The sequence below is a fragment of the Rhinichthys klamathensis genome, unplaced genomic scaffold (assembly GCF_029890125.1).
Source record: "Rhinichthys klamathensis goyatoka isolate OS25496 unplaced genomic scaffold, OSU_Roscu_1.1 h1tg000325l_1, whole genome shotgun sequence".
Taxonomy (NCBI): Eukaryota; Metazoa; Chordata; class Actinopteri; order Cypriniformes; family Leuciscidae; genus Rhinichthys; species Rhinichthys klamathensis.
Window position 1 is genome coordinate 1,429,733 of NW_026606840.1, and position 60,948 is coordinate 1,490,680.

Consider the following 60,948-nt stretch of genomic DNA (forward strand, 5'->3'; position numbering starts at 1 on the left):
TATTACACCAATCTTAGCCTCACCTCACTGGCTGCCGGTTCGTTTTAGAATTGATTTTAAAATCCTCTTATTTGTTTATAAGAGCTTGAACAACCTGGCTCCCCCTATCTCTCTGAGCATTGAGTGCAACACAATCCTTCCAGAGGCCTTAGATCAGGGACACAGCGACTTCTATCTATTTCACGGTTCAGACTAAAACAAAGATGTCATCGTGCCTTTGCGATTGCGGGTCCATTCAGGTTAGATCTGCACCTTCGTTACAAATTTTCAAGTCACTTACTTTTATTCACTTAAGCAGAAATTTGTGTCATGTATTTTTAGGATTGTTGTCTTTTTTTTCTTCTCTCTTCTCTGTGTGTTTGTTTTATGATGCTTTGTAAAGCACATTGGTTAGCCGCGGCTGTATAAATGGTGCTATATAAATAAACTTTTCAAAAGGTCAAACTGCGTTTTAAGCAGAAAAGAATCTGAACAAACAAAACTGATTTGATCATTTCTGGTGAACATTTTTATGTTGTTTTACATTTTCTGTGCTGTATATATTTAAACTGACTTGCATTTCAGCACACACAGTTGTCTAAATTTCAGGGCTCCATTTCAAGAGTCAGATAAACACACACACACACACACACTTGAAAGCCAATGTCATACAGCATAGAAATCGTTCCATCAGTACTGTAGTTTGTCCATATGCCACCATTTTCTTATTGTAAATCTTAACTAAATAAGATGCATTTATGTATTCAATATTGTCCATTCTTTCCTCTATGAACCTAATTCAAAATGATGGGAAGCAGACAGATGTCTCACACAGGATATCATCAATTTAGCTCATAATTTGCACACTAGTTGATCTGGAAGCAAAGACTACCTTAATCCACCAATATGATGAAATCAAAGTGCAACAGGATGGACAGGAGTCTCAAATGAAGCACTTGCTTTCAGTGCTTTGAATTTTAATATGCACATGATCAGCAGGAGCGCACGGGGTAGAATAAAATCATTTTCATCCTACCCAAAAGGTTCACTAGATGGAGCAAAGACACCTCTTAAAAAGCACCGTTGCCTCTTTCGGTGGATTAACACCAACAGCGAATGGTTTGCTTTCAAGGTATCTTTCAGTGTGCTGTGATTTTGAAATGTTTATTCTTCAGCATGTTGTCTTCTGTATCTTGTGAAAGTTCAAAGACACACGGGGGTAGAAATACACATGTCCTCAAATGCTCAATAGACCTTTTTTGAAGGGATTTTTTGATGTTCAAAAAGGCATATCACTTGGATTGGGAAAACTGTCAAAAAAAAAAACAGGGGGTAACACCATTTCAAAATGAACGTTGGCTCCTAGAGACACTTTCAGAGAAATAACCAGACGGAAATAATTAAAAATTTGTGCAGGCCTTTTGATTGATGTTGACTTTTTGACATTTGTTTGTCCCTCATCTTGCAAATTTTGATAAGTAAAAATGCATATATTAATCATATAAAAATATTTTTAAGTATTATGAAGGGACACAATTTCTGCTCTGTGCAATTAGATGAGCATACAAGACCAGCTCTTCTTTGTAATGTCCTGCCAGCTCATCATAACTCATATCTGATGTGTCGCCGATTGGCTCAAACATCAAACATACTAATAGATTATCAAGAGTGACTACACTTACTTCTGTGATTTGTTTTATATAGGTTTTCTTTTGACTTTGAGCGTTCACATTTAGATTCTTATATAAAATGGATGGCCCATCTGGTCAAGCTTGCAGAACTTAAATATACCTGTCAAGTGATTGAAAGTTTGTTCATTGTCTGCTGCTGAAAAAGTACAATTCTCAAAGGCTTTAATTAAAGTGTATGGCAGTGTGAAACTGTGTGTGTGTGTGTGTGCGCGCGCTCAAAACGACTGCAGCGAATCAAGGGTCTTGCTCGGGGAGCCCGTGCATGACTTTCATCATGTCTACTCATAGTGCTATTGATGATGGAGGAGACAGTGAGTGAGTGAGAGAGAGAGAGAGAGAGAGAGAGAGAGAGAGAGAGAGAGAGAGAGAGAGAGAGAGAGAGAGAGAGAGAGAGAGAGAGAGAGAGAGAGAGAGAGAGAGAGAGAGAGACAGAGATGTCATTTACTATTGTTGATTTTATAACACAGACATAAATTATTGAAAAAAAAATAAAAAATAACGATTTGACCATAGACTGTTGCCCAAGTAACTGTATTATTATTGTTCTAAAAATATTTTAACTAGTAGATATGCTTTTATAATGTCTTTTTATATTTCTCCAATTTTATATACATTTCATATTTTTAACACCAATATATAAAACTCCTAACTTACCTTAAAATACCTTAATCATTACTATATTAATATATTTTATTATAAAAATGTAATTGACATTAATAATATTTTGCAATAATGTTTTGTTACCTTCAGCATGATTATGCGTGCATCATTTATGCTGGTGCATGAGGAATTTTATAGCAAACATGCCTCTTGCAAACAACTAAAACATAACTTAAATGTACTTTTTCAGTTAGAATTTTCTGAAATGCCTTTAAAGGAGGCAACTCTGACACCAAGTGGTAAAGATGTCAAACTGCATTTATGTTTGAGAGACACTGCATTATTTTCTTATGTTTTTCCATGTTCTGTTGCAGCTGTTGGTAACATAGCACTTTTTAAACTAATAATTAATAGACAGGGGAAAAAAATATTATTTTTTTCATGCAATATAATTTGAGATTTTAGACTGTTATATATTATAAATTGGAAGAAGGCTCCTCAAATATGTTTTTTTTTTTGTAAACTACGCAGATGAAAGTATGCAGGGCTCGAAACATCCAGGCAAACCGCCAAATACAAAGACAGACTTGAACTCTTCCATAAAGGTTAAGATGTTCACATGCTTTTCTGTTTTTGTAATTTAGTTTGATTTCAGGAAAATGGAAATGTAAGGTTATCGTGCCCTTTTCCAAAACTTCTTCATTCTTTACATAATACATTAAGAATTTTGTACACAATATATTTTTATATAATGCATTAATAATACACATAAATTGCCACCAGCCGGTTGTATGTACGTGATCCTATTGTGAAAATGTTTTACTTTTTTTTACTTTAGATTAAATATTTGATGCAAAAATTGTTTTAATGGTAAACTATTTCATTTTATATAATGTGTAGGTAAGTGCCACTTTTAAACTGATTCACTGACTGCATTTAAATTGAAATATATGATCAATAAGTTATAGGACAACAAAATAAGTTAAGCAATTAAGATTTAACTATTTTTTTAAGTCAGTTTAATGTAATTTAATTTAATTAAGTTGAAATGACTTAAACTTTAAATAGCAGTGCACAAAGTGTCTGCTTGGTCTATATGAAATTCAGCGTGATATGCAATGTGTGTTTTTCATAAACATCCATATATCCACATATTTATTGTTAATAACTAAAGATTTAAAATGTTTATTTTTTAATAGAAGAAAATAGAAAAAAACCCTGATTTGAATGCGCACTTTATTGACAGTGCATCAGTGCCAGTTACACAATGATTCATTTCATTCTCAAGCTCTATAAAGAGCTTTGCCAGAGAACGTAAGCAGTAAAGTTTTACATAGTGTATCTTTCAGAGCCACTATACACTCCAATAAATAGATCTCAGCTTCTTAATGCCAACTGTTATGTTCAATTAGAACCTTCATGTCAACCACTTAAAACCATGAGAGATTTTACAGCGCTAATGCAATTTTGAAGTCATCAATAATGGATAGCATGGCAGATAATATAAAACACCTTTTCTTTAAGCTCCATTTGAACATGCTGGATTCTTTAGAAAGAAATAACGCACATTATATTATCGGCGGAATACAACTTTGCTCTTCCATTGAAACCGACAACATGAGCCGCTTATTTGAGTGAATTGATATTCAGGTGGGACTCAGTCTCGGACACTCTTGAATGAGCAGCGAGAGTAGTATTTGTAAACAAGGCTCGTTGGACATTTATGGTAATGTTAGTAGAGATTTTGTGGCATAATACGTGATTGCTTTGGGCCCGACTAGCCCTTTGAGACTGCATTTGTAATGACAGACAGTACTTGAAAAATCTAAACATTAACAATATTAACATATCATCCAAAATGTATTAGTAGAATAAGTCTGCCACACAAACGGGGTCACGTGTGAATGTTTCATCAAGAGGAGCAAATTAAGTAGCAATTACAGACATGCTAGTGATTAGTTTACATGTATGTCTTGTATAAACATTGTTATTATTATTTCAATGTCTTTAAAACTCTTCCAGTCACTGTGAATAATTCAGCCACATTTCATTAGACTGGATAAGTGATTATAAATCAGATTAATCAAACTGATTTCAGTCGAGAGCAACAATGAACCGTTTTATATGAAATTTGTGTTTTGAAAGAATATATCTCAGCTACACTGCTATCTTGATTATTTATTCTAAAGTCTCTTAGCTCACCAAGGCTTACTTTGTTTGATCAAATATAAACAGTATTATTGTGAAATATTATGACAATTTAAAATTGAATATATTTTAAATGCAATTTAAAATGTAATTTGTTCCCCGTGATGGCAAAGCTGAATTTTCAGCATCATTGCTCCAGTCTTCAGGAATCATTATGATGTGCTGATTTGCTGCTTAAGAAACATTTATTATAATTATCAATGTTGAAACACACTCATCTTGATATTGAAAATAGTTATTTTTAACTATATTTTGTATCTTAATTTTAAATCTTATATATATATATATATATATATAGCCTAATAAATCTTAATATTTTTTTCAGGATTCTTTGATCAAATAGAAATTTCAAAAGAACAGCATTTCTTTGATATAGATTTAATGCAACATTCAATTTATGCATCCTATATATATATATATATATATATATGATGCAAAAGCCTCTAAAAGCCACCTCTGTCAAAAATGAGATAATAATATTGAGTGAATGCTCTCCGCACATAGTATACACTCATCAAATACTTTCACTTCAAACTCACTAAATCGCAGCCTCAGCCCATTCAGAAATGCCAGTACTTGGGTAGAAACCTATACAAGCCTAATAAAAATGTAATATTAAACAAAAACTTAGAGGCTTTTGCATCTGAAGTATTCAAATATGACCCCAAACTTTTAAATAGTAGTGTTTATTGGGGAAAAAAAAAGTGTATTATATTTCGCTGTGGTGTCTATGTTCTGGTAAGCAGAACAAAAGCCCTCCTCAGGTTAATAAAAACCATACATGTGGCTTTTCATCATCCGCTTCTCAGAAGTCACAGACAGAAGCGATGGTTCTGCCTTGCTCCGTTTTGACTGTTTTCTTTTGTAACTCAGTCACCCGGTGGAGCTCTCTCGGGACCCATGGCTCCAGAGCATTGCCCCTCGGCTTCGCTCGGGTCAGAGGGGCCACTGTTTTCCTTGGAAGTCTTTTGTGGGATTCTGCATCCATGCTGGGATTTCAGCCTCGTGGAAAACAACTCCAACCCTGTACACTTCATATAGATATTGTATGTCTCCAATTACTGAGTTGATTTGCCCAAAGTCATCCCACACACACAAATATATATGCATGAGTAGCTAAGGGTAGACAGCCATTTTAACAAGAACCTTTAGGCCACCATGGAGGGAACTTCTAACTAGAACAGAAAGGACCCCCAACTTGCGTTTGCACCGGCCGCTCCCATGTGCTTTAGCCTCTACAAGAACCCCGTCTTCTGATGAAGGACTTTTTGATGTTTTCTTTCTCATGTCTTTGTTGTAATAATGTGGGGGGTTGTGATTAGTTTGTTGACCAGTGATCTCTAGGGGGACTTGGTATTGGTTGTTCGAATGGACAGACTGGGTTCAGACATCAAAAAACGAAAGGACAAAAATGTGAATTTCTGGCCAATATATTTTTAAGTCAAATAATTAAATAGTAATAATAATAATAATAATAAACTATGTTTTGTCAACATATACTCCATTCATTGGAAAAACATGCCATAACCCACATTATTGCAAAACGTACTTAGGCCAACAATTTACTGCAGTTTCCAACTGAAATGAACACTTGTGGCAGTAAAACACCTTTATTCAACAACTTTATTCCTTTTCACACAATTTTGATGATAGGAGCATATTATGGATTAATAAAGGCTTATTTTTTTTGCAGTTTCTTGCAAAATACTATGTTATTAACTCAAAACGCTCATACCCTAGCACACTAATACATGTTGATATTTGCATAATATAACCAGCTGCATATGCATGTCTTTTCTGAGATAGTAAACTTGGTCGGTATCTCACACTGCACTTATCGATGTTGAGAGCTCGGGTCCCATGAAATTTAAGTAAGGTTAAGTGTAAGTGTTACGTTATTTTCAAACGTGATAGAGCTTTAACCTTTTAACGCCACTCTGAAAATTTGCCGTGAAACATACAACTACAGCAAAAAAAAAGTTCTCAGATTCATGTTGATCTGTTTCGGCTAAAACTAAAAGCACTTTTAGCGGCACTTTCTTTCACGAAAAGTGAAAGAAGCAGTGTAATATCTTTTAATGTCGTCACAGGCACATTTTTCCAGTGAACCTGGGTTGGTTTTATTAAATAAGCCCATTTTTATTGGTGTTTATTTACTTTTATCTGCACATTGCAGACAATCATAATTTAATATAATACAATCACTATCATAACAAATAAGAATGATGTTATGCTTATGTGTTTCAGTCAGAATATCGGTTCATGTGGAAAAAAAAGTTCGTAAAAACCTCCACCCCACTGTGAAGAAATCCCAGGGCTCATTTGATGTGACAGGTTCCCATGCTCAGCCCAGCCCTGCGTATAGCGAGAGATGACGATGGTGCCCCATTGAACAATACACACAGGAAGTGAAGCTTTACCATTTCATCACACAGGCAGAGATGAAGAGAGAGACTTATTGTTCCAATTTAACATAAATCTAATACAGACGAGAATCTCCGGACAGTCAGACGCGCACACACTTGATCCAATTTCCCTTTCAGCCCATTATAAAAGAACCACAGACACACATTCAGCATCTATACTGACTTATCAGCAATAGCACTGCACATTTCAACAGCTCTGACATCGATCTTTATTTATTTTACAAACAGACTCCTGTCAGTCCGGCGTGCCTTGTATATGGTCACTTATCACCACAGCTTTCAGAAAAAGGGTCATGCGCTGGAAAACGCATCACTGCTCTTTAGCCTGACTCTGTCCAGCCCTCGCTGAATTGGCTGTTGGGACGAGGGCCAAAGTAAACAGCAAATGCTATATTGCAGCAGAGAGGCACGTAGACTGATTTGGATCTAAATGTTAAGGGAGTGTGAAGTCCGTATCAGCGTAGATGAACCGTTGGAATGGCTGCGGTGAGAGACTGAGCAGCAGCCAACAGTTAAGGCCATCCAGAGGTCAACATCGGAGCTCTGATAGCGTAACGGCGCCCGTTACTCATGTCTGTATCCGAGAGAACACGCTCAGACAACCTGCCACAACTGTGTAAATACATTTATTCATGTTAGCCAGCCAGCTGTGATATAGCCTACGGAAGAAACTGGGATTTTGAGATTGAATCAAAGAGTTTTGCAAAAGAGGGAAGCAATGAGAGCAGTTCAAAATAACATATGACTCGCTTTTGTAACGTACAGCTCTTCTTAGCAACTTGTTTTTCACAGTAAAATCAGATAGCAATAAAATGGCTTATGGATAGCAATAAACAGTGCTCGAAGTGGGGCGGTACTCACCGGTACGCAGTACCGGCACTTCTACATTTTACTCTTAAGCGTACCTGCACTTTTTCTTGCGTACCGCTACTTCTCGCATGTAGCCGGTACTCTACTGACAGAAAAAGCGTGACGGCCGTTTAACCCCTTATTTACACTGCACACATCTGTGGCGCGGTACTACGGCTGCAAAACGGCTACCGGAGCTGATCGCGGCCACCGCAAGCGTGAGCAACGCGTATTTTTTTCGGCTTGCGTTAATCAATGAGTGCATTCACACCGTGAGGAGGAGCGTCGCGTGAGCAGCAGTGAAGCGGGGGTTCGGCGCCGAGTCTATTGTTGTGCGCTACTCACGGCATTTAAAGTGAAAGCAAAGCACACTTTTGATGGAGAAAATAAATATGATTTCACACAAAAAGTGCCCAAAATGCACAGAATTTGCATGTCTAATGTGTTTTAACAAGAACTGGAGTAGGCTAAAAGAAAATGAAGACTCAAAAATATTTAGATTTAGCCATTTAAACTTGTCTTAATTATTCAGTTTGGGTAAAACTATGTGTTTTATTAATAAATAAAACGAGCAAACTAGTCAGAATATAAGCTTTTTTTAGTTTATGTAATAGCCTACACATGCAAATCAAACCCGAGTTTACTTTTTTTTAATGTTTGCTGTCTTGTAAACAAATGACTGAAAAGACAATATCAGAGCTCTTTTCTTGGTTGTTTTTGTTGTTTACCATTTACATGTAATTGTTGTAAACCTCCCATCTTAACAAACTTCAAGAATCAAATTTATTAATGACCAACTTCTAAAAAGAGAATTTCTTTGTAAAGAAATGCGCGCACACACGCACGCACACACACGACTTGTTTAAATACATTTATGTTGTTAATAAATAACAATAAATTGTTGTTGTACCAGCAATATTTCCAAGTTTTGTTTTTCACTGTAGAAATTTCAAATGTCATGATTTGCCAATGCAAGAGAGTACCGGCACCTTTTTCCCCCCACTTCAAGCACTGGCAATAAACAAGAATATCTCATCTGCACGAGTTGATCTTAATATAGAAGTAAGCAAAAGGTAAGGACAAAGGGGCTGTGGCAAATGGCAAATTTAAGAGTGAGTGTTAATTACAAACAGTGGCCTCCACAAGTCGATCATCACATTCAAAGTCTGGATTATTTATTTACTTTCCATTTTCAATATTTAAATATCACTCAAAGGTTTGGATTAAATAAGTAAAAAACAGTAATATTGTAAAATATAATTGCAATTTTAATAGGGTACAACGGGGCTAAAGGCACACCTTAAGAAAAATGTGCTTTTCACTGCTCCCGTAGTGTAGATTGCAGAAAAATAATATTTGTTTGTATTGAACATTGATGGAGCAACATTTTGCATAAATAAAAGCATTGATTTCTTTCAAAAAAGAACAATTCTTACTGAATGAATGAATATATGAATGAATGAATATTTTCACTGTTGGTCTCCAGCCGCTGGACCCCAGTGTAGAGAGGAAATGGCTTTTCTTAAAGTCCTCACACAGTTGTTTTGAGGTTTTGAACATTTAGTTAATGTTCTTGACTTGAGCTATTTGTTCAATCAAAACACCACTTTCAAAGTCTGAATATTCATAATACGTGATAAGCACAGTTTCAGAAGAAAGACTAATTCTGCATATGCACGCAAACACATGGAACAGAATCAAATGAGTTCCAGACACTAAACAACAAAGAGAGAATTCATACAATTTGTTTTCCTTGGAGGAAATACAAGCTACTTTTTTTTTTTTTGCTTTGTTTGACAATCATTATTTTAATCTCAGAAACTAAAGAACCAAATCAACCAATTTTCAAAACCACTGAATATTTTGTGCATTTTTTTTCTTCCCAGAACGTGTGAAAAGTTATCTGAAAAAAAATATATATTTTGGAGGATAATTAACAAAAAGAACAAGCGATTCATTTTAGGCGATTGACTATCCTTCCTTCTGAAACTAAATGATTAATGCTGAAAGTAATGGTGAGCAACATCTGGATTCAATTGAGCTCGTATGGGCTAAAGTCCTCACATGTCTGAAGCGTTCTGTGGTTTGAAGTTTACGGGATACAGCTCACAATATTCAGGAAAATTAATTGCTTCTGAGATTTTCTCCATTCTCCATTAAGTGTTTTGCATTACAGATCACAGAACATTTCTCTTGCATCTCCCATCTGCAGAAAATTAAGAAAGGAAGGGAAAAAAAAACTCACAGATTTTAGCAAACTGTGTGCTGTTTAGTCAAAAGTTTGGCTATGTGAGACTTTCAGCTCGGGTAAGATTATTTGTCATTTAGCAGACACTTTCTTATCCAAAGCAACTCACAGGACTTACAGAGACAATCCTCTAAGAGTAAGCTGGGGTTAAGTGCCTTGTTTGACAGCACAATGCTTGTGACTCATGAATCACTACTTCCAGGTTTTAAACTCGCATATAGATTTACTAAAAACCACATCTGATGTTTGAAAGGTCTAAATGCTTTTTTCTGTGAACAAATACACTCGGAAAAATAAGATGTAGTCTAGTTTTCTCTTTTTTTTTTTTGTATGACAATGTTTCAAGCTACTTTTCCACTAGCGCATGCAGGCACTGTGAACCATAACATGAAGAAACAATGAACAATTGCATTTTTAATTCCATATTTTTCGGAAGATAAGTCACACCTTACTGTATACGTTGCACAGGGTCAAAACTGCACAGTTAAGAAGAACAAAAAATCTGATCAGTTGCAGTGTCTAAGGCACATTTTATTATTTTATTAATGTAAAATACCAGTAAATAAAATGAAAGCTTTACAAACATTATAAACGTATTTTAGTTTCCCTCACTCCACAACAAATTCTTTAAACTGAATAGGAATGTAAAATACAAGTATAAGACAAAAATAAATGACATGGTGTATAAACAACATTTCTGAACGGTATAGCCTAAACAAATGAATTTGAAGGGAAACTGAAAATTCCAGTTTGTGCAAAATGTGCTATAATAAACTTGTGCTCATGTACCTCTCCTATTCAGCACAAATCCAAATGTGTCTACTTTTTGCATGTTTTGAGTGCTTGGCGTTTATTGCATAATATAAGCCTCTTTGGAATACAAGTCACAGCATGTTTCAGATGATCCAAAAACACGACTTTCCATAAAAAAAGGTCAAACTAACATCAACAAAACTGAATAAATACTGTAAAAATGTATTGCTCATCATGAGTTTATCTTAATGCATTAACTAATGTTAACATATAGTTTATTTATTGTAAAGTACCAACCCAATCTCACGGGAAAAGAGAGGGGCGGGGGCGGGGTCAGGGGTAGGTCATTCGTACGAATTTGACAACTCGTAAAATATGTACGATTTAGCAAAAATCGTACGAATTCGTACGAGTGAGGTCGTATGAATTGGTACGAATTAGCCACCTCGTAAAATTCTTACCAATTGTCGTGAGATCGGCTTGGTAAAATGATATAAGAAGCACTTTAAAGGTTATTAATTCATATCAAGCCCCAGATGGGATGTTTACCAAAAGTTAAATCTTTTGCGATCATTGCATGATGGGATTGAATCATCATGGAAGTTCAATAAATGAAATATCACAATGAGTTAAATACCATCATTCATATAGACGTTAAGGTGAACACAATATTTGAAATGAGCTCTATGTTTGCATTTCCAATGCATTTTGACGTGAATTTGAGAAATATCATGTTTTGTGTGAGCGAGATAAGAGCACTGCTGCATACATTTTATCCACACAAATCGTTGAACCTAATAATTACACGAAGGCCTATTCTTTAGTTTTTGTCTGAATGCTAAAATGGCAAAGAAATTGAGATGACTCACAATACAAAATGTGAAATACATTTGACAGCTGCAGTATTTTTATATTGTGATTGCGTGTACAGACACAGGATTTTCCAGCACTTCATCTAGCAATCCCCCAGGGACAGGCCCCTTAGTCACGTTGCCCATGAAAAAGAACAAATAAATTGGCGAGACATGATGAGAAAGAGAACTTCTCCCTCCGCTTTTCTCACCCTCTCTAACACTGAAGCTGCAACAAACTGTGATTCAAATTCATACTTTCTCAATAAATGTCTAAATGTTGCTGCTGATCATCCATCGTCTGATGACTTCTTGAGGACATTCTGTTGTAAACAGCTACAGGAAATGATGACTGTAGTACGATGCATGACATGTTTTCGGTGAGGTCAGTTCCCGGATGGCATGTTTGTGTATGTTTTGTGTGTGCGCAAGAGAAAAGAAAAGAAAAAGAACCACAGGAATTTGAAGTTTGAGAGACATCTGGGCACCATTCATGAAGATGTTTTGTGCAGTTATGGGCATAATATCAATTATGACCATCAGGAACACCAAACAAAGCATTTTGTATCACAATGCATTTGACTACATCTGAACTTGAAAGCTCTATACTGTTAGATTGGCCACAAATAGATGCTTTATTGCCCCTTTATAGAATGTATAATAATATTACAACATCAACGCATCATAAGAAGCAATATAAATGCTTCTTATGCACTTTACTCTTTGTTGTCTCAAATCAAACTGAAAGTTATATCAGCAAACCCTTTAAGCGCCCAGCCATGAACAGGACCACACCCATTTCTATGAACACAACAGATTATGTGTAAAAAAAAAACAGCCACCCATCCATGTTTCCCTCTCTTAACGTAGAACAAGTTGGGTGAACGCATTTGATCGTAAAGTCCAGCCTGTCTGATATGTGAACGCCTGTTTGGGTGATTTTGGTCATTATAGAGATTAAGGAAGAGATAGTGATGGTACTGTGTAGTCATTACACTGATCTAACAAAGTGGCACTGAGAGCAGCATGTCCCAGGACAAACTGACATTAATTTGGCTCTGATGCATTGGATTGTGCAGGTTAACAATTCAGTGGATGTAGTTATTGTAAAAAAAAAAAAATATTGGGGCACATAGATAAGCATTATATATATATATAAATTTGTTTTGATGTGTATCTGCTGTCACGTGATCCTTCTTTTAGACAGACATCTGCTGATTAGTACCCAGGGATATGTGCTTGGAAAGGGTTATGAAGAGTCTCTGACATGCCATTGTTGGGGTCAAAGATTATTCCATTGCTAGAGGCTAACTGCTAATCACTGATTGCATTTGCATATACTTTCAAAAATAGAGATCATTTTCAAAACTAGTGAGCAGCCAAAGGATACCTCAATCATGCACCCATAATGCACTGCGACAAGCTTAGTAATAAAATAAATTCAAGATGGAGGACGGGGTGAGAAAAAAGAGACAAACTTATATTTAATAAATCACTGAAAACTATTATTTATTATTAATAATAATAATAATAATAATAGTTCAGTTTGATTAAATATTGATTTGTTCACTATTAACTTAATATATATATATATATAATATATATATACATATATATATATATACACACACATTTTACACAATGTGTAATATACACACATTTATATATCCTTATTATTAAATTAATTGTATTTTAATTGATACTTTTATTTTATGATACAAAGAGGCATTCATTTTATCAAAAGTGATGACAGTATACAGACTTTTACATTGTTTCAAATAAATGCTGTTCATTTGAACGTTCTATTCATTCAAGAATCCTAAAAAAATATCATAAAATTTTCTATCTCTAGGTAACGTCCCAAGACCCTTAATGGTGGCAGTTATTAAGCCTCTCATTAAAGCAGCACTAGGTTACTTTTCAACCTTCATAATATATTTCCAAGTCTCTTGTGATGGTACATCGACTTACAATAGGTTGAATGACACGTCTGCCATAGCCTGACGGGGTCTGTAGCGTTTTTAATCGTACTTTTAAACTTCGGGTTTCGGGTAGTAACCGGCGAACAAAGAGAACTACAAAATTCGACTGCTTTACGGCATATACGTCACTTCCACCACCACCCCCACTTCCTTAAAATCGGACGTGCGAGCCAAATGTTATAGTCATGGCCGAAGCAGCACAGAAAAACAAGAAAGCAAAGGTTTTATCGGAGCAAAGCAAAAAGAGAAAAAGAGAAAGTGATCGCGTTAAAGGCAGAACAAGGATCAACATTGGGCCAGCATTTTCTCACTGGCGTGAGCTGAAGGAGGAGGAGGGGTGCCCGACCGATGCGGACTTGGCAAAAAAAAAAATCAAAAATCAAATGAAAGCCTGTGTCTAAACGGCGTGCACAAGTTTGGTAGGGGCTACATTCTTGCAAGTAAATATATAAGATGTACAAAATCATATTTTAGGATACCACATGTCTGTGATATTTGTTTATTTGTCTTGCCTCAAGCTATAATGCAAATCGATTTGTAAAATTTGCAGATTCATTTATGGTAGCTTGATATCATAATATTGACGATATATGGTTATTATCAACCACTCAAACATTGCATTGAAGTATCATATAGATTCAGTAAAACGGTAACCAATAGACTATAGGCTACTATAATGACGCTGGCTTGTAAACTTGATCATCGCGATCATTTGTCGTTAGAAAAAAATAAAACCCATGAAATTATATTCATATGACATGCTGAAATATATGCCACTGTACCTGGGATGAAGACATTTCACACGCGACGCAAGCAGAACACCTGCATGTGACCTCCTCCTACAGTGTTCAGGGCTATCATGGTTGTCAACAATTGCACGTGCATGTAGGATGACAGAGTTTACGACAGTAGTAGAGGTCTAGAGGACAATACTGTTTCCCAACTGTAGGGGGACCCCACCCCGAGAGCAAAAGTTCCCTGGTGTTACTTTAAGAAACGACAACTAGAAAATTGGAAAATTACAGAACCATTTTGAATCTTCAATTTATGTCAAAAAAAAAAAAAAAAAATGTATAGTGCTCCTTCTTGCAAAAAAAAAGTATATCTATGAAGATTTTCATTTAGGATTGAGGCCCCATCATAGCACAGAGACTGGGCCCATTACAATTATAAATTACTTACTTCTAGCTTCTGACCAAGGGTGCATCTCAATAGTTTTACTTGATCTTAATGCTGTGTATACATTATAGATAATGCCATACTCTTAGATTGATTGCAAAATTACACTGGTATTCAGTTACAGGCATTAGTGGTGGTTTAGGTTGTACCTATCTGACCATTGCTATTTTAATTATTTAAACAGGGAATTATCCAAGTTAACATCAGTATATTTAGTATATTTATGGAGTGCCACAAGTGACTGTTTTAAGCCCACTGCTATTCTCAATATACATGTTGCCCCTTAGTAATATTATTAGAAAACATGGAATTAGTTTCCACTTTTATGCTGATGATATTCAGTTATATATTTCATCACGACCAGATAAAATGAATTCTGAATTATCCAAGTTGACAGAGTGTGTTAATGATATATATGGCGAGCAGGACGAGGCCGAGGGACGTGAGAGAACGGCGCGAGGCCGGTGGCGTGAGTGGTAATGAACGACACCTGTGAGACGCACCGGTCTCGCATCTCTCACGGAGGAGCGGAGGCATAAAGGAGGAGCGACGACAGTGAAGATCGAGAGAGGAACAGGCCTGATTTTGCGTTGTGTTTTGTTTCTGCTTTATGTGGCCAGCAGTCATCCGTGAGGGGCTGCTGGCTTTTACTTTCATTTTTGTATTTGTTTATTTATTTAAGTGTTGAATGTTCGCCGATTCCCGCCTCCTTCTTCCCATAACAACGAACCCCGTTACAATATAAAATATTGGATGACCAGTAATTTTACAGTATTACTTATTAGAGCAAACACCTGTACACAGAATCTCTTACAATACAATTTGCATTTAGAAGGATGTATTGTTACTTCATCCTCTACAGTTGGGTGCTAGATCGGACGGTAACTTTTGAAAACCATATTTCATATGTTGAACAGAACATGTTATCTGTTTCTGATGCAGAAAATCTTCATGCATTCATGACCTCTAGACGGTTGTCCTGCATCCTCAATAAACAAACTACAGTTAGTCCAAAATGAAGCTGCTAGAGTTCCTACCAGGTCAAGAAAATGTGATCACATAACCACAAATTTATAATTTCTACACTGGTTACCTATTAAGTTCCGCATCGAAATGGTTTAGCTCCTGTGTATTTAACAGATCTTCTATCGCCCAACAATCCATCACGGTTTTTAAGGTCACAAAACTCTAGTCTTTGGTAGTACCTAGGATAGCAAAGTACATTAAAGGAGGGAGAGCGTTTTCACATATGGCTCCTAAACTCTGGGACAGCCGTCCTGATAATGTTCGGGATTCAGACAAACTCTCCAAGTTTAAATATAGATTAAAGACACATCTCATTAACCAAGCATTTACATAATGCATCTCATAACCTTATACTCCAGTTATATCAGATCAAATGCACATGATTGCTTGAAATGTTATGAACAGCAGTTACACTAATTATTTTCCATTTCCCTTTCTGTTTCTACCTCAGGACGCCCATAGATAAAGCTGCTTTGAAACTATATGTATTGTGAAAAGGGCTAAATAGATGTGAACTGAATTGAATGATTATTGAGCAGCTCAACAGTTTTCAACATTGATAATAAGAAATGTTTATTAAGCACTAAATCAGCATATCGCAGAAATAAGTTACCTTACCCAATTTGATTACTTTGAAAAATTAACCCTCATCCTTCCCTCGCGTCCTGTAACAAATCCTTCCCTAGCGGGTCAAAATGACCTGAAGCGAAGCCCTAAAATTATACTTTTCTTTCTTTCTTTTTTTTTTTGTCCAGAAAGCTTATTCTATACTTTAATGCAAATTTTGGGGATTTTTATTTTATTTTTTATTTACCTTTAAATTACTAGATTTAATCAATAAATAATAAATAGTAATTTAGTAATCTAAGCACATTCCCTACATTCTTTCGACTTAAATTCAAAATAACTCACAATTTCATGCATAAACCTTTTAATTCAGCTAAAAATATCTTACATTGGGTGTCTTTGCCATTCTCTTGTGGAAAAAAATACAATACAACATGATATTTCATGACATTGGAGCAAATGACTAGCCTGGATGCCAGCCCGAACCCCGCCCACAACATTTTTTGGTCGGTAAGTTCGGTCTGGACTCGCTCCATTGAGGAGTAATTATGATCAGTCAAAAAATGTTCGGGCCAATCAAATTGCCAGGGCGGGCTTTATACGATGATGGACAGATGATCTGCAGGGACGTAATCATCACGTTATCAAAGAGCGCTTAACTGGTTTCCCTCAGAGATGACTGCCGCTGGAGAACTGAGATGTATAGATTCCGCTATCGCGTCTGTTGTAAAAGAAATCGACAGCGCATTCATTTTAATGGGACGCAATGAAAACCCTGTGGTCGTTGTGGTTTCTCCTTTGGTCGCACTCATAGAGGACCAAGTAAAATAAGCAACATTCGTTATTTGACTTCTTCCAGCGTGCGTGCATTTGAGTTCTGTAGTTGACAACTGTGCTATGCAAAGTAGTTGACTTACTGCGTTGCTCTCATTGGTTGTAGGTCTATCCAATTGAGTGCAGAGTTTTTTTTTTTCTTCCTGGTTCGGTTAAGACACGCCTCATAATCAAAGCTCTATGGAGCAGTATCAGACTCACATTCTGACTAGAATATGAGTATGACGAAGTCAGGCTAGCAAATGACCTTTTTCCAGGTCAAAATGACCCGAGGGAAGGATGAGGAAACTGAACTGAAGTTAAGTTGAATTAGGTGGGATTTTCTTTTTCAGTGATGAGACTGCTTTGAAAAACAAAAACATGACCCCAAACTTTTGAACACTTTAAACACTGATGTTTAAAAGTTACAGATTTAAAATATTTGTATGTCATCTTCCTCCACTGGAATATTTTTCAGAGTTCGGTAACCTGACATTTTGTTTGAAATGGGGTCACATGGTTTAGTTAAAAGAACACAATCCAGATCTGTACTCCTAAAACAATGTGCATTCTTTGCGATGAAGCCTGGATTGGGTTGTACTTTTTTCTGGTACAATCATTGGCTGAGGAACACGGGGAACTTGCAAATTGACGAATCATTGCCCAGAGCTGTGGTACATCAGGCAGAGAAACAGAAGTAAAGCAGGGCCAATGTTGAACTCACATAAATGTTCTGCGCTCCTTTTAAAAGGCTGAAGGGTAGCTAAAGTCATTGAGAATGCTTTCATAACAGCCCTCTAATGACTTTGTGGTAATCGTCCATGTGGTAAACATCAAAACTTAACGCTACGCTGTTTGCAATCAAGAGAAAGGGAAAACGACGCACACACAGAGAGACAGAAAGAGTGGGAGAACAACGGGAGTGTGAAGTATACTTTTGTTTTCACATGAGAATGAGCTCTGAGGTTCATGTGTAATGGGAGAGAGGGGGGATTGTGAAGAATAAGAGAGGCTGTAGTTGTTTAGAGGGTTGGGCCCCATTGACTGATTATGCTCATTTGCCACTTATTTGGAACTGCGGCTAAAGTATGTTTGGGGTGTTACTGATTTCTAAGCACCTGCAAGAAGTCATGTAAGAAGAAGAAGTAGTTTTATTTATATAGCGCCTTTCCAGAAGCTCAAGGTCGCTTTACATTGTACATACAATACATTTAGACACCCATATATTACAGTCACATAGGATACATATAATCACATTATCCAAAATGCATGTTAAAAAGATATGTTTTTAACTGGGTCTTGAAAGTAGCCACAGAAGAGGTATTGCGTAGTGTAAGAGGTAGTGAATTCCATAATTGAGGAGCATTAGTACTGAAAGACTTTCCTCCTACAGTAGACAACCGGAAATGAGGGACGGACAGCAAACTAAGTTCAGCTGATCTGAGAGACCGTGTAAGACGGTAAGGGTGGAGTAGGTCAGACAAATATTGTGGAGCAAGACCATTTAATGCTTTGAACGTTAGAAGCAGTACCTTAAAGTGGATACGTGATGCCACAGGTAGCCAGTGAAGTTCATAAAGCAGAGGAGTAATGTGCGCAGAACGCCTAGTAGAGGTGAGGACTCTCGCTGCAGAGTTTTGAACGTACTGTAATCTTGCAATACGTTTTTTGGGAAGACCAAGAAATAAGGCATTGCAATAGTCGAGGCGTGATGTGATTAATGCATGAATTAAGGTTTCAGCATCAGCTAAGGTGAGAGAAGATCGTAAGCTAGCAATACTGCGAAGATGGAAAAAAGTTTTTAACAAGAGAAGAAATATGAGAGCCAAAGGATAGAGTTTGATCAAATAAGACGAGAGGTTACGAATCTATGACGAGGGCTTAATGTGAATTCCATCAATATCAAAGGACTGGTCCATCCTTTTGACTGAGGCAACAGAGCCAATCACTAATATCTTGGTTTTCTTATCATTTAATTTGAGGAAATTCAGTGACATCCAATGCTTGATGTCCCTGATACATGCAGTGAGTGAGTCAGGCAGAGATGGCCTATCAGAGCTGGTGGTGAGATATATTTGAATATCATCAGCATAGCAGTGGAATTTAAGTCCATGCCTGCGTATGATGTCACCGAGTGGATAGATGTATATAATGAACAATAGTGGGCCAAGAACCGAAGCTTGAGGAACACCCTGTGTAAGAGAGGCAGTGGCAGATCTAAACCCTTGTATAGTGATATAATACTTTCTGTCACTGATGTATGAAATGAGCCAGAAAAGAGCATGTCCTGAACTAGCCTGGGTTTCCCCATACTGCCTTTGCGCAGCTCGATTTTATTCACGCTGCTAGGCAGTCTGGATGAATGGACCAAATTTTCGCCACAGCGAGGGGACCAATCACAGAACGGGGAGGGAGCAGCAAGACGATGACGACGTCTACGCGACACACCGAAGCAGTTTGTTTATACCTATGGATCAAACATGGCAGCAGACGCGAAGTTGCCTTTCGATGCAGCCTTAGATACTGTTCTAAGTAGTTTAGAACGCAAATAAATCTCTGACCCATCGTCTTCTTTCACGTCTAATTTCTTTCGCTCTACATGTGTCATCTGGTATAATTGAAACAATTGGCTATGAGCTACGTACAGGCGCATTTGATAGACATTCGTAGCACCCAATAAACGGCTCTGGGCATTCGTAAACCACGCCTCAAATACGAGAAAATGAACATGTGGTTCCCAGACCACGTCTCAATGTCAATGAGACGTGGTATGACGTTAGCCAGGCTAGTCCTGAACAGTTTATACAAGGTGTATTTATAAATTATAATTTTTGAAATATAATAATGCAAATCAAATAATTTTAGATACATGAAAGCACTGTGAACACTGTGCTTTTTTATTCAAAAGTTTGTGGTCAGTAAGTTGTTTCTTCTTTTTATATATATTTTTGAAGAAGTCTCTTAGCTTATTGAACAAAAACACAGAGAAAACGTAAAATATTAGTACAATTTAAAATAAATGTTTTCTATTGTAATATATTTTAAAAAGTAATTTATTCCCGTGTTGGCAAAGCTGAATTTTCAACATCATTACGTTGAAACACATACTCCGTTTGCAGTGCGTATGCGGTGCGTATTTTTTTCCGTACCCATGTTAACAGGTTAGAGCTTTCACACTGCACGCGGGTGCGGTCCAGCGATCCGTTCCAGGTGCGGTGCATATACAGCAGTGCAGAGATCGTTTCCGCACCGAGTCTATTTTTGCTGTGCTGCAAACGCTGAATTAAAATGACAGCGCACGGTTCGTGGTCAAAATGAACACAGAACACGGTGATGTTATATACATGCATGCATCCATTCAATGCTTGAAATTGTTGGATACTGTTTACCATGGAGCCCTTAGGTTCATCACAAACTTTAGAGCACTTACCCATCATTGCTCTCTGTATGATCGTGTTGGTTGGTCGGCATTGTCCACCCGTAGGCATAATCACTGGCATATTCTTATTTATAAAGGTATTCTTGGTCTGCTTCCCCCATACCTTCAATCTTATATTAAAAAGAAAGGCACAGGACAATATTGTCTTCGTTCTGAGGACTTATTGTTGTTGTCCGTCCGTCATGTCCGGACTGAAATGGGAAAAGGGTCGTTTATGTATGCGGCCCCCAGCGCATGGAATTAACTGCAAAATGTCTTAAAGCTTCAGGAACCAGTTTCACTGGCTGCTTTTAAATTACTTTTAAATGATATAGAGGCTACACATACTGGCTGTAGTTGTTATGATTAATTATTTGGATGATCCTTGCTTCTATGTTTTATGTTTATGCTATATGTTATCTATGTTATTATATGTTATATATATATATGTTTTTTATGTCTGCAACTTTGTTATTTGTGCTGCTGCCTGTCTTGGCCAGGACACTCTTGGAAAATAGATTTTTAATCTCAACGAGTTTTCTTCTGGTTAAATAAAGGTATATATATAGATTGACCTGAAAATGTAGTAATTTCACCATAAATGCATTTAATTCAATAAAATGTAGTAATCTCACCATAAATGTATTTAATTAAATATTACTTTTCATCTTTTTACTTTAAGACCGGGGTTTTAAGCAAGGAAAACGACAATTTACCTCAACAAGGACATAATGAACGACACTCGTCTCATTCGTGGAGGTGGAAAAACAAGTTCTTTGTGACATGCAAGATTTATTGTATTAAAATTTAAATGCAAAAGAAAAGGCATGAGAGTCAGCTGTTTTTGTCAATTTTAAGTTTTAATTTAAAATGTTTGCGATTTTAATATAAGTACATGGGTAAATATTTGACCACTTCCTTGAGCAACTTAATATATATAGAAGTAATGCATGGAATTATAGGCCTACGTTGTTTAAATTGTGTTTAAACGCGCATTCAACTTTGTATATGTGTATAAAGAGAATCGCAATGCTGACAAAACTTTTTTTTATTTTTTTTTTATAAAAGTTGCTGCATAACTTCCAGATTTGAAATAAAAAAAGTGAGTATGTGTTTGTGGTACAGCCGCAGATCAGTTACGCACTGCAAACGCAGCATATGTGAAAGCACTATAGCGCACGCTGCTCTTGTACCGCATACGCACCGCAACACGCACCGCATACGCACTGCACACGGAGTATGTGTGAAACGGGCATTACTCCAGTCATCAGTGTTACATGATCCTTCAAAAATCATTCTAATATTATTGTTTTGTGCTAAAAATATATATATATATTATTATTTTAATTAAGTTTGAAAATGATTGTGTTGCTTAATACTTTTGTGCAAACTGATCATTTTTTTTCAGGATTCTTTGATTAGAAATGTCAAAAGAACAACATTTGTTTGAAATACAAATATAATAAAAATATTAAGGTCTTAAAATAAATAAATAAATAATCTTATTGACCCCAAACTTTTTTAACGGTAACATACTCCCTTCAACAACACAAAATAACTCCATGCAACAAAAAAACACCAGGTTCTAATAATTTCATCAATTCCTTTTTATAATATTTACAAATATCTGACATTGATACAAAAGCCCGCCTTTATAGACCACATGGATGCAATTATTGACTTAAAACTAAAACTTCCCCTTGAGTGATTCTGCTGATCACTCAGGTTTGGCCAGCTGTGTTGATATTGTATCTCACATGCTATTTCTATAATTGTTTGCAGATGCTTTGAGCCGACCTGCTCTTGGTGAGGTGATGTTTAAGGAGCACACACGAATGCTTAATAGATTTTAAGGGTGGTTGAACTTTTTTGTTTAAAGCTCAGCAATGAGACGGGAAAATGTGCTGTTGAAATGTTGTTCAGGTTCAGTGGCTAATATTCAGCAAGTAGACATATTTGTAGTCTCCCTTCAAGTTTCCAAGAAATCATAAAAAGACAAGTTTTGATTCCAACACATAACAGGGGAGTCCTGAAACCCCAAACCAACAGTTTTCAAACTGTGTGTCCTGTGTTGTCAAATTCACTAATAAATGGTCAGTTCTGTTAATGAATCACTCAAAATGAGTTGCATAGCTGCTGAGACTCCATCTTAAAAACTAGTCTGACCAAATAGGAGTTAGTTAGGTCTAATCAGTCTTACTTTTCAGTTTCAAATTAGGCCAATCGACCTTTTTAAGTAACTGACTTAAAAAGTTTATGACGAGTCTTGAAGAAAAAAGATTAGATGACTAACTTGTAAAACTAGTCTAAGCAGTTTATGCAATCGGCCCATGAGTTATCCATTTTAATCAGTCTGTCTGTTTAACTGAATTAACTCACCAAATCTGTCAGAGCAGCTCTTCAACAAACTTATACTTAATGAACTGTATGACTTATACTTCATCAACTGCAAGTTTCATTGCAATACATCATGACTCCAGTATAGCTGTGTTGATGTGGTACCAAGAAAGCGACAACATATTCTCTCTTTATTTGTATAGCCTACCTCACACTCATGTCTTATTTCATTAACGTTATGCAATGGAACTGCAGGTCTACCCAGTATAATACATGACGAGAAAAAAAATGGCAAAACAGAAAAACTGCATTTTTCTTTCTAATTTTTTTACTTTTTTTGAGCCTTGAGATTATATCCTCTGCCTTTTGCCCATCTGAACTTTAGAATGAAGGGTGCCTTTTATTTATTTATTGCACTGGACCTACATTACTGTTTAAAAGTTACTGTTAAGAAACCTTTCTGATTAATATCAATGTTTAAAACAGTTGTTCGGCTTATTTATTTATTTATTTATTTTTTGGACTCTAATGAATGTAAAGATGTAAAGAACAGTATTTACCTGAAATAAATGTTTCTGCAAATGCAATGCAATGTAAAAGTATTTTACAGAATTTAATGCAAGAATTTAATGCATCCTTGCTCAATATATATTCATTTCTTTAAACAAAAAATATAGTTCAAATATGTTTTGTTGTAGGACTGTGTGTCGGATCAGGTGCTCAATATTACAGGAGCTCCCTAGGGTAAAGTCCTGGCTCTCTTCCTGTTAACTCTTCATACAGCTGACATTAAATACAACACTGGGTCATGTCACCTACAGAAATACTCAGATGACGCTTTGATTGTTGGATGTGTGAGAGAAGGCATAGTTCAGAGGAATCACTAGTGTCTTTGTGGACCGGTGTGACCAGAATCCTCTTAAGCTCAATGTGGAAAAAAAAACTCTCAAAGAAGATGGCTGTGGACTTCTAATAAGAAGAGGAAACCTTTCACCCCAGTTTACATCCGTTGGGAGGATGTTGACACGGTGGATTCCTCTAAGTACTTGGGAATGCACCTGAACAGCAGGGTTGACTGGTCTAATAACATCCAGAACATAGGCCTATACAAGAAAGGCCTTAGTCGACCATTCAAAATATGCAGAATCTGAATATTCAGGCTATAGCAAGTATCTTTTTTATGCAGTGGCGTTTGTGGGTCTGTCTTGGAGAGTAGAGTAGCTCACTGAAGGTGCTGTCCAAACTTTAAAACATTAGGGATACCTCCATAACAAGAGCACTTGTAGTTCTTGAATTATCATGCCCTGGTGTATCACTGAGAGACAGTGAATCCTTCCTGCCCACTGCCATTAGTCTGTACAGTTTATCCCTGTACTAATGTGACTATACTTGCATTACAACCACTTCCCTTTAGCTGCACTACACATGTACATACATACACAAGTTTGGCGCCTGTACGATTTTATATTGTTTTTGAAAAAAGATGCTCACTTCTTATGCTCACTGAAGCTGTATTTATCCGATTAAAAATACAGTAAAAACAGCAATATTGTGAAATATTATTACAATTTAAAATAACTTATTTCTATTTGAATATATTTTAAAATGAAATGTATTCCTGTGATGAAAAATCTGAATGTCCAGCATCATTACTCCAGTCTTCAGTTCACATAATGCTTCAGAAATCATTCTAATATGCAGATTTTTGTCGAAACCATGATTTGATGAATAGAAAGTTCAAAAGAACAGCATTTATTTGAAATAGAAATTACAAATTTCACTTTTGATCAATTTAATGCATCCTTGCTGAATAAAACTTTATTTGTTTTTGTTTTTTATAATAATTTTTTGTGTATCCAGTCATTGTAGATAACCTTTTAACTTTAATTTATTAATATGTTTATTTTATTTAATTTTAAGGTTATGTACATCATGTAATGTATTATGTGTAAACATTTCCTTGTGGGGACTTATAACCGATCAATCAATAAACCCAAGTCGCCGTTAACTCATTGGAAAGTCTGTAAATGATATATCTTTGTGCATGTTACACTCTGTCTCTGTTTTTTTGGTGTGTGTGTATTTGTGTGTTTTACTTTGTGTTGTCTTCAACAACTGGACAAAATCAAGTAATCTAGTCTCTAATTTATTTATCTGCAAAATAAATAAAGCCTCTCCTGGCACAGAAGGAGGAGTGATGCGTTTCAATGCTTTGCTATGTTCCACCTTTCTAATAATTCATTCTTTCTCTCTCTCTAGACTGTTTTGAATTTTCATTATAAACAAAATGAAAAGCTTCTGTTTTCCAAACTTTCGGCAAACGTGCTTATGTCATGCTAAATAGAAATTTAGAAAGAGTTTCCTGGAGGATGAGCGGTTATTAAGTCCTAGACGTCCCCCAAGGGTTTATTTAAGAGCTTACGCAGCAAGCATGTCCCAGATATAGACGTGTGCTCAGACCTTATCGCTTCTCGCAATGAACATGTCTGACAAAAGGCAGATTAGGCAAGGGGTTCTTCAGGAATGTGTCTCAAGCCTCACTGACTTTTCTTAGACTCATGCTATCCCTCTCTATGTCTGTAGAGTTTCAGTTTGGCCAGCAACACAACATGAAAACTACAATTTATGACAGAGCATAGTATTTTCTTGATTTTTATGCCCACCTGTTGACTATTAATAGTGTGTAGCTGACCTATAAGCAAGAAAAAATCTAGTTATTATGCTGTTGAATTATTATACATTATATTATTGTATTAACCACAAACCATTTTCAAAGATTGCAAACAAGCTTGACAATTAACCATCATCTAAAAGGATTTAACTTCTCAGCTCATCAAAAGTTTTTAAAACGTGCTTATTTTAACCGCAGTAGCATAATCTCTAGAGCATAACTGTCTGTCTGTGCTGTCAAACAGATAATACTGTAGGAGCACTTCTCATGACCTTAGACCTTCTGGTGTCGCAGTGAAATGACTAATGTGAACACTTTTCCAGATCATTCATAAATCATCCTTTCTTTACAGCAAAAGTAGATTGCATGGACAAAGTGATGATGGTGGAGACTGCAAATGTTGCCTAACTAATACTTTTTGTAACTTAAGAAGAAATCTGACAGTGTAAATAATTCTCTGCTGTCCACAGATGCTGGGCAGTCTAAAGGAATAGTTCCACAAAAAAAAGAAAGAAAACTGCATCATAATTCACTCACTTTCATGCTGTTCCGTGTTTTTATTCTTTTCTTTTGTTTTCTTTATTGAGAAACACAAGGAGAGGCGTTCAGCAAAATATTGCATGAAAAATAGACGCTCAGGTAGTGAGTTATGCCATTTATATACATTTCTATATTTTTTCCAACTCCAAAAATAGCAAAAAATCACTTTTGAAGTACATAAAAGTATAGTCTATCAGTGAAAGTGGTAACCTGAAATTGTAAGCTATCTCTGATCTAACCCTTATATTTTATTTAACCTTCAGATGTTCAGAGTATTCTATCTCTACTGAAGTCATATGATAAGTTTATGTGAGAAACATACTTTAAGTCTATGTTTAAAAAAAAAAGGTGCCATGAGGTTTGACACTGGTTCTTTCATGTCACATGACTGATTGCAACAGAGCATGATTGAAATTAGACGCAACTAGAATGGCAGAGATGAAGGTGAACAATGGCTCAACAATGACGAATACAGCACACATTTGGACTACCATTGTGATATTTTATTGGAGCTTAGAAGTTTAAATCCACTCTGCTTGTATAGAAAACAGAAGTTCGACATTCACAATTTGCGTGTGTGTGTCACACTGTGTGTGTGTGTGTGTGTGTGTGCTAATTGTTTCATATGATTCATTACAATATTCTAATATCTTCAGTACTTTAACACAAACTATTCGCCACTGGTTCTTCAGTCCAGTACCATCATCTGTGTCAGAATGTCAATCACAGTCACCAGATAAGAAAATCAAATTGGCCTTCTTTCCCAATCTTTCTTCCTCCCTCCCTCTCTCTTTTGTTTTTGGTGCAAATGCCCCAGTTATGAAACCGCGTACATCCCACTCAGTCAGAGGTTTGAGCTCCTGCTCCCTCCCACAGGGTATGTACCAATATGCACGGAGCACATTTTCACAGATGCCATCAGAGAACAAGCATATGAATTACCAGGCAGCCTGCCATCTTTGAGTTCAGACAGAATGCCATTAATACCAGATGAAGAGCCCAAACAACAACAGCACAACAACATGAAAGCCCAAAACAACTGGGACCAGGTAAAGGTTTCATCATTTTATATATTAATGTCTTGATTAACAAAGACTCCAAACTCAACTCTCTCTCTCTCTCTCTCTCACACACATACTCTCGTTCTATCTCTCTCTCCCTTTCCCCCAAAAGTTGTGACACCATTGAAACTACCGGCAGACTTGAGGGACTCTGTGAAAAAGGATCCTGTCAGCAAATCACGTAACGATTAATAAAATATATGCCACTGTTGACCATGACTTATTCAAGAGCTATTATGAATTCATGCCTACAATTAAAGAAAACACAATCGTTTTAAAATTGAATGGCAATAAATATTAGTATTACCCAATTAAGTCACAATTAATACTAAGCAGGCTGATTAGCTGCAAATGAACACTCCAATTAAAAGATGCACGTACAAATGGAATGAAAGGGGGAATTACACTGCCCATGGCATCTGGCCATGTTGAAACGTGATGAGAATATGAGTTAGATGGACAAATGATAACTATTTGGGATTTTTACTTTTAAAAGTTAAAGTAACATGCAGTCTTTTTTTTTTTTTTTTTGTCTTTATACATTGTTGATTAGGACAGATAGACTACTGCTGCTATACGGTCAATGCTAGAATAGACCAGTAGACCAGAAATGAAATAAAGGGGAAAAAAACTAAACAAAAGAAAATATGAAACTTGCGAGGAATCACAGATATAATATAATATACTATAAGATATAACATAAATATAGCCTAATGTTCAAAAGTTTGGGGTCAGTAAGTTCTTTTTTTTTTAAAGAAAGAAAAAACTTTTACATTACAAGAAATTTGAATAAATACTGTTTTGAGCTCGTTTTAATTTTCTATTCATCAAAGAATGCTGAATATATCATGATTTCCAAAGAAATATTAAGCAGCAGAACCATTTTTATGATAATAATAATAATAAAAATTTAGCACAAAATCAGTATATTAGAATGATTTCTGGAGGATCATGTGACACTGAAGACTGGAGTAATGATGCTGAAAATTCAGCTTTACATTCATTATATTATATATATTAAAATAGCAAACATTTAATTTAATTAGTAATATCACTGTTGTTACTGTATTTTTGATCAAATAAATGATCCCTTGGTGAGCATAATATACTTCTTATGCTTAAAGCACTGACATCTGCCAAAATCTGTTTTAAAATCTTTGACAGGCAGTGCTGAAAACAATATACCAGCTGATTGTATTAACATATTTGAATTAATTAACCTATGTTGTTACATTTGAAGGCTACAAACAAATTAGTGCTTTGTTTACCAATAGAACAGTCTACATGTTGTCAGATAGGTTCAATCAACCCTTGCATACAGTACAAAATGAACCTCTAAATCTCAAGACAACTTGATAAAGCTTCAGTAACGAGGAGGCATTAGGCATAAATAAAACATTGCCATAGACCAGTACGTTTTAATGATATTCAGGTCAATGTTTTATTAGAAACAAGTACAGTTGCAGTTGCAGCTTAGGTGCCTGTTAACAGTACTGATAACTGATAAGCCTTCCTGGCTGCACTTAGACCCCATATTGATAATGGCCCATTTTACTAGGCATAGATGTTCGGGTTGCATAATGGACAGTGATGTAGTCAGCCAGGAACTTTGCTTTAGATGAGCTTGTTGTTCCAATCGACCTTCTTAAAGACTGCTTATCATGCTGCCAGAGCACATAATGAAAAAGAATCCAAAATAGCTTCAATTTATGTAAGGCTGGTATAAGGCAGACTTGAACCCAAGGCTTATGTGGGCTTTTATGTTCACATGAGCAATCAAGTTTCCCCTGAGTCTGACCACCCACATTGTGATATTTCAGGCATAGAAAGTTCAAGGCATATTTGGCTCTCGATCCCACCACCGTCCCACACAACCCCTCCTGCATATCAGCCAGTATCGCATCTAAAGCAAAGGACTCGTAGGTGAGTTTGTCAGATGCAAATATAGCTGCTGATCATTTGGGAGAAGGTTATGACATGGTGGCAGGGGCTCTGTCAGGGCGAGAGAAAGAAAACGACAAAGATCGCGGGAGAGAAAGGGGGCAAACCTCAGGAGAGGATTTGTAATTCCTCCTGATGCTTCCCAAGCTTCGGCTGACTGTTGACAGTCAGGCAGGCTGTGCCTCACCGAGCGCTGGTGTTTCCTTTGGGGCCCCCCTCCCGGCCGAGGGGGGAGGTGGAGAATTGCAATCCCACCCCGTCAAAGTGCTCTCTCTTAAACACTCACATACACACACATACACACACAGCAACTCTCCACAGGAAAAGCTGGAGACAGAATGCGCAGCCCCTTCACAGCAGCTTTGGTGCGTCGTGGCGTCCAAATGGGATCTTGCTACACTTTGATAGTTGGTTAATTACTCATATGATACCACACAGATGTCTGGGGGGCTCTAGTCGAATATTCGTCTAACTAACTCACTGACTGATTGACTGTCGGGATCCTGGGGAAGGCAGACATTTAAGGAGCGGTAGGTGAAAAACCAGGAGGCATTTATAATTCATAAGTGTAACAGTTTACGTGCCGTTAAGGATCTCTTTAGTGCCTAGCTGATGCTAAACTGAGATGCTACTTGAAGGGCTGTCTACTAAATAGTTCCTTGTGTACCAGGTGGTGGCAGGGACTTTGAACAGGAAACACATCTTGGCTCAGAAGTGTTCCTTTGCTGTCAAGATAATGAAAGGGGGTTTCAAATGATTCCAAACAAGATGAGAGTTGATTAACTTTTCTCACTTGTGATTCCTGTGTACGAATAGGCTACATTTGTTATGAATAAAACTGCACAACTTATTTGAAAGAGATTCTTTTTTTGTGATTAGCAACTTTTTAAGAATAAAAAATACTTTTCAAACAGCATATCTAATGAAATTTATATGGCTTCACTGTAATCTTAAAATACTATTTGGTACCACTTCATCATTGAGAAATAGATTTGTCACGGTATTAATCTTTGTTAATGTTCGTTAATAAAAATACAACTCTTAATTGTTAGCGCAGGTCTGTTAAATAATATTAACAGATACTACTTTTAATAATGTAATAATGGTAAATGATGAAATCAACATTAACTAAGATTAATAAATGATTTAAATGTATTATTAGTTCATGATATCTAACAAATGGAACCTTATTGTAAAGTGTTATCAAAAAGGTTGAAATGAAACTGAATTGTTAATAAGCTGTTGTAAATTACTAGCACATTTCCTATAGTGAAATTCCAAAAGACATCTTTTTTCATGTTTAAGTTTGGGAAACTGCCCTAATGAATGCCAAACGCAAACGAGAGCGGAAATGTGTTGAGGAAACCGAAGTGATGAAAGCCATGCAATGGGTGCATTTTTAAAATTACAAATGAAAAAACAAAAGCTTGGTGCTGTGCCACTAGCACCATGCCAGCACTGATGGGTACTTGCCTGGGATGACAGGAAAGGCAACGTCTCGTCCCCATAGCATGACAGTAACTCGTACTGGCACTCTCCATCTGTGCTCCTCCACTAAATCCCTTTTGAAGTTGTGTTGAAGTTTTGCGCATCTAGTGTTATACTTTTAAGTAATTCTCTTTGATTTCGTTTCATTCTGAGGCCTGCATCGTATGTCTCTTTATTTTGTGTGTGTGAGCTGTGACAAACTTTACAACATTATGTGTTTTTGATGTCCGTCCTGTTGTTTCTTTTCCCGCAGCTGCACTAATCAGGATCGTATCACCTGGAAATCAAAGAGCGAACTGCGTTCTACAATGGGCATTACGACACTACAATTGTTTTTGCTAATGGCCGTCCTGGCCACTGGTGGAATATGTCAGATAAATAGAACAGAGGAAGTCCAGGACAGTTTTCTTCAAAACTCTACTACCTCCAAAACCAATGTGCATAAGGGTCTCCAGCCCACCACCAAAAAGGCCCTGCTGGATAACAACACCAGACTTCCACCCTGCAAAGATCCCACTTCCATCAAGCTCTATTTTAAGTACATTAACACAATTATTTCCTGTGTCGTGTTTGTGGTGGGAATAGTGGGTAACGCCACCTTGCTGAGGATTATTTACCAAAACAAGTGCATGAGAAATGGACCCAATGCCCTCATCGCCAGCCTGGCTCTTGGAGACCTCATCTATATCACCATAGACATCCCTATCAATGTCTACAAGGTAGGCACCTTTGTTTCTTAATTATTTTCAATTAGCAGGAAACATGACATCATGTAGTTCTCAAGGGCTTTTTCACAAACCAGACAGAAAGACCAGCCTACACTCTTAAAATAAAGGTTCTTTATTTGCATCTATGGTTCCACGAGGAACCTTTAACCTCAATGGAATGTTTCCATTGTACAAAAGGTTCTTTGTAGTGAAAAAAAGGTTATCATTTTGTTCTCCACATTAAAAAAAAAAAAAAAAAAAGGGTTATTTTAAGAAATGTCCACTGAAAGATTCTTTGTGGAATCAAAAACGGTTATTTTATGGGATTTCTGAAAACCCTCTTTTGGAACCTTTATTTTTAAGAGTGCATACAGTACAATACAAAAGAGAGTACTTGAGCACAGGAAGGGAGAATGAGCTGGCAGAGGAAGTTGGGAGGGTGCATAGATGCACAGGGCAAGGGTCCTATAATTATACGGTCATTCAGAGTTTATCTCCAGGGCCGTCCTATTACGGTTACTGAGGCTTTTGTGATGAGTACAGCAGGGATATGGCCTGATAAAATAAACAGAGGATTGAAGGGCCATCGTCCAAATTAACAGGCCTGTTTTGACTAATGCTTCATCACTAGCCAAAATTCCCTTGTCTAATACTCTGCTCATCAGTGAACACAGCACTTGACAGTGAACAGAGGCCTCTAGCAGATGGGTCAGTGATGTGATGCTCTATTTTTCTTTCTTCAAAAATACATTAAAAGTGCAATTCTAGACATACAATGGCCTTTTCAATGTAGAGCATATTTTTTCAATTAATGTGTTAAAATTCATTATATATATATATATATATAATGATTAAAGTCCCCAGTCAAAATGTAATCCCTTAAAATCATGCTTGATCACCAAAATGACATTTAAATGTTTTTTTCCTTGAAAAAAAAAATTTTCATGCCTTAAAATAGCTTGAATGTAACTCTACACCTTTGCCTTGTCTATGAATATGCAAATTAGCCCCGCCTCCACTCACTCACAGCAGCTTAGAGATTCACTCGATGACTATCACACGTTGAAGTGGTTACAAGGTAGTTTGTGAAGTCAGAAACACCGGCAATTTCAAACCGTGTTTTTGAGACTGTCTTTGTTTCGTTGCAGTTTTAAGGAGAAAATACTTAGCAATGGTGTTGACATGAATTTGCACATGGTTTGTCTTAAAGCACATTAAAAACACTACATAGACATTTAAACAACATTAAATACTTGATTTTCACGGCAGGGTGACTTTTAGATGCATTTACTTATTTTTGTTTAACACTTTTTACTTGATGGATACACCACATTACATTTTTAGGGTCAAATACTGAAACTTTTCATCAAAATTGTATATACCGGTATATACATATGTTTTTAACTAGATTTTTTTTTTTCTTTATCTTGGACTTTCTTATGCATCATTGACCCAGGTCAAATTATCTTATCTGTAGTCTATCTGTTTGATTTATAATGTTAAAACACTCTGAGGCGACGTGCAACAGTTTAGCACAGAATGTTTGTCTTCCAATTTTTACAAATTTCATTTTGAGGACCTTTTCAACAGGATGTTGGGTGGAGATCCAGAGAGCTTCTCTATTAGGATGGAAGGTGTCCATTTAACATCGAAACCTCAAACAACAACAATGTTTTAAAACGGAAGTGCGGTAGTTAGCATGTCTTGTTTTATGACGCACAGACTTCTGTGCACTCCAGACCACTGACTTCCAATATACATCAAATGCAAATACACACTCCATCTGTGCTAAACTCCACACTCCTCATACAAACAGGGCCAGGATACACCCGTGAAGAGCTTCCTTTCTAAACCTGAGCATAATCCACATACTTTTCCTGTTTAACAAAAGACAACGCCCTTTCAAAGAACCCTGTCAAGGCCACTTGAATGATGAGACTTTGCAGGAGTCCAAAACAACAAAACACAAACCTTCTACTGACGCAAAACTTCATTTCAAAATGGGGTACACGACATGAGGATTTTGTTAACACTACTAGAGTCTTCCAAGGTGAAAACTAGCAAAAGTACACAACGAACTAAGAAGTGCCTGGGCCGATATACAAGTAGCCATTGAAACTGCACTAAACCAATTTCATCAAGACAAGATGTGTGCCCTTAAGGCCAAAGACAGGAACAGAGAGTCAAAGAAAAAAATCTGCTACTTATTTAAGTAAAACTGTTTTAGAAACCAGCAAATTCCAGAAATGTAGACTGCCTCAATTATGGTTAAACATCTCCATTTCATTCCAACTTTATAAATAAATGTACAGACATAAATGCTTCAAATAAATAAGAAAATTGTGTTCAATTCATCCAAATTGCATTCATCCCAATGCAATGTATTCTACTAGAGCTTGTGGGTCATATGGCTGAGGAATGATAGAAATGAACAATCCTTTTTTTCTTACAGCTGCTTGTCACAAAATGGCCATTTGATGACAGCTCATTTGGACTCTTCCTGTGCAAACTGGTTCCATTCCTCCAGAAAGCATCTGTTGGGATTACAGTACTCAATCTGTGTGCTTTGAGTGTGGACAGGTAAATCACTGCTTCAGCATTTTTAAATATTTGCCACTTTCAGAGTCTACATGTTCTAAAACTCATTTTAAAAACTTGCCTTTAATTTATTTTTACAATCTTTAAATTGTCAAAGAGTTTTTCTACTGATGATGAGAGAAAATCATCTAATAAAAAAGCTACCTCTTTAATTTGACCTTTAAACATCAGGCCTCCTTGATCTTAGGGTCAGGGAGAGACAAAGGTCAGAAGCTGGGTTTATGGTGTTAGGCCTAGATATGTTATCGTTCACTCCTCCTCTTAGCTATATTGTAATTCAGATATTTAAAAATAAACATATTTCAAATTACTCGTCTCAATCTCACTGTATGATTATTGTACGTCTTCAAACCGAGCATGACCTAACTTTTCAGACTCTATAATTTGTATTCTCATAAGGACTAAGCATTGTGAAATCATTGTATTCTGCCACCAAAATACATTATGCTGTCTTTATCAGCAAAAACAATTAACAATACAAGCTTGCAATCCAGTTTTGAGTATTTATTTCATTGAACACTGGTGTCTATCTGTATATTTTGTAGTTGCTAAATTAATTTGTAAATATATTTTGACTGTAGAAGCTCAAATTATGTGCAGGTCATTTGACAAAAATTAGCTTAATTTCTTTCTCTTTAATTTATCCATCATTTTAAAACCAGAGATCTCTCGGCATTTAAATTAAGAATTTCGTATGAAATGAGAAAAATGTGTATTTCCCGTATCATCTTGATCAGGGTGGTTCCAATGAAAACCATCTCAGGAAACATTAGTGCATTTGCGCATGTGGTTTAGGGGAAAAGGCGGGACGTGAGCTCTTCCAGTTCTTGAATCAGGGCACTTCCTCCAGTATATAAGGTCAGCTCTAATGGGCACCTCTCATTAGAAAGTATTTTCGTCATCAGGAGCCTGAAGCCACCTGCCCACTTTGCTACACTACCATAAAGAAGTAGCGTACAATAAAACAAAACTAAAATGTTGTCTTTTGGCCAAATTGTTAAGATACTGTATAAACCAAAAACAAAAGTGAAAATTATCTTTTGACAAACCATCACATAATTTGAGCTCCTTCAGATATACTAATAGGACTTTATATAAAAAAAAGACAATATAATATCCATCAACTTTTTTTCCCATGTGAATGATGTTTCATTGACATTTAGAACCATTGAGCGAATCTGAGCCACAAATGTCTAGCAGCCCGTCACATTTTTTAAAGAATGAATCACTTGAATCAAACGGCTGGACTTAGTTTCACAACAGCACAGCCGCTTTCAATTAGTTTCTGAATCATGCCGAGGAAATGTTCAGCACATCTCGTCCGATCCGTTCTCTCCATGTTGCGTGAGCTTACATATCATGTCTTTCAACTAATACTAAACACATCATTGCAAAAGCTCAGCAAAGGCTTTATTTCCTCAGGCAGCTTAAAAAATACCGGATCAAACATCAGCTCCTTGTTCTGTTCTACTCTGCTATTATTGAATCTATCATTACATTATCAATGACAGTATGGTATGGGAGCACAGACAGCCAAACAAAGAAAAAATTACAGCAGATCGTCAACAAAGCATCCAAGATTATAGGAAAACCATTGCCCTCAGTTGATTGCCTTTATACACATCGGACTGTTAAGCGAGCAAAGAAAATCATCTCCGATCCCTCACACCCTGCTCATCACCTCTTCCAGCTCCTTCCTTCAGGGAGGCGCTACAGGTCATTCTCTACCAAGACCAAACGTTTCACAAACAGTTTTTTTTTTCCCATAGCCATCAGGACTCTGAACTCTTCTCTCTAGTTTAGTAGTCTATACACTATGCACGGTCACTTAACCACTGTATCTTGCACTGTCACTTGTTGTGAAATGTATTGTCGATCTGTTGTTTGTAATGCATACACATGATGTAGTGCTTAAACATACTGTACCGAAAACTAATTCCACCGGCATTGTCGTGTGGCTAAATAAACAATCTATCTATCTATCTTTCTTATCCGTCTGAGTTTTGGCAAAGTGGATACATCTCTACTTAGTGAAATATAAATGTCCCATTGTTGTTGAACAGGAATATTCAAATGGGTTATAAAAAATATATATAATTATTTAAAATCTTGATGCACCGTTTTACAGAATCACCCACAAGAGAAAATATATTAATGAAACAAACAAGCAAACATGACTTTGAGCAAAGGGAAACAAGCCAGGCAAACCAGTGACTATATCCAAACAAACATCTGAAGTGTATCTGTGAGCTTTTTAGTAATATGCATATTACAATGCAAAGCAGCCTTTTCATTAATCTTAGATACTGTAGTTGTAAACCAGTAGCTGAAAGTTGGCACAGCTGCACGCACAGCAATATTTTCACAGAAGCTTTCCCACACGATAGGAATCTGATCAGTCAAGCTTTGCAGGTGTTGATGTAAAAAAACAAAAAAAAAAAACAAAAAAAAAAAAATGGTGTTGAAGATTATACATACTTCTCTGAGGTCATTTACAGAGATGTTTAGTTAACATAAAGTGGAAAGTTTGGTATATCGCAGGATGGGGAAAAAAAGGATTTTCTTAGTTTATGTACATCCTCTTATCGAATAAATAATGATGGAAACACATTTACCCAAAAAATCCCTTGATGCGCAAAAACAACAAAAAAAAACCCTCAATTTTTATTGCACAGCATCTTAAATGTTTGTTTGGTCATTCTGAAATGCCTGAGCCAAAGTCTGTCATCAAATTGTTGGGATAATTAACTCCCAGAACTGTCTCACATGACTGAAATCCCAAACACCAGGCATCCTCCGAATGCAAGATAACACGACAGCATTCATTGTATTTCGTCTGCACGCTTTGAGGCACAAGTGATGTATAATGTACGAAAAAAGAGCCACAGTGGCTTCCCCGATTGCAGCAACTTCCATTTTTATTATAGATATATTGAGCCAATTTACCAGTAAGTGACAATTTTGTTTTTCACTTAAATGCAGTACATGCACTGTTAAAAACACAGTTGCTGTCTGACATTAAGTACAATCAACTTGGATGTTTAAATCATTTCAACTTAAATTACATTAAACTGACTTAAAAAAAATAGTTGGATCTTGTATATCATAAAAAAAGTTGGAAATGGCTTAACTTATTTGAGTTAAAGCAATGTAAAAACATGTTGTTATAACTTCTTGATCATCATATCATTTTTTAGAGTGGGATAGAAATTTCGCAAATTGTTTTCAATCGCGATACTCCACTTTTTGCGCATAAGTTAAATGCACATCTTTGGATGAAAACATAGCTAATGACATGTCTCTGTTGTGAAATGTTAAAACAGATGAGCAATCTCATGAGACAGAGTTTTGTTTTTGTGGCTCAGGTACAGGGCTGTAGCCTCCTGGAGCAGAGTGCAGGGGGTCGGCATTCCCCTCTTTACTGCCATTGAGATCTTCTCCATTTGGGTCCTGTCCATTATCTTGGCTGTACCAGAGGCAATAGTCTTCAACATGATCACCTTCACCTACAAAAACCAAACCATCCACACTTGTATGCTCAAGCCTGAAAGTGACTTCACAAGGGTAAGCTTTAATCGGATGGATGTCATGCCGACATCATTTCCCTTCATTCACATAAACACTAAAGCACTTTTTATAATAAACAGTGCATCCTGGGTGGTTGACCTCGAGCAGGATGCTATGCACGATTTCTGACATCATTTACAAACTTTGATCTTGAAAGCAACATTTTGCGTAAATCACAGACAATGCAGGGGGATAAGACAAGTAAAACCTTTGGAGTTTTCTTCAGTTTTCCCATGCAGACGATATCTGGAGATTTCTTTTTCTTTGTTCGGTCCAAAGAAGTAAATTGATAGCAGACCATGAGTGAAATTACAAGCTGATGTATCTTTCACAAGCAGAGCCATATGTGTGGATGACAAACAGTTCATTCTCTCATATGAACCCTGCCATTAATCTCAGAAACATTAAACAATTCAAATGAGACAATTTAATATAGCACAAATTCAATTATAAAAATGAAATTAACATTGTGTTTTCATTTTGAGTACTGTTTTACATGTTAAACAGTTATGCTATAGGGACCTGGGGATAATGTAAGGTCAGCTGATTATTATCATAAAATAAACCCAGGAGAGTGATCAGGATGCAATGCAAAATACTTTTCCTGTTTGATGGCTATTACACCATGGCTACAAATAAGTAAATTATTGAAAAAAATATTAATTTAACTGCTAAGTAAAGAACAACAACAAAAAAAAGTTTACAATACAGAAATAAAAAAAATTACAATACAATTTGTATTTTGTTATATTTATTTATAATACATTTATATTATATTTACAAAATGTCACATGATCCTTCAGAAATCATTATAATATGCTGATTTTGTTCTCAAGCAACATTTCTTATTATTATCACAGTTGAAAACAGCTGTGCTGCTCAATATTTAATGGAAACAATTATTATTTCCCCCCCCCAGGATTTTTTAATGAATAGAAATATCAAATCCCCAGAGTGTGTATGTGAAGTTTTAGCTCAAAATACCCCACAGATATGTTTATATAGCATGTTAAAGTTGTCACTTTTTGAGGGTTAGCAAAAACGTACTCGGTTACTAACGTAACCTCGGTTCTCTCTAGAGAGGGAACGAGTATTGCGTAAGTTTAGCTTACACTACGGGAAAGATTCATCTTCTCGAGATATTGAAACCAAAAAATTATCCTTAATTTTGTATTCATTGTCAACGCAGTGCAGCAGCTAGCAGACCTAGAGCAGGCAGTCTTGCGTGCTCATTGGCTGCCCTGCGGGCAACTGCTGCAGCCTACCAGTGAGCCCCGCGTGACGTCACGCCCAATGAAGGGCGCCCGCGCCTTCATAGCGTCATAGCCCGCCAGAATGGGCGTGGCTTAGCGTATAAAAGAAGGGGCTGTAGGCTGAATTGCCTGGTTTTCGTCAACTGAAGCGAAGTCGCTCGTGGCGCGAGCACGGCCGGTTACGCAATACTCGTTCCCTCTCTAGAGAGAACCGAGGTTACGTTAGTCCCTACATGCAAAACGAAGCATTGAGAACTTTGTAAGTGTACAGACCGTTTAATACTAATCAAACCACGAACGCCATTCATTCAGTTCAGAAGTTTTCTCCATTTCCACTTCAGTTCAGCTCACTTAGCACGTCGTTCGTGGTTTGACTAGTTGAGACTGTTTTCCAAAGATGGCTCCTGTCTGTATACACGAAGTGGACTGTCTTCATAAAATATCTTCTTATTAAACGGTCTGTACACTTACAAAGTTCTCAATGCTTCGTTTTGCATGTAGGGACCCTCATTATGTTACTGTGTTAGTGTGGGGCTATTTTGAGTCTTGTTAGTGGTATAAACTAGCGATTTCTTTTTACTTAATAGATGCCCCCATTACTAGCATTATACGCTAAACAGTTTTTAGAGAAAAAACTCTTTACATTCGATTATCATGAAAACAAATCTCAGAGAACGGTTGACTAGGTACCAATGTTTTATTAGACCAAAGGTTCATTTTGCGCCGGAGTTCTCCTTTAAATGCAAAAGAGCTGCAGCTCCCGACACAATGGGCGGAGCTTCAAAAGCTCGCGTGTGTGTGTGTGTGTGTGTGTGTGTGTGTGTGTGTGTGTTAGCTCGCTCCATTACCTCACGCAGACACACGCTAAAATGTCAGAAACTGTTCTGCCTTTTATGTTTAAACCGGAGTCAGAGGCGAGACTAAGAAGTGACAACATGTAGAATGCAACAGGACGTCTCTGAATGGTTGATGAATTTATGTTGCTGATGTGGAGTTAACTTTCTTCAATTAGCATATTCTGTCAAGATAATCTATAAATCGCTTGTATAGGAACTGTTGTGAGATGCACACAGAGTGACTTTTTATTGCATGTGAAAAGACGGATGCTACAGTTTGAGCTGACTCACAAATGTGCTTGACTACAACAGCTCTTCCTCTTCTCAACATGGACTGCGTGTTCCCGGGGGTTGGGGTTTATGCAAATTTTAGGGTTAGTGATGTCACTAACCCGGGAGGAATGTTGTGTAGTTCCTACCAGACGTTTGTTGTAGTCCTTAAAAAACGATTTCTTTAAAAGCAAATATCTCCCTTTGCTTTGAACTTTGAGAGTTGTAACTTTGCCGATGTTGTTTATGCTCAAACAGCAACATTACACACTAGCTAAAGTTAGAAAAGTGAAATCATAATCAACCACCCCTTTAAAGGGTAACTAAACCCCTGGTCAGAGCCTGACTCCACCCACTGACAATATTTGAAAAATGCTGGAAAAGTGGGCGGAGCCCAGCGGAGATAGAGGGGATGAACGGATACTCTATCCTGATCGTTTTCAATAATCGCAATTCCAACTCCTGACTCGCTACAGTGGTTTTGACGAAACGAGATGGTTTTTATACTCCCATGGACGTGGTAGCTCGTACCAAGGGCGTGGTAAGCTGAAACCTGCTTATGTCAGCTCTCACCGCTACCATCACGAACTACCGCAAACATCCAATAGGAAAATTCAACTGCAGTAGCCACCGTTCAACCTGAAGAGGGCAGCACTCAGACGTTTTTACACCATATATTGTAGAATTAAAACACTTTATACCCAAATTGTCAAAAAAGTTACTCCAATCAATGAACAGCACTAATAAAGCCCCAGTCTTACAGATCATTAATTTTAAAAAGTTGGTTTAGTGTTTAGTTTCCCTTTAAAACAATACTTAAGTCTTCTGAGGGCATTTTTTGCTATATTTTTACTACTTTCAATTAGCTACCAAATCATCTTGGTACAACTCAGCCCTTAAATGATCTCTCACTGGCTATAAACACTACATCAGGACACCGTAACTTTTCTCCTTTTTTTTTTTTTACTGTAAACATAATGGATACTGAGAATGTCTTTCATCTGCTTTCAGTTATATGTAGATTTGAAAGACTGGTGGTTATTTGGCTTTTACTTCTGCGTGCCACTGGCCTGCACAGCTGTTTTCTACACCCTCATGACATGTGAAATGCTCCACCGTAGAAACGGAAGCCTTCGGATCGTCCTCAGTGAACACCTTAAACAGGTAAGAAAAAGTCCTTAATACTAATAATGGTCATAAACCTTCGAGTCAGTATCATTCAAACATAAGGAGTATTACTGCAAAGTGAAAGAATTATAAACAATTAGATCATGGATGGGCAACTTCGGTCCTGGAGGGCCAGTGTCCTGCAGTTTTTTTTTAAAAAGTGATCTTTTTAGTAATTCTGGAGACCTAAAAAAAACCCTGTTCAGATGTATTTGATTAGGGTTGGAACTAAACTCGGCAGAGCAGTTGCCCTCCAGGACCGTAGTTGCCCATCCTTGAATTAGATGATATTATAATAACCTTTTTAGCCTGTTATGTATGTGCTAAAGTCTGTAAAAGTAATTTCTCTGAGAGTACATTATATAACACTGAATATACTGCGGTTCTAACGGCTTGTTTATGTTTTTCAGCGGCGTGAAGTGGCTAAAGCAGTCTTCTGTTTAGTGCTGATATTTGCTCTTTGCTGGTTCCCCCTTCATCTCAGTAGACTGTTGAAGAAAATGGTTTATGTTCCAACTGATGAAAGACGTTGTGACCTACTCAAGTGAGTGAGCCTTCGCCAATTTTTACGCTTAACAGTGGACTGATTTATTTTATACCCTACATACTTGTACTGTATGTGCATGGTACTTATGTCTTGACATACAAGTTATAGTTTGTACTAAAGTGTTTACATATGTGCTAATAAGTTTACATATCCCTAACAGAAGCTGTAAGACTCGTAACTTTTTCAAAAAAAATAAAAAGATAAATTAGATACAATCGTAAAAATAAGATATATAAAACATATTTTAAATGTAGTACTGTCATTAAAAAGACTGCTTAAAACACAGTATTTCATTATATTCCACAAGACAAAATAATATATTAATTTAGACAAATTGTACTATTTAGAGTTAACAGGAATATTCAAATGGGACATAAAAATATATATAGTATGCATTAATAGTGATAGTTGTGTATGAGTCCCTTAGTTGGCCACTGAAGACATCATATAGCCACTGTTGGAAACACTCAAACATAGAGCATGATGGGAAACCAAGACTACATGATCTTAAGATTATTGGGCAGCTTCCCTTCTCAGGACAGATCAGGGACAATAATGGAAACCCTAGAAATATCAGGGAATTTTAAAAAACAGTAATTTAAAAATAAGTCATGGATATTAATACAATTTTAAAAAGTAATGTTTTTTTTAATGTGACTATGGTATAATATTTCTAGTGTGATTTTTTTACAATCTCAGCTTTAAATTAATTGTTGTATTTTAAAACTTCAGCTAGTATTTTGTATTTGTGATTGTAATCTCTAAAATAATCCATCTTATTCAAAAATGACAAACATCTTGTAGATTGTGCAAGTGGTATGTAAACTTACACACAACAAAACTAAACGAGTGTCCAAACTTTCAGCTTCCTGTTGATCATGGATTATTTTAGCATCAACTTGGCCACTGTGAACTCCTGCATCAACCCCATCATCCTCTACTTTGTCAGCAAGAAGTTCAATAATTGCTTTAAGGTGAGTGTTTCTTCCTTCATTAACAAGCCATTGCAAACAGACTCATACAGAATGGGTGAATATGTTTCCTCACGTCACGACTTCGCAAAATCAGCGGTCACAGACCATTCAATCAGCAAATTGTGCTTGATTTATGGAGACAAATGTTTAGGTGTCCTGTGAGTCATTCTCAGAGGGAGATAAGCCATGCCCAGCCCTGGTTGTCTGAGCGTAGATTACAGAAAATGATGTCAGATCCTAAGTAGGCCCCTTTTCAGTAATGAGGATGATCCTATAGATACACTGCAGCTGAAGCATTTGTGAGACAAACCATAACACCAACTCAGTTGGCCAACCCAAGTTCATGGCCCTAAATACAAGCCAACTGGTGATCTGTGAAAGAGATGGTGCAGGTCCAAGAGAAATATTCAACATTGATTTACTATGGGCCAAATTTAGTGCTGCAGATAAGAAATACTGATTCATTTCAACCTATTCACCTCTAATACAATACAAATGTGCACTACTTAAAATCCAAACCAAGCTTGTTAAAAAAAAAAAAAAAAAAGTGCCTGCCCTGCGGTTACATTGGTTACATTGTTTCTTGCACATTTTACAGCATGTTCAAATTGAAATGTCCCGTAAATGGTGCTAAAAGCATGTTCAATTGTTTTCGAAACAGAAAAATGTAAAACTGGCAACATTTTAAAATGTTGGCTGTTATAGTGGCAGTTCAAAACGTACATTTTCATCAAGTGCCGCTAAAAGGTTCAAGCTCTATCTCCTTCGAAAATATCGTACCACCTACACTAAACCCTGCTCTAAACGTAACCAATAGTATTAACATAAGCAAACCATTCCGGATCGCAAGTGCAATGCTGTACCAGGTGAGCTAGTGAGCAAGTTTACTATGTCAGAAACCCATGACATGCAAACGTGAAAATGAATTACTTAAAGAAACACCAAGTAACTTTTCCTCAGCGGTCGCCCTACAGGTTGGAAGCAGAATTGTCCATTACTGCTGTCGTAAATAATTTAGCCTACCGCAGCCTACTGTCGCACGCGCACGCTCGCTGTTTATCCAGCACCGGCTTTGGAATCAACAATGGCAGACATCCCAACCTGCAAGAAGTCATTTCAGGGAGGTCTATCTTGGTGACTGGATTGTTGAGGGGGGGTGGCGGGTTGACTAGCTTTTGTGAGGCACACTCGCAAGGTCTCTCGCTCTCTCCCTCTCTGCCGTGCTCGCGCTATGTATGTTATGCGCGCAGTATGTTCTGTCTCGCATGCGCGCTCTAGATTCCGAGAGATTTGAACTAATTTTCGGGCATCAGGGAGACGCTATCAATATGCGGGAGACTCCCGGGAGACTTGGGATGTCTGCAATGGCCACAGACAATTTGAGGAAGTGGTGGGGGAAGTGACGTATGCCGTAAAGCAGTCAAATTTTGAAGTTCTTTTTGTGCACGGGTTCCTACCCGAAACCCGAAGTTACATGGTGCCAGTAAAAGCGATAAAGACCACGTCAGGCTATGGCAGACCATCACAAGGTCGATGTACCATCACAAGGGTCTTGGAAATATATTATGAAGGTTGAAAATCTACATAGTGTTACTTTAACAAATCATGCACTATGGTGTGTTTTGGGGTCATAACATATATGTATTTATTTATTTATTTTTGTGTGAAGTTTTGCAAAGCAGCAGCATGTTTTTCTAATGAGCCTATGTTGCAACAATCAAATGATTTTCCTTTTATCTTTATCACTATTCCAGTCCTGCTTGTGCTGTTGGTGTCATACCAAGAACCAGGTGTCCAGCTCAGGCCCCGTGAACGGCACTAGCATTCAGTGCAAAAACCATGAGCCCGGCAACCTAAATACCGACAGAAGCCTTCGCAAATACAGCGACTGAGAGGTGGAGGACAATCGACATGCTTAAAACGCATTAGAAAAGCGGACATCATCATCATCAGTGTCAAACTTTGAGGTGGAAAGCATTGTAACCATTCATATGAAACTAAAGGCCCTGTGCTCAGCGCAGTATCAGGCTGTTTTTATATATAGCTTCAGATCAGACAATGGACCTGATATATTTAAAGTCTCCCGTAGACATAGAGCAGCTGTTCCCAGACATTCAGAGTGTTGTTTTTCTGTGTGAGAGAAGTGGTGGGAGTGAAGACCAACAGAAACAGGATGCAGCTGAACCTAACAGCTACAAATTAACCCTCATCAGGAGCTCGACATGTTTTCCTTACGTAAATACTGCACTATGAACAAGCTCTGGATCGTCACTGTCTGATGTGAAAGGAAGTTGCAGAAAGGAAGAGTGAAGCGGTGAGGGTCAATCTGTGGGTGCGTGTGTGTGTGTGTGTGTGTGTGTGTGTGTTCCTTCCTATAAGCTTTGCCAAAGAAACTCCCATGCAGCTGAGGGGGCAGCCTATCCCTCAAATTCAGTGTCCGGTTGTTATTGTTAGCACATTGAATGCAGTCATGGAACCTTGATTCAAAACTAGTTTGTAAAACAGGAACTTTCAGGTCACCACCTGGCTCAAAGTTTATTTAGTTGTTGTTAGGTGAATCGTATTGTGCGCTGGACGTCAACTCTTTATTTAGAGTAGTAGGAAGATAATGAAGATATGCCTTTTTGTTTGAATGCCAAATTAAGTTCCATGTGTATATGCTTGAAAGGTGTTAGATGAATATGTAAGCTCAGAATAAAAAAATAAAAAAAAACATGAAGATCATACAGCACATGTAAAATGTAACAGCTGGATTGTGTTCCAGATATGAGGAGGCAAATAACTTTGACCTTGGTGGGATTTAAGAGAAATGTCTAGGAATGACTCCAACTGCAACAAATGCTGTGTTATAGTGTGAAAGAAAAGAAAAAAAATATTGAGCATAAGGGCGCGGGAAAGGGGGCTTTGTGTAATCAAAACAAAAACGCCCAAGAGATACAAACATATCTTTGCTTTATTTTGACACTGTGAATGTTCTGTGAAGAGAACTCATACATGCTATTAACCTTGTATATATTACGTCAATATTATTAATATTTAATGGTCTCAGTATTTGTATATCATCTGCATTTTAAGTTGAAATATTTGTTTTCTTTATCTTGTTGTACCAAAAATATACACCACCATTCAAATGTTTGTACCGTTTTACTGTATTTTTGATCAAATAATCGCAACCTTTGTGAGCAGAAGAGACCTCTTTCAAAGAGATTATCAATTCTTACCAACCCCAAACTTTTGAACAGAAGTGTATATGGAATTTGAAGAAATCCATTTTCTTTTTAACATAATTTGAAACTAATATGAATGACATTGTACACGTTCTGACAGAGATCTACATGGGTCTTGTTAATTTGACATGCTAAGTGTTGAGGGATATATTTGTGCATGAAAACAAAAAATAAAAAAAAACGGTAATGTTTGTAGTGGAATTTGATGTCACGGATTATCCTTGTCACACCGGTTGAACTTTACCACCACTGAGTGAGGAATGTTGCACAGCTATATATATATTTAAACTTATTATAGCACTATAGCAACCGAACATCTGTTTACTCTATATGCTATGCAGTACAGAAAATTAACTATAGATTATTTTACATATCATGACTGACTGGTTAAAACATGACACTTCTTCTCATAGACTGTAATTGCATTAGTCCAATCTTCTAGATTAGCTGCTAGTTATTTTTGAGAGACTATTGATTCTACCACTTATCTCCAAATGTAACAAGTTCCTGTGTTAAAAAAAGATAGGTGCCTTGTGACAGCTTTCTGTTTTTGGCCTGGGAAGAAGCTCCAGTATGGGAGTGATTTGTGATGCACTTTGACCCACAAGGCAACACGGCCCCTCTGGGTCATCAGTGTCAACCTAGAGGATGTGAACGGGGCATACTAGAAGCCTTGATGTAAACTGTGGAGCTTAAACCATTATCTGCAATGTAAGTTACTGTTTATATCAGTCTGATATTGGTTTGGAAAAATAAATGTGTTTTTTATTTGCTTGTGTGGGGTTTTGTAATGTTATATTATATTATTTAATGAAGATGATGCTTATGTATAAGTGCAGTAGACAAACTGTTGGTCTGGTCTCAAACAGGATTCCTCTGAAAAAGAGTTATATGCTCTAACAGTTACAAATGTGTATTAATTAAAAAGATAATAATTTTTGATTGATATAAAGTCATTGCAACACAATGTTCTAGGCTGAATACACACGGGTCATGTTCACAAGCCAAAATAAGCATGGACTTAATAATTTACTATAAAAATGTCTTTTTGTTTATTTTAAGACATTTTTATCACACATGGAATTAGAAATTGAATTAGAGAAGAGACACGTCTGTTTTGAGAGTCTACTATTGAAAGCATATGCAAAAATGACTTCTCGTCAGAGATTGGAGATATGTTTTTCTTATCCTCATGAAACTGCCTTCAGGGAGAAGAACGAAAGGTTTTAGGTCCGAGGAATTTGGTGGGAACGTCTGAGCTTGCCAAGGAAGAAGCAAATGAAGCTCAAAGGCAAAGTAACACAGGGAGCCTTTGAGAAAAAAAAAAAAAAAAAAAAAAAAAAAAAAAAAAAATTTAATTACATTAAAAATAATTGAAAAGCTGACATGTGCAACTCACATCACTGTAGAAACTTTCCCTGATGATGCCATCAAAATGTATTTGTACTCAAATAGTTAAAACAATTCTAATGTCGCTCTGCAGCTGTATTGAATTCAATGTTTTTATTACCAATACTTTCCTCTAGAAATTAAAAAAAAATTAAACATTTAAAAAAGTTGTTGACTTGGAACTACATGTGCATTAAACGGTTTTATTGGACACCTTCCAGCCAATCAGAATCGAGTATTCAGACAGAGCATACAATACATATAATTCTTTATCCTGGCTTTAGAGCAGGTCTCTCAACAAAGCACATCATTATTTTCAGAGGAAAAGTAGCTCTCCAAGGCCAAACTACCAGCAAACATAGATAAAGCGCTGACTGTATCCTAAAGTTTTTAATAAGACTGTGCTCTGCCATGGATTATATTAATAACACATTTTTGTTATTACACACCACCACTGCCATAACACTTAAAAAGGCAAGAAACCAACGGCATTTGGATCAAATCTGTGGATAAAACAGTCTTAACTGTGAGAGCGTGCAGTGCTTTCACCTCTATTTATGAGCATGAGGTAACCTTATCTCTCATGCAAGGGATTTCAAACCATCCACAAAATTAATGTATGAGATGACTGAGCTCCAAGAACAATAATGTAATCAGATTTTTTTTTTTTTTTTTTTATATTACAATATTGAGGACTAGATAGAATCATTTCTACACTCAAACTATTTCTGTCATACATCTTGGGCCAGATGTTTGAGATTAATTAATAATCAAACGTATATTTTCTATTTTTTTCTGTCTTGAAGGTATCCATCTGGCATGACACCAATTCATGAAGATTGTAATTCACATGTCCAAAGACATAAAGCCACAAACCATGATCCAATAACTCTCCTCATTTAGCCCAACACGTACTGACGTCTAAATTAAATCCAAACTAAACACAGAATAACAACTCTCATACTGGGAGTCACATGAGATGTTAACTATGGACGTCACTCGGCGGCGTTTAAACTTTAAATATGTATCCAATTTTCTCAAACACAGCGCCTGTTTGTCTTCCCTGCCCCGACATGGCAGAGTCCCACATGCCATTTTGCAGAGCTATCCCTCCAAGTCATCCAACAAGGCGCTCACATGAGTGTGGCAAGAACGATTTCTAATTTATAAAAGCCAAAAGGATCGATTCAATATTCATGAACAATCTGTCCCATCGCAATGAGCCATTTCTGTAACTGGGGGACAGTATGATGACAGCGCAGCGACATAAAAGAAAGTTCTGTCTCCACGTATTCTGGACTACTTCAGCCTTGTACATCTTCCTTTGTCCTCAAATATTTCATTGACACAATTTTTTCAGATATATCTATTTTTTTTTTTGTGACTGGCAAACGACCGGCAGGTCTTTTAAAACCTTTTTATTGCAGTCTGTGTCTTATAAACACAAGGGCATGAGAGAGGAAAGAATGAGTATTGAGTTTCACAGGTCAAGCTCCTGCCTCTGCTTTCATCATGGAAAAGTTTAAACTCTAGCTGATTTTCCATGTAAAAGACCATTAAAGTCATCTTCTACATTTGGTGGGTATTGAAACAGGCTAGTGAAACTGTGCTCTTATGTCTTCTGCGGGACAGCTGGATCTGACAAGGGGAGACTGTCTGAGATAAAATCAGTCCTACCCAATAAAGCATCTGGAAATCATTGCTATTCCTCATTGCACACTCAAGTAAATACACAGGTTTGATTTTAAACAATCTTTTTTTATATATATATAGCCTGGGAAGGGCTCTTTGACTTCACAAATTGCATAAACAAAACAATTAGGCCTATAAAACTTTTAAGATGTTGTGCTGTTTTAAAGTGCTGTGTATTTTAGTAGCACTTTTTATACTCGTATGCTTCCTGATAAAATAAAACAGTTGTTTAGCAATAGACCAAGAAAAAAACAGACTCTGGAGTTCTGTGCTGTAAAAAATGATATGATCAATAAGTTATGACAACATATGTTTTTACATTGCTTTAACTCACCAAACTAAGTTAAGCTTTTTTTTTTGTTATACAATATTCAGCTCATTTTTAAAGGTCAGTTTAATGGAAAATTGTAAAAATACAGCAGCACTTTTTTTTTTTTTTTTTACAATTTTCCATGATGATTTAATGTAGCAGCACCTCTCTACAAGACTTTTTTGACGGATGAGCGGTGGTTCTTTTCTATTTTTTCAAAGGTCAGTTTAATAAAGTTTAAGTTGAAATGACTTAAACATCCAAGTTGATTGTACTTAATTTAAAGCAGCAACTTTTTTTTTCAACCAGTTACGAAATGTACTTTCGTGCTGATACGGCGTTTGTCGTAGTTGGATTAGCGCAGGGGGGAAAATAAATAAATCTTTTTTCACACACCCCTGGAATCTTAATTAGAAACAGTAATTTGACGACTGTTCTGTTTTTCAGGAAAACAAACTAAAACATGTGGGCAATCTTCCTGCTAAAAAAGAAAACAGACTTAGAGACCTGGCTTGTTTTCTGTTCTGTTTTTTTGTTCAGGAACACTTTATACAAGAGATGCAAATGAATTACTGGGATACTCCTGCAGGGAAAGTGTTGCCACACACTGCCATCTAGTGAGACACCCAAGTCTGACCAATTTCACCTTTGTTTCACACTGTACTTTCACTGGTTCTTAGGGCAATTAGGTTATTTTTGATTAAATCCCCTTCAGTGAGACTATTCTATTAATCTTTGCTTTTCTCTCCTAAGAACAATTTTAAGTAAAACTCAATAGCATGTAAAATTCAATAAACTTAAAGTGACAGTTCATCCAAAATGTTAATTCTGTCATAATTTACTCACCATCATGACGGTCTCATATGATGTTCTTTCTTCCATGTAACACCAAAGGAGATACTAGCAGGATGTTGGCAATACATTGAAGTGCATGCTGTCAGTCTTGAAAAAGGACAACAACAACAAAAATCAGAAAAGTAATCGAAAGACAAGGTAACAGAAGAGTACCATAATGCACACAATATACAATTTTCACAAAATAATCAGTCTCTGAGAAAAATTATAAAGGAATTACAGATGTAATAAAACTCTGAGGAAAAAAATATTATTTCATATCTGGTAAATAAATTGTTTTCCAATCACACAGAATGACAGACATTGTAGCCTATCATCTGATGCTTTTCAGCTAAAATACTAGAAATGTCTGATCATGAGGTCTGTCACATACTAACGTTAATGTAGGCCTACTTTAGCTTTGCCCACAAAATGGGCCCGTCTGTTTTGTTTAGTTGTTAGCCAAAAGTTTGTTTATATTTGTTCTATATTTGTTTACCATTGTATCTGCAGTTTTAAATGAAAGTTTATCATTTTTAATTAAAAGGTTTAATGAACGAGGACACTGTGGGCAGGTTGGGGGTGGCATACAAACTATTTTGCTAATTTAATCACCACAGATTCAAAAAATCAAAATGCCGATGTTTGAAATCGGCAGTACAACTCACCTCGGTAGTGGGGGAAGTTGTGGCAACGTTTTACTTTATTATTTTACACAAATTATGGATAATTATATTTCTAAACTACTTGATTTTTTAGCAGATAGATATAAGCCACTTTCTGAAAAACGACACTGAATCAGACGTCGAAACAAAATGGTTTATAAGTTACAACACTCACCGGTCGCCTCGTTTCTTAATTTAGTTAGTTAACTATGCAGCGGCGAATATTGTTTTTTTGCACGCCATGATTTGGCTTTTCTCCCATCCAAGTGGTGGCGCTAAGTATTACAAATGTCTCGTTCAACAAGCGAAGGACCAACCTGCAGTGACGTCATGATCAACAGGAAGGTCCGACCAGCTTTGTTTATTAACTTGTCGCTCGCGTTCACTTCTTATTTTTTTGAAGTGTGTAAACTTATATATGGCTTTAATGACATGATTTGAAGTCTGTTAACTTATATATGCCTTTTATGACATGACTTCAGCAAAAAGAGAATGAAATATGATTGCGCGCTGACTTTATAACGGACGCGATCGCGAGCGGCTCTTGAAACTAAGCAGTGACTGTAACGTTAATGTATGTGGGGGCGGCGGAAAGCATCGGGAGGAATCAGCTGATTATTTGACTCGCTGAACACATGATTCGTCTAGATCTCTGTAGTGTCTATTCCAGTCATATGCATTCTAAACCAAACCACAGCGGTAGAACTGCAAAGAGCTTAACTCCGCTTTTATCTGTAACGCTACTTGTCTCTGTGTCAAACTCCATTGGAGTGTAATGTAAGAGGTTAGTGTCCGTTCAAGATGCCGTGCACATGCGGGAACTGGAGGAGGTGGATTCGGCCTCTCGTGGTGCTGCTGTACATTCTGCTCCTTCTGGTTGTCCTTCCACTCTGTATATGGGAACTACAAAAATCAGGGGTCAGAAGTCTTTTTATAACTACACACATTAAACATTTAGCATCTGACTGTCAAGAATGTGCCTATAATGCTGTTGTTTTAAGAAACTTCACATGTATCCATTGAGTCTAATTTGACCTACAATGGAAACCATTAATAAATAATTAATTTGGTCTCTTTATTATGGTATAAAAGGTCTAAAGAACCTGTAAGTTTGATTTTATCTGGTCCCAAAGTGTTTTGTTATAGAAAAATGCATACTTCTACATTACAATTTAGTGTAATCTGTTATCAGAGGTGACTGTGTCAAAGTAATGTCCATTATGTCAAGTTGTGATCATAATGATTGCAATATATAACTAGACAATTTGGCAGTGGTGCATGCGCGTGATTTAGAGTTGCTGTCATCTCTTCAATGGTGTTTGCACATCTGATGATATTTTTAACTAAAACTATTAAAAATTATTTCTGTTCATTTAAAATAAGCTGAAATAATAAATAAATATTGCATGAAAACTTACGCTAAAAAGAGTAAACAAAATAAGTAAATGTTGTCTTGCCAACTAACTGACCTAAAATAAGTGTGAGTTGAAATGCTAAAATTATTAAAACTATGGCCTAGTTTCACAAACAGGGTTTAGATTAAGCCAGGATTAGGCCTTAGTTCAATTTGGACATTTAAGTAACTTTTATAAACATGCCTTAGAAAAAAAAAATATTACTGGTGTGCATCATGAGACAAAACAATGACACTGACATATTTTAAGATATGCCAGTGCAAGTTGTGTTCAGTTAAAACAGATGCTAGTCTGGGACTAGACTTAAGTCTTGTCATTGAAACGGAGTAAAACTGAGATAACAAATAAGTTAAAGCTAAATAGAAATATTAAAAAAGCTGATCAAAATGACAAAAGTGCATAACAAAATTACTAAAATTTAAACTCAAATTATAAATGAAAATTTGATAAAATCTAGTTTAAAATATTAATAATGTAAGTATATATAAATAGTACTAAAATAACTATAACTTTGGAGAACAAAAAACATATATATTCACATTAATTTTTAAAAGTTTTGATAATTTTGACAATGTCTGGTTTTCACAGTGGCTGTATTTTTTCTTTGTAATCCCGTAGGTTAGTATTCAAAATAAGGCATGGTTCATCGCTGGGTTATTCGTGTTCATGACTATACCCATCTCACTGTGGGGGATACTGCAGCATCTAGTACACTACACCCAACCTGAGCTACAAAAACCCATTATCAGGTATTGATGTATAGATAATATTACTTCGCAACTAGTTTAATTTATGCAGTATTGTATAGGACATTATCTTCTGTGCGATTGTTCTTTTTTTTTCTCACTTATTCATTTTTCCATTTTTAGAATATTATGGATGGTTCCTATATACAGCCTGGATAGTGTGAGTATCATGTGATCACCTTATGGCTGCTAAAATGTTGGTATTTGAATCGCAAATGGCTTCTTTGATGTTTGCTATCCAACTTAGATTGCCTTCACTTGAATGCTGGCCTTTTTTCTGTTTGACAATGAGTTAATGTGAGGCCTGATGGTGCAGATGCTCATGACTTAGATTACTTAAAGAGCTGGAACAGAAATTAATTTGACCAAACTCATGTGCATCTAATCTTTTTTGAACAGCAGGATATCATTTGTCTGTGTTCTGTATGTGGAATCCCTTAATTCTAATGTCGTTGGTCCCTTCCTCTGTTTTCACAGTGGATTGCATTGAAGTACCCCAGCATTGCCATCTATGTAGACACATGTAGAGAGTGTTATGAGGCCTATGTTATCTACAACTTCATGATCTTCCTTCTCAACTATCTGGGGAACCAGTATCCCAGTCTGGTGCTGATGCTGGAGGTGCAGGAGCAACAAAAACATCTCCCTCCTCTTTGCTGCTGCCCACCGTGGCCCATGGGAGAGTGAGTGTTTGCATAAACACAGTTATGATACAAGAGTGGGAAAACTTGATGCAGGATGTGGTATTTAATGCATATCTGTTGTTAATATTACTAAAGGAGAAAGTCAAGATGTTAGCTGAGGCTCTTATGTTGAGGGCCTCCATTACCTGTTTACCATCTTCTCCTTTGGAGCCTTCTTCAAAGTGCAGGATGGGAAATGAAAGTTTAGATACAGCAGAAAGGGATTTTTCTAAATTGCTTGAAGATTGAACACTTTCTTGTGTTCATTTGAAAGCACATTTGAAATTTACGTTAGGCAGGGGTGGAAATGTGTGAAGAGTTTGTTGATTTAAACCAGCGAGTTGTTTAAACTGAAAAAATATGTTTGTGTACTGCTTCAGAGGACAGTGAAGCTCTGTTATGTGCCTGTTAACTTAACTTGAAGTGTTTTATGCACATTTATTTTTGTATACCTTACCAATACTTTTTTAAACATTATACCTTTTTAAACATTTATTTACAGTATACCTTACCAATATTTTCTCAATTTTCCTCTATTTTTATATTTACCAGAACATTTACCTAACTCATTTCTTTCTTAACAGAGTGCTTTTGCTGAGATGCAAACTGGGAGTTCTCCAGTACACAGTTGTGAGACCTGTCACCACAATCATTGCTTTGTAAGTGTTACTTTATTAGGTTTAACACCACAAAGAGACACAATATATGCACTATCGTTCACAAGTTTGGAGTAAAAAAAAAATGTTTTTGAAAGAAGTCTGTTATGCTCATCACATCTGCATTTATTTGATAAAAAGGGGAATTGATTTTATGTAATATTTTTTTATGTAATTTTCTGAAGCCATTTCTCCAGTCTTCAATGTCAGAAATCATTAGTATATGCTTATGTAGTGCCCAAGTACCATTTCTTATTATTATCAATGTTAAAAAAAGGTTGTGCTCCTTAATATTTATGTGGAAACTGTGAGACATTTTTATCCCCATGATGTTTGATAAATGGAAAGTTTAAAAGAACAGTATTTATTTAAAATATGAATATTTTATAAATGTCTTTACTATCAATTTTGATCAATTTAATCCATCCTTTCTGAATAAAAGTATTCATTTCTTCTCTGACCCCAAACATTGGAACGGTAGTGTTATTTCTGTTAGTGAAAGTTGATCAACAAACCCTTTTGGTCAACATTAATGGTTCCATATGTTTCTGTGCTCTGAATACTTTTAAACACAAAACTATATTTAGTTTCCTGGTACTAAAAATTACACCATCTTAGAGACTATATTTTGAAATGTACTCTTAAATTGAGCATGTAACAGGTCAAAATAAAGCTTTAGCTGTTAGGCAGTAATTTCAATGTCATTTTTGTCCTACCAAATTAGGATTTGTCAGCTTTGCGGTGTCTATGATGAAGGCAACTTCAGTTCAAAAAATGCCTGGACATATCTGGTTATTGTCAACAATCTCTCTCAGCTCGTAAGTACCTGTTTTTTTTTTGTTTTGTTTTTTCACTGAATATTATGCAAGACTGTCACGTGAGCTTATGTCACGGAATGAGTCTACAGTTACAGCCAGGAGCCAAACAGCAGTAAAAGGAAGATACAATGTAACTAAAGCCTTATTTACAGAGACGTCTTATTGATTTTTTTTTAATCAACAGTAAAACAAAACAGACAGCCTCTCATTTGTGTTCATGCAGCTCATAAATATTAAAAGCTTAAGGAACTTGATGCAACAACAGTGAATAATTATTGATAGTTCAAGTTAAACGGTAACCTGAAAACCTAATGGTATTGTGCTAATGGTGCACTTGTTTTCTCTCTTCAGTTTGCCATGTACTGTCTTGTGCTGTTTTACAAGGCTCTGAGAGAAGAGCTGAGTCCCATAAAACCTGTGGGCAAATTCCTCTGTGTCAAACTGGTGGTTTTTGTGTCATTCTGGTAAACCATTCTCTACACATCGCACATAACAATTCTGATCTACTTGCAGTGATGACTGTTATAATCATGTTTAGTTCCTTTGTTATTCAGTGTAGTTTTCTAGGATACACTATAGCAACTACCATCTCTCCACAACTAGAGTCATGGCAGTTAATGGTCATTACTGGCAGAATTATTATAAACATTGGTGAATCTCACAAAGCCAATATAAAATATAATTTATGATGGATATTGATTTTATGTCACCATGTAATGTTTTATTTAATTCAGTTGTTTTATCTGTCTTAGGCAAGCTGTGGTCATTGCACTTTTAGTGAAGGTTGGTGTGATCTCAGAATCTCACACCTGGGAGTGGGATAGTGTGGAGGCTGTAGCCACTGGATTGCAGGTGTGGTACTTTGGCCTGAGCACTTAACTACTTTTTTTGTAACATTACTTGGGACTGTAAATGGGACTCACCACTGGAAATCAGCTAGTGAGACGCGGGTTTAAAATACCATGTACACTTGCTACTGCAGGGCCACACATTAACTTCTAGTTGCACGAGTGGAAGTAACCTTCAAGATTAAGAGTCTGTGATTCTCTGTTCTCATAGGACTTCATCATCTGTGTGGAAATGTTTTTGGCAGCCATTGCCCATCACTTCAGTTTCACTTACAAACCCTACATACAGGAAGCAGAGGAAGGTTCCTGCTTTGATTCCTTCCTGGCCATGTGGGATATCTCAGACATACGGGCTGACATCTCAGAACAAGTGCGCAATGTCGGTGAGTCACTACACAGTCTTTTCTTATTAGTGTTGTATGGTCAGAGGGTCTAGAAGCCTTTTTGGGTCAAAATGCTTCATCTATCTATCTGTTTGTCTGTGTGTCCTTCTTAAAAAACTGTAGCTTTCTTGCAAACTATCTCTGGGGAAATTTGCAAGAGAACGCAAATGCATCGACATATAATTTCCTGGCGCTCTGTATTGCACAGCCAGGAATAATGCTACATTATTACCTTTAATAATGGTATGGTCCAAGTTTCTGAACACAGAATAGGCATTGTTGACAGTGTTATTTTAGTGTTTTGACCGATTGCTGTAGCTGTCTTGGTTCAAGAGGCAACATGGAGGACATTTGAACTGATGATTTCCTCATTACCACTAGTTATAGCATGAAATATTCTACAACGATTGTTGGCTTTTTGATGAATGCTTTGTTATTCTTCTAAGTCACTGTGGATAAAAGCGTCTGCTAAATGCATAAATGTAAATGAAATATACTTCAACATCAGAAGGAATGTTGAAAGAAACAGTACAACTTCCTGAAATGCATTATGCCTCATATAATCGCTCAATCAGTTTTTCATCTGCAGAAATACATCAATAAAGCAGCTTGTAAACGATAACATGTAACGTGTAACAATAACATTTACAAATACACAAACTAGTCGATATCAAATCGAAAAGCTTGATAATCGAGGTGTCTGCGTGTTACTGTCCTTTCTCGTGGCAAAGTATTTTTGATTAAATGCAATACATTTTCTCATATGTATTCTCTCGTTATTTCATCTGACTCCATAAATGAAAAGGTTTTTTTAATGATATCTGTGCATCATTAAATATAAGCGAAAGTTTGACTATTCCTTTTAACTCTAATGAAATAATGTCAAAGTCAGCTAGAATAATCAAAATGTAACAATTTATTGTCAGGTAAATGTATAATCAGTTCAAAGATAATCAATACAAAACATCAAATGCTCTGGAATAAAGAGAAGACGAACCAGGCATTAGGAAATACATGAAGCTGAGAGCCCCGCCGGCTCTCAGCATTCACGGGCTGATCTGAGATACAGAAAAGGCCCCGAGCCCCTTGCTGCATTTCATTATATAGGCCAGTGGTTCTCAACCCTGTCCTGGCGTACCCCCAACACTACACGTTTTCCTTGTCTCCCTAATCAAACACACCTGATTCAACTCATCAGCTCATTATCACATGGGTTAATGAGCTGATGAGTTGAATCAGGTGTGTTTGATTAGGGAGACAAGGAAAACGTGTAGTGTTGGGGGTACGCCAGGACAGGGTTGAGAACCACTGATATAGGCTAACCATGGATATTTGCATTCAGAAGTAACACCTTTTGGGGGTAGGACCGTTTGTCTAGAGCAGTGGTTCCCAAACCTGTCCTCACGGCACCCCAACACTGCACGGCCGTTTCTCAATATGCGTTCTTGTCTGTACTTGTGTTCTTGTGGTCTTGTGAAACGTCATCAGTCGCTGCCCAAGTACTGTCCCAATTCAAAGTTCACATCTAGCCAAGTCCAGTTCAAATCCCCGGATGTGTTCTTGATCCGCCCCTTTTATCGAGGATGCATCGAGAGGTGACTTGTGCGGACTTGAGACAGCCAGGTATCCCAGAATGCATCTCGCACCAACCAGCAAGCGTCAATACCAGAGGAGAAAACCCGCGTAATATCAAAATACTACTGTTATTGTGTCATGAAATGTAATTTTAAGAGTGTTTCAGGCGAGAATGTAGTTGTTTAAAGCTCAAATCTGTGGTTTGTTTATAAAGATAGCGCCTATTTGAAAAATGTATCTGACGCTTTCGGAGTTGTGAGATCCAGGTGATCACCGGGAGTTCAGCGCTCATTAACCCGACTGGAACAGCTTTTCCTCGGCTAGTGCTTCTGACGTGTGCCGCTGCCTCTGGTGTCTCTAAACATGACGTATATTCGTCTTGTGTCGATCTTTGGTCTCACTCATTAATCTATATTTGTTCCATGGCAAATCGTTTTGGCGGAGGGCAAAGTGAAGTTTCATAACTTTATATATTTAGGCTATTTAACTTTAACTTTGTAGCCTAATTGTTTGCTTAATTTCTCATTGTAAGTTAGCTTCTTATACCTTTATACTGGATATTATTGATCAGTAAAAATGACATTTAACAAAAAGAGACAGGGTTGTTTATTTTATTTTATATACTTTAAAATAGATATATTTTTTATATTTATTTTAACATTCTCTTCACTATATGTAAAATAAAATGACACAACCCTGTATCTCTTTGACAAATGGCAATACAAATCAAGAATGTTTCATATTAAAAAAAAAAAAAAGCAGGGTTGTGTTTTAATATTTCATGTTGTTATAAATATGCAGTGAAGATAAATTTTTTTTAAATGAAAAGAGGCAGAGTGGTGTTTTCTAAAATATTTCGTTTTATTGTTGACGAAAAGAGGCAGAGTTGTAGCATATTTCGTTTGATTGTTGCCTAAAATATACAATTTCGTATGCTATTTCATCACTCAATTCACTTCTGAGAACATTTGATGCGAGAAATCAACTGTGAAGATTTCAAATATTCGCATTTTTACGAAAATGTATGGCGAGTCGTAAATGTTTGAGTTCTGTATGAGGGTATTGCGCAATACCCGCAAGAACACATCGTCTCAAACTGTCAGCGGCGTTCTGTGTGCTCGTCACATTGCAAGTTCATTCTTCCAAGAACAACTAGCAAGAGCGTTCTCCCCAAGAACACAAGTCCGTTCTTTGCATTCTTGGTTTTGAGAAACACCCCACGTTTTCTTTATCTTGTGCAGTGTTGGGGTGCCGTGAGGACAGGTTTGGGAACCACTGGTCTAGAGCAGTGTTTCCCAACCCTGTTCCTGGAGGCACACCAACACTACACATTTTCCAACTCTTCCTAATCGCTCACACCTGAATCAACTCATCAGCTCGTTAGTAGAGACTCCAAGACCAGAAATATATGGGTCAGAAAAGGGAGACATCCAAAATGTGCACTGTTGGTGTGCCTCAAGGAGCAGGGTTGGGAAACACTGGTCTAGAGACCACATTCCTTTGTGTGCCAGTTATCTCTAAACTCTTAAAAACCTTATTACCTTTTGTTTTACTTATTTGGAAATGAGACATTTGTACCAGTCGCACTGAGACATTTCGATTGATACTAAACAAGTATAATACTCGATGATAATCAGAGATTAGGATGAGGGAGGTGAGACCTTCGTCTCAATAGTGCACGAGGGGGAGTTCAAATGTTAATTTTCAGCCTCAACCAGTTTTTCCAGTCTTACAGAATCAGAATCTAATCGTTTAGTGAAACCCTATTAAAACAGTTATGCATCATATGTATGTGCTTTGTTTTATTACTTCAGGGAGAACTGTCATGGGTCGGCCAAGGAAAACATATTTTGGTGAAGAGGTTTGCCAGGACGAGAACACGGGACTGCTGTCAGGTGGAGCTCAGGATCCAGTTGAATCGTCTTCCACCCCTCCATCCCCCAAGGGCTGTTACCAGGGCATGGGTCACACTGTAACCCCTCACTCCATCTCTGCTCCTGCAAACCTTGGCTGCATACCATGGGAAGGAGATGTGGATGACATCCCGCCAACTGTGATATCTGGCGATTGTACAGAGCAAGAGTGTTCAGACTATCCGGAGATTACTTAGCATCAGCTACCAACGCTTTTATATTCAAAGCACATCAATCAATCTAGCTACCGTTAACTCTGCTAACTACTGGATAGCTGTGGCTAATATGTGTTCAGAGAGGCTCGGTGAAGCTTTGGTAGCAAGAGCGTATATAAAGGACTTGGTTGGTCCGCTGTTTTTATCTCCGTTTTGCAATTATTTTGCTGGAAACATGACCATATTATAAACTGACCTTAAAGTCAAGCACAGTAATTCCCCAATACCAGTTTTAAAATGTAATAATCAGTTAACGGTTCTTTTAAGACAGCTTTATGAATGTTTACTCTAAGAAACACTATGTATTTATAATGCTACTTCACAATTTCGTTGACTTTCTCCTGGATTTGGGTAGCAAGTAATTTTTACACCTTTTTTATCATTAGTGTTACTTTCACTAAATAATTTGATGTTAATGCAAATACTTTTACTTTTTACTTCTTTTTTTGAGGAGCAGCACCTTGATCATGGACAGTAATATGAAATTACCAGGATGCCATTAAGATTTGAAACAGAATATATGCATGCGTTAAAGCAACTACAGTTTTGACTGTACATCAGCTTTTAAGCACAAAGTACTGAAACACTCATATCTTTGCTCAGTTCTTTTCAGAGATTTGAGTTATTTTCTTGGACTGCTTGCCTTCTAAACAGCTTCATGCAATTGCATCAAAACATAAATGCAGATTTAATTTTTCTTTATTTTGTCGGAAATTAGTAATTAGAAACAAAAAATATATACATTTTATTTTTGGTTGTTTTAATGGCTAGACAAAGACAATTGTTTAAAACCTTACTTTGAAAAGTATTGAAAATGTTGAATATTGACTTTTTAAGTTAACCTCGGGAATGATGCAATGTTTAAATATCAGCCAAAGCTGTCTTATTGCTATTAAAGGGACAGTTTGACCAAAAATAAAAACGGTCAACATTTACTTTCTCTCATGTCACTTTCTTCCATCATTGAATTCTTTCACAACTGAAAATGTTTTTTTAATAAAACATGAGAAACAAACCTAATTTTTCCTCATG

General features: G+C 36.7%; 2 protein-coding genes across 3 annotated transcripts; both read left to right on the forward strand.

Annotated features, from left to right (window-relative positions):
• The first annotated feature begins 27,053 nt into the window (after positions 1–27,053).
• Positions 27,054–45,275, forward strand: ednraa (endothelin receptor type Aa). Of its 2 annotated transcripts, none has more exons than XM_056271783.1 (8): positions 27,054–27,187; positions 30,882–31,347; positions 33,788–33,915; positions 37,299–37,497; positions 40,871–41,023; positions 41,437–41,570; positions 42,439–42,547; positions 44,302–45,275. In XM_056271783.1, exons 2-8 carry the CDS (start codon positions 30,937–30,939, stop codon positions 44,437–44,439), a joined length of 1,272 nt encoding a protein of 423 aa, XP_056127758.1. In that variant the 5' UTR covers positions 27,054–27,187; positions 30,882–30,936; the 3' UTR covers positions 44,440–45,275. The 2 variants fall into 2 exon arrangements, with proteins under 2 accessions (XP_056127758.1, XP_056127757.1); XM_056271782.1 differs by lacking the exon at positions 27,054–27,187 and adding an exon at positions 29,413–29,670 and having other exon boundaries at positions 44,302–45,274.
• Positions 45,276–50,983: 5,708 nt separating this feature from the next.
• tmem184c (transmembrane protein 184C) lies at positions 50,984–60,351 on the forward strand. The gene is made up of 10 exons (XM_056271842.1): positions 50,984–51,582; positions 52,698–52,828; positions 52,949–52,985; positions 53,303–53,508; positions 54,093–54,167; positions 54,889–54,982; positions 55,334–55,446; positions 55,735–55,834; positions 56,042–56,213; positions 59,603–60,351. Exons 1-10 carry the CDS (start codon positions 51,466–51,468, stop codon positions 59,896–59,898), a joined length of 1,341 nt encoding a protein of 446 aa, XP_056127817.1. The 5' UTR covers positions 50,984–51,465; the 3' UTR covers positions 59,899–60,351.
• The last annotated feature ends 597 nt before the right edge of the window (positions 60,352–60,948 follow it).

What these genes read in the sequence shown, in the direction of transcription:
- ednraa (XM_056271783.1), top strand. Translation starts at nt 30,937, where the DNA reads ATGGGCATTACGACACTACAATTGTTTTTGCTAATGGCCGTCCTGGCC. An exon ending in CTGAAAGTGACTTCACAAGG is followed by an intron (nt 37,498 to 40,870) that starts GTAAGCTTTAAT and finishes ATCTGCTTTCAG; the next exon opens with TTATATGTAGATTTGAAAGA. An exon ending in AGTTCAATAATTGCTTTAAG is followed by an intron (nt 42,548 to 44,301) that starts GTGAGTGTTTCT and finishes TCACTATTCCAG; the next exon opens with TCCTGCTTGTGCTGTTGGTG.
- tmem184c (XM_056271842.1), top strand. Translation starts at nt 51,466, where the DNA reads ATGCCGTGCACATGCGGGAACTGGAGGAGGTGGATTCGGCCTCTCGTG. An exon ending in GTCACCACAATCATTGCTTT is followed by an intron (nt 54,168 to 54,888) that starts GTAAGTGTTACT and finishes CTACCAAATTAG; the next exon opens with GATTTGTCAGCTTTGCGGTG. An exon ending in GTGGTTTTTGTGTCATTCTG is followed by an intron (nt 55,447 to 55,734) that starts GTAAACCATTCT and finishes TATCTGTCTTAG; the next exon opens with GCAAGCTGTGGTCATTGCAC.